The sequence below is a fragment of the Cygnus atratus genome, chromosome Z (assembly GCF_013377495.2).
Source record: "Cygnus atratus isolate AKBS03 ecotype Queensland, Australia chromosome Z, CAtr_DNAZoo_HiC_assembly, whole genome shotgun sequence".
In the NCBI taxonomy this organism is placed as follows: domain Eukaryota; kingdom Metazoa; phylum Chordata; class Aves; order Anseriformes; family Anatidae; genus Cygnus; species Cygnus atratus.
The window spans coordinates 33,445,275-33,517,363 of record NC_066396.1 but is presented as its reverse complement, the minus strand read 5'-3'; the positions used below and the strand labels follow the sequence as shown (position 1 = coordinate 33,517,363).

Sequence of the window (72,089 nt, the reverse complement as noted above, 5' to 3'; positions counted from 1 at the left end):
TCACATTGCACTTTACATTAATTTGCTACTCTTCCTTTATATTCTGCTTGGTTTTGGTTATCAAGAATAGCTATGAATGATAATTTTACAGTCAGCTTGCTAATGTTATGTTCTGGTTGTGTATGGATGTTTGTGACACTGATAATCTGACATCGGAGTGAAGTGTGTCTCCAAATCACAATAGCTGTGACCTTGCGTGTCATGAGAAAAAAAAAAAAAAACAACAACAGCAACAACAAAAAACTAATGTTAATTTTTTACACTTCAATAAACCAATAATATTACTAGGAAATACATCAGACTTTCAAATAAAATAATACATAAATAGATTAAATACTAACGATGCTAATATGGCCAGAAAATATGTCTTTATTCTGTCTGAAGTACTTAGTAGTTTCAAGTGTCTATACTAATGGGAAAAGCTGGGATTCTAATATTATTTGAAACAGAAATGTGTCTTGAGTCTTCCACTCCTTTGCATTCAAGAAGACAGAAAATACAAAGTTTCATGTGCCAAAAGAATAAAGCTGCTTAAATAAGAACATAATGAGACTCAGCCTCCTTCTGGCTTGTTTCGGGATGAAGGTCAGAAGAAGTTGTACTTTTTGAAAATGAAATGCCCTCATGTTGAAAATAATAAGATTTTTCTTGTTTTCATGTATTTTATTACTTCCCCCCACCCCCACCTCCCCTTACATGTCAGAAACCTTTTCTGTGTCATTATTAATTTGTGTGGAAACTATTAGTAGAACTTCTAAAATGTAATTCGAACTTTTATTTATTTATTTTTTCCAATTAATGCAAGGCCTTGTAAACTAACAAATAAACAATGAAGCTAGTGATTCTGATGAATGTCTGATTACAGAAAGTCTATTTCTTCCCCAAGATAAGAAAGGGAGATTTTTTTCATTAAACATTCTTGTTAAATATAAATGACAGAGAAAACAAAACAAAACAAAACAATTTTTAATGAGTTCCCTGGGAAAAAGTAAATTTTGGTACTTCTGATAATGACAGATATAAACATCATTATAAAAAGTTAGTTAGAGCAATTATTGAGGTCTATTTAAAGCCCTAAATCTTTTAGTTCTAATATGGAACAGCTGGTGCTTATGTAGGAAATGTCCTCCAAGACGCCCATCTAGCTTCATCTTCCATCACATTTTTCAAGGAACTGGTAATTGTCCAAAAGTCTGAATGTTTTCAGTCCCATCAGGCTCTCAGCATCCGCTTCTAATTCAAAATATAAGGCACCTATCCACAAATAAAAAGGATAGCTTGATCTTTCCTCGCTATGATCTTTCTGGTGTGCCAGGGACTAAAATGATTTATGTATCACTAGCTTGTGGGCAAGCTAGCAAGGTAGTGCCTAGCTCTCAACAGTTACTGAAGTTCCTTTAAGCAGAACAAATATTTTTCCCAGACTGGATACTGCCTGCCATTTTCCCTAGTGTAACACAGATATCTTGGGGACGGTGGCCAGCAGAGGAAAACTGCAGGCACAGCTGTACTGCAGTAAGGTATGTTGCTTCTGTGCAATATGGTGTAGTCATTGACTAAAGAAGAGAATTTCTGAGGAAAAAGGGGTTGCATTTTGTTGGACTGAAAGGCTCCCCTGCGCTGCTGCAGTTTGCTAGCTGAAAGGATGGCTGCATAATAAAACACAATTCTGAAGTCTTCACAGTTTGTAAGTGTGTGTTTCCCATGAGGTGCAGATACACACGTGCATTGTTGAGGTTTGACTCCGGTGGGCAGCTCAGCCCCACACAGCCGGTTGCTCACTCTCCTCAGGTGGGATGGGGGAGAGAATCGGAGAGGTGAAAGTGCAAGAACTTGTAGGTTGAGATAAAGACAGTTCACCAGGCAAAGTAAAAGCTGTGTACACAAGCAAAGCCAAACCAGGAACCCATTCACCACTTCCCACAGCAAGCAGGTGTTCAGCCACTTCCAGGAAAGCAGGGCTCAGAACGTGGAATGGCTTCTTGGGAAGACAAACACCATCACTCTGAATGCCACCCCCAACCCCTAACCCTGCCCCCCACCCTCTTTTTCTTACCTCAGCTGTTATTGCTGAACATGACGCCACATGGTGTGGGACATCCCTTTGGTCCATCTGGGCCAGCTGTCCTGGCTGTCCAACCCCCCCAGCTCCTGGTGCACTCCGAGGCTCCTCACTGGCGGGTCAGCAAGAGGAGCAGAAAAGTCCTTGACTTAGTGTAAGCACTGCCCTGCAACAACTAAAATCAACTAAAAGTGTTATCACTACTGTTATCATGAAAAATCCCAAACTCAGCATCATATTAACCTCTATGAAGAAAATAACTCTGTTCTAGCCAAAGCCATGACATGCATGCACAGTGCAATTTCAGCTCCACTGTTTATGAATCTGAAGCAAACTATTAAGCCTGACCAATTCTGTTACCTCCCCAGTGCTTAACACATGATACCTTCAAAGAAAATCTTTGTTTTGATTATATATTCCACTTAGGTATTTGCACTGCTGTACATCCTTACTGCTCTGTGTATACTTACAGTGACGTACACTGAACTGGAAAGTAGCTACAGTTATAATACAGAACACTTAAAAAGTCAATATACTGTAGCAGGCTATCAGCATTTTCAGATTCATTGTCATGGAAAACTCTACAATGAGACTAAATGTTTAGAAGATATTATATGCAGGAAACTTGATGACAAATAGAACTCCAAATTATTCCATAGGAAAAGAACAAGCAGTTGGAAGTTTAGGTAAATACTCAGCAAAGTATGCCTCTGTGCAGTAGTCACAGCAGTTGAGAGAACTGAATGTAATCCTTTGTTGTAGCCTAAAATAAATGAATTATGCCAGTATCAATTATAATTTGCTATATGAGTGGGGTTTGATTTCATAGGTAGCAGTTTTAGCTTGTAAACAATCTGTAGATGTCTCTACATCATAATCTCTTTGTATTCATTCTTAACAATAAAATCAGAGGAATCTTAATAGAAGAAGGGAATACAGACCGTATATTAAAACTGATTTTTTTTTTCTTTTCATGCTAAAAATCCTTGTATTAGACCAAGATAGCCAATAGTGCTGATATTGAGCAAGTGTGCTTTGACTTAGTGGATCTGTGGATGAGAAAGCACTCCAGATGACTGGAAAAATTTTCACAGATAATAGATATATATTTTAATCACAAAAATATCTCTGGTTCACCAGGATCTACAGCTTTATATCCACATTTATTTTAATTTCTACAAAGAGAATGTATAAAAAATGTAGAACATCTGTACTAAGCAGCATTAAAATTAATTGTTTTTGTGAACAAAGATCAAGTTTTCTTCAAAGATATTTATAGAACTGAGAAACTTTGGAGCTTATTCAGACCTTGCCTCTACCCAGACATTTGTTTCTGTTTGTCCTTTCACTACTTGCTTACATGGAGGCAAAGCATTTCATCCACCTCAGTGCTCTTTCAGCTGTGTCCTAGATTCTAGTCCTGTTATTTTCAATGAATGGTCCTCTTTTCTTTTAAGAGTGTTAAAAAAAAAAAAAAGGAAGAAAAAACCACCTCTTTTATAATGGATGACAAACTTTGTCTTTTGCCTTTAGTTTTCTAGCTGTGACTCTTGAATATTCTAATCAACATAAAGTAGAAAAAGGACTCAATCACATCATCGTTTTTATCCCTTTTAAAAGTCACTTTCATCCTGACCTCACTGATTAGTCCTATGCCACTAGATAGTAAACATTATTCAGATGAATTATATATGTAGCTATAATTTTAACTACAATACTTAAATGATTATTTAATGGTGAGTGCATTTCTTAGGCCCAAAATAGAAAAATACATGGGAAAATATTTACAGAAAATATTTTTGCATATGAACATTAATCAATGAATATTTATTAAAGTATGTTACTTGTGGAAATTAGAAAGAATCACAGAAGAAGGTTGTATTTTCAAACTATTGTTCACAATATGATGTCGTAATGCATGAGACTAATCAATATATTTGTTAGGGATTTAGATGATTCCCATGTGTCTTCACCTGAGTTCACCCTGAAATCCTTCACTCATCAGCTGTTAGGGAGTGGAGCATGATTGTTGTGCCTTTTTATTCTGAATAGAGGGACAGGCCATCAGCCAGGCAACTTCCCGACTCTTACGTTGTTCGTACCTCTCCTGGTTCACACGCTCTGAGTCTAAATAAACCAACTTACATGTTCTCACAAGAGAACAATCACTCATCTCCTCTCTGAAGCCATGGAGTTTCAAGTCCTTCTCCTTACTTTTTAGGTCAAAGACTATTTATTTTTTCATGAGCTCCAGACAACTCTTTTGGCTCTGGTTTCAGCTCAATACAATTACAAAACACCCCACTGTGTACAACCACAGTGCAGGCTAATATTTTTTAACAAGACAATCCTGAATGACAAAAATGAGTGTTTCCTCAGTGAACTTCTTTATCTCCTCCTAATACTTTCCCCTTTCTCAGACACAGTTGACATTCCCTTCACAGATTTAGACTGTTCTGGACTATCCTGAAAGTTTTCCTCTCTGCTAATTAGGGAAAATAGAGACCTCTGGCAAGAGCTGCATTGTACAACAAACAAAGAAGCAAAAAACTGAAAAAATCAGGCTTCTCTCAAAGTCACAGTGATGGAGAAGCCAACTGTACCACATACATACAATTTGCAGGCTGAAGAAACTCTCTTCTACGTGGAAAATTTCAGATTTTCCTCTCATGTACACTGAGGAATCTGACACTTGATCTGCTCAGGAGACAGAGATTTGCCAAAGAACTAGGAAAGAAAAGGAAGAAAAGTGAAAATGGAAAAGTTAGGAACCTTTTATATTCTGATTCATTTCACATATATCTTTACTGTTTTGACTGCTGTTTTGAGAAACCTGGCATCAAAATAGTTCTGTTTTCCTTCTATCTGCAAATCTCTTTGACAAACCAGGCAGACAGACACTGTAAAACTCAGGATGGATAAGCTCCTTCAGCAGAGGCATTTCTGGTATTTCAGTGTTTACATAGAGGGTTCTGTTCATGTGATCCATTGGAAAAGAGGATTGAGACTGTGTACTTTTCAGACCTTCAGTTTCCCGCAGTGAGTTGTGAGTATGAGGTACCTAAAAGCAGCATATTAAGAAAGAAACTACATATTTATCCTGATCACCAGAGTTTTTTCTTGTTGTATAGCAAAATCACGAGGTTGATACACTTCCAAACAGACAAACACGACAATGCTTCAAAGAAGTCCATAAAGAAACATTTGGGTGAAGATTTTCCTTCTTAGCACTTGCTGAGAACAGGGTGTAAGTGTGTATTTAAACAAAACTCCTGGTCAAAAAAAAACGAACAAAGACAAACAAACAAATGAAAAACACGCACCTCAAAAAATCCACCAAACCTAGCCAAACCACAACAAAGAAACGAACAAACAAACAAAACAACAACAACAACAACAAATCTGTAATAAAAAGAAAAAAAAAAGAAAAAAAATAACCTCTTCTGGATAAAAACTGTTTCATTATATGATATCAAGTATTTTGTGAAGTAGGACTCTGATATTGGGTCTAGTTATTAGGATCTACTGCACCACAAGTAGTCAAACATTAATCAATAGAAAAAGGCATCAGCCTGTTGGTGTGTGATCTCCACACAGGGTTCTGAGAGTTCTCCAAAGTGGCTGATGATATTAGAAGGCTATCTGCTATGAACACTCATCAAGGGAGTGAACACAATATTCACCACTAGAAATTAAGAGAGTCCTTTTGAATATAATTTTCATTACCACAGGTTTCTATTGTGGGCTTTGGGGCTTCTGACAAGGGAGAAAAAGAAAGATGTAAATTGGCAAGAGGCACAAGTGAGAGCTCTTCAAAGACACTTTTTTTGTACAATTTCATGGGTCAGTGGTAGGCAGATGAGGTTCATAGGGCTGCAAAGGGAAGAAACTTAGGTGTGTAAAGTTGTGTTTTAGAGGACGGCTTTTTTAATGTACAGATTAAAAAGTAATCTCCAAATGAAAGGAAACCTTGGATAGTTCTTCCTTTGAATTATGACTCAGTAACTAAAGGCCAAACCTACCAGGTGTTTAAACACTTAAAGATGTATGTAAGTGGATAGTGACATTTTTTAAAGTGCATAGCTACCTTGGCCTAGCTTCATGAAGGTGATTGAGATTATATACTTGATCTTAATCTGGTCCTTAATTCCACTGAAATTTCTTAGAACCACATGCCAAGGTACTTCTCAAACTCTGGTTGCCTGTAGGAGTCTTCAGACACCTAAACCCATTTTAAACGTGTAACTAAATCTGCTTATCTAAAAATTACCACCCTTATTTCATATGAAAGTACCAGCCCAGTGCCAATGTACTAATGAGCCAGCAGTAATCTATCTAGATCCCTTGTGTAATGACACCAGCATCTTGTAACGGAGCTTTCAAACATGAAAAACCTGTAATAAGTTACCAATGGCTATTGAAACAGTGTGTCCAACCCTGGAGAAATCCAAAGGAATAGAAATGTTTGAAAAATATTCCTATTCCTATTAATGCTAAACAGTTTTCATGAAGCTTAAAGGCTTGTAACATGGAAATTAAAAATCTCACTATTTTTATTTACAAATCTACTTCTATATGTATGCTAATGAATTCTGAAAGATTTAAATCACTTTTCTAAATAATAAATTATATGATCTTTTCCTGATGATACATATGATTCTAAAGGTAATATTTTAGCCATTTTTTGTAGAAGCTCTCTGGGTGTGTTTATGCGGGACATTAGCAGTGACAATAAAAACAGCCACCTGAAAATGGATGGATTGCTAAAGAAACAATTTTAATTTTAGAGTATATGAAAGATAGCTGTTATGCTGGAGTTTACAGATAAGGGGTAGCTTGCGTTTCACAAATATTGTATTTATTAAGCAAATCACAATATGCATCTAAGGTTATTCTTGGCAGGATACAAAGCAATAAACTGTGTCTGAAACACAGCTAGTGATAATTGTACTGTTAGTAGTATAACAGTACTACTGTTAGTAGTTAAGGTACTCATCATTTTTCAGCTGCTTTGGACAGTTATTTTCTTCTTGCTGTCCTCCTACCCATTACTTTCAGAATCAAGACTATATTCTTCATCACCACCTCTCCTTCTTCAGTGTAAATTTTGAAATATCTAAACCAACAGGTGAAGACTGCTTCACAAGAGAGCTTAAGGTATGCCACAGTTTTAGATGAGTTCATTGTTGATTAACAATTTCAAAATCTACTGAATCTCTTGCTTAGTAATCACTAGAGATTGTTCAGATGAAAGAAAACCAGAAAAGCACTGTGCCAGATTCTGCTGCTTCAAAATTACAATGATTTCTATTACTTGACATCCTGCAGAAAATACTGCTAATTGGGAACAGCATCTCCAGTACTAGAGGCAGAGAGATTATAAATCTGAAAAGCAGCAAAGTTGTCCATACACATGCTGTTACCAAGTTTAGAGGGATAAAAAATGCAAGTGACATTTGAGAAACACCAAACTTCCGTAGTTACAAAAGTAATAGCAATATGACTTCTTGCATAATGATCTGAATTCACAAAAACTATAATAGGTTTTTCAGGAAAAAGCAACCTGGCAATGTTTCCTGGTGATTGAAATTACACCTACAGGAAGGATCCTTGTCCTAAATTGGGATTTTATTTTTATTTTATTTTTTCTATTTATGTATTTATTTATTTAATCACAGCCCAAAGGCAGTCCATGATTTATTTGTTTTAAGCACAGTTTGACTTTATTTGTTTTAAGCACAGTTTGACTTTTAAAGATTTTAATGTACTACTTTTAAAGTTTTTCTGTTTGTTATTACATGATCATGTTATGAAAAGTAGTGCTTACAAATGTGCTTGGAAAGGAAGGAAACAGAAGAGACCTGTGGCTGTTATCACCTAGAAAATCTTGTTAGTCTTGTAATTTTTTGTGTTTCAAGATTTTAACTCAAGGATCTACCATGATGGGAATTTCTAACATGGTAAAATTCTTTGAAGAAGCAGCACTACTATGCTTCAGTTGCTATAGTTGTACAATGGACCTACCCTTGTTCAGTATTAGAAACTTATATCTTGCTTGCCATTTCATGGAGTTAGACAAATAAGTACAATTTTACAGGTCAAAGATAGCTGACATATGGGAATTCAAATATTCAGCCTTCGTGAGGATGATTAAAACATTCAGAGTTTTGGGAATGCATTATAAAATGTAAAATACAATAAGGACCCATTCCATGTGCTCTAAAAGTAAATATCATTCTTAAGAGCACACCCATTTATATTTAAAAGTTTTATAGGAAACAACATTATTTAGGTTTTGTATCACTCTAAGTTCACAAGGACTATGTGTTATAATTGATTGGTCTACTCCATCTGTTTTTAATTATTTGCTACGCTAGGTTTAGGCTAATCCCCCAGAATTATAGACACAACCAGATATATAAACTAGAAGACAGAAAATAGTTATTGAAAGCTACTCATAAAGTACAAATTTGTTTGTTTGCTTGTTTGTTTTGTTTCAACCTGCAACACAATAGTGCTGAAGCACTGGAGCTCCGTAATTTCTCTCTTGGCTTGATTTCAACAGCTACAGCAAAACAATACAAGGGAGTAAGTGAGGTAGGAAGGAAGCAGGAAGGAAGAAAGAAGGAAAAGGAAAGGAGGGAGAAAGGAAGGGCATTCACGTAGAAGGATGTTCTACGTTAGGTATTCTCTCAAACATTTCTAAGAACTCTTCCTCAGTGTATAAATGGTCCTGTTTTAGTTCAGGGCTGCTGTAGTTTGCAGTGAAGCAGATAAATATACGCTGAGCATTCTGGTGGTATGTTTCATGTTTTTTTGAATAATAATGATTTTAGATGTGTTCTGCTTCCAGCAAATACAATTGAAAAAAGTCAAGTCAAATATCCATTGAGTCTAAATTGCCTTTGCTACATTGACATTGTAAATTAAAATGTGTTCAGATATCTTTTGACTCTGACATGGACCAATAATGATCCTTTTATCCAGATTTTTTCCAATTTACAGCATATTATCCACATTAAAAAGCTTTAGTGACTCCCAAACTCACAGTGAGGATGACAGAACAAGAGGATGCAAGTAAAACAGTAAAACAAGGAACAAGTAGTAAGATTGGATACCATTTACTATATATTTTAATATAGCCTGATCCTATACCAGTGAGTGAGATTTATATGACTACTTCCTATAAAAAATAAAAATAAATAAATAAAACGTAATAATAATCTTATAGCCTTGTATTCTTTTATAAGCGTCTAGTAATTCTTTAACTGAAGTTAAGTAAACTGACATTGTAAGTTTCAGGCCACTATGTCATATTGTGTAGATTCTGAAAAGTCCAAACATTGTTTCAAAGAAGAATTCAGAACGAATTTATTTATAATATTATATTATTCAAATTCCATTAAGAAAGGATTCAATTTCCTCAGGAAAAGGAAAGTTTTTCTTCTTAAATTACTCTCATTTATGTTTTTCTCTCTGTTGAAAAGCACACAGCATTCATGATACTAGCAACATCTTTTTTCTTTTTTTCTTATTTTTTGAGTGCGAGGGATAAGATAGGTAGCATTATCCCAATCTAAGATTGTCTTTAAAATCCTCGTGTCACCTAGGTGTCCGCCATGACAAAAAGTAGCAAACTGAACCACAGAGGTGAGAGTAAATGTTGACCTTTCTTCCCAAGAATTCCCATGGTGACAGAGTTAACATGCGTGGACTACGTAAATATAGAAAGATCTAAATTAATCTTACTAAATGATATCAGGATAATTTATTAAAATGAATCTTTGTTCTTAGTTCTAACCTAACATAAATGAAAGTACAACACATATTTGTAAAAATAATCTAAACTGATGTAACTGTTGCTGCTAGTAGAACAAAGAAGAAACTGAGAGATTTTGGCCACTTTCTTTTTTCTCTTCTAAAGCTATTTTTGAAAAAGACAACATAGATAGATAACTGATAAATGGTAGAGGAAAAAGAGGTGTCTTTGCTCCTTGATGGCTATCAAGGGAAAGCTTATATATCAGCAAATAATGTGATTCTCCACTGAGTTAAGATAAACAGCTTCCATAAGATGTCCTCTGTAAAACTCACGTTAAGTATTTTGATTAGACTTGGAACAAATTGGCAGCAAAATTTTTGTCGTTCCTTGCCAATGTGCTGGCAGGAAACAGAAACATTTGTCACTATAGAAGCCAAAGAATCTGCTAAAATGAAGAATTGTTTATCATCTTGCTCTGTATAAAACTTTTTTTTTTTTTTTAAATGAAGAGAAAGACAAAGTAAATGTGACATCAAACCAACTGGGGGGAGAGAGGGAGAGGGAGAGAAAAAGAGAGAGGGGGGATGAACCTTGAAATGTACTAGTACTGCATTAAGTACCCTTATTTACACGCTATGGTCTAAAGCAACCTTGTTTAAAATCATGAATTTCATAAGGCTTAAGGACTCCTGCAAGGCTTAAGGATCTTGGAATGCAATACACCTCATTTGTTTAGGTCCTTCACCAGCCAGTAGGACTTCAGTTTCCAACAACTATCCTTTATTAATTGGAGGAAAGGTCTTCCTAATTCTCCCTGACTTAAAGCTGTGATAGTACACTCATGAGACCACTGTTATCTGGCAGTCCTTCCTTTCCACTCTCCATCTTCTTGTTTATAGGTAAAGATCTGGTCTACTGACTTGACTAATTCGGCCTTCAACTGCATATTTCAAATCAATTTACAAATAAACTTTGATTAACAAGGTACAAATGAATAGGGAATTAAGTAGTATAGTTAATATTTTTTACGTCCTTATTACTGATTTGGAATCCTAAAGAAACACTAAGCACATCTGAGGACACAGACAGATAGAAATCCAGTATTAATTTATTATTTATGATATTAATTCCTTTACATTCCAACATATAATTAAAATTATCTACAGAGTTAAAAACAACACAGTAATGGTGATTCAACAATTCTTACTTGTTTGGAATATTTTACAGTCTTCTTGTCTAAATAATTACAAAACTAAAAATCTACTACAAGCACATAAAAAGGATTAGGAATATTAAATTTTAGAAAATAAATACTTTATATAGGAAGAGAGATGCTGACTTTTTTATATGCCTTAGCTATGAAATAGCCTTACAGAAAATTTTATTTCTCTTTTATATTAATAAGTACTTGAATAATTAGATAAGGCATCCAGAAACATAATTAAAAAAAATCTATTTAAACTTGAGATTAATTGTCTAAATTATCTGTATTTATGTAAAATGCCCATAACAGAAATAGGTGAAGAAAGCTATTACAGGACAGCATTTTAGTCTTCTTAAACACACTCAAGACATATGCTTTGTGCTCTTTACTCTCTCTACTGATAAACAGAAGGCCTCTGACAGGTGATTAAGTGGCTATTGCTGTAACAGTGATGGAGGAAAAAATCAGAAACAATGACTTCTGATTTAACGTCCAAAAAGTCTTAACTGTGAATGAAGGACTGATGATAAATCCTCTTGGAGGCCTTTCATGGGTCTAAGGCTGTTCAAAAGGCTAAGACATAACAAGAAGCTGTTCATTAGTGGTGAACAGAGACACAGCTTGGGAGGGACACAAGTTGTGGGATACAAAGCTGCCACTATGTAAATCAGAGTTCTCAAGTTCAGAGCACATTTTCCATAACCTTACCTCCAAGCTCGTATGACCTGCGAGTTAATTCTTAACGTTCTCTCCATTTCAAGAGAGTAAAACCCATGGAATATTTTAGTATCTGTAATAATTTCATATATCTTGACTAGTCTCCTCGTCTAAAATGGGGACATGCCTACTAGGTAACATGCAAAAAGCAAAGTACCTTGTGTCTGTGTCATACCTACAGTGTTAGCTTATGGACTTCAGAAACAGCACTGTGCATGGTAAAAATGTGTGGGATTTTTGCCCTGTGGCATACTGTCTCCTCAGTTATCTCACGCACACACACACAAAAATAAAAATAAAAAAAATCTCAGTTGCAGGCAAGGGAACAGACTGAGCTCTGAAATAGAATCTGAAGCTTTTTGATTCTACACAGGAGAAATTAGTTCCTACGCAATGCATAACACTGGTGGTTTTGCAGTAAAACTATAATTTCTGTTTGAATTATTGTGTATCACTTGAAAATACAGCTTTCATTGATTTAATAGTTTCAAGTGGCACAGAAACCACTTCACTGTTAATAATATGGTTCTTTACTTTCAGTTTGCATTCACCTCCACCAGCTTCCTTCTCTCCATCTCTTTATACTTTTTTTTTTTTTGTCCCCCACTAAAATCCATAAATATTTCCTATATAGATACTTTGAAAATGAGATCAAGTTATGGGCTAATCTCCTGTTGGATTAAATGATAGATTGATACTTAAATCCTCCATGGTAGAAGGGTCTTAAATCTTCTCCTATGTCGTCCATTATTCAGACTTCAGACCATCTTCATAGACCTTTTCCAATTTCATATATTACTTTTTAAATGTCTGTCAGACACAATAACAGCCTTACTGATTCCATAAAGGTTTCCTCCTCCTAGTATTTTCCATCTTCTCTGTTCTCACTGTATTAGAGATATGTTTCTCAAGGTTCTTTTCAAATTAAAGGATATATATATATATATATATATATATTTAAATTGTTTATTTCTTTTTAAATAATACAAACCATCCTTGGATGGTAATTTCCATTTTATCTTTTAAATGGAGCTCATCCATTGAATAGAAACTTCACTGACTGTATGTTCTTTAAAATCAGAATATATGATCTAAGACAAAAACCATCTTGGTTTGACTCCTTATAGAGTGCAGATATCATATTATTCCTCAGCACTGTTTAAGCATAAAAAATAAAGTCTTAAGTCTATAAATTACTACAATGTTATTCTGTAGCACTTTTCTCTCAAGTAGCCTATAAATATTTCTGCAACACCAAATCCATGTGAGCCACAGAAAGGAAGACATGATAATGTTTGTATCAGAGCTTTACTGATTATATAGAGGTCACTACCACAAGGTGGAAATGAATACTGCCCAACCAGAACTTAAATTAAGATTGATATAAATGGGAAAACCAAAACATTTACATCGCTAAGCATAACAGTACAATTTTTCACTCAAACATCTTTTTTTCTCTGCATCCCAAGAAAAACACAGGAGTTGAAAGAACAAAACACTGGGACTGAAATTTTGCACACTGTGCTATTATAACTGAAACAACACAGAAATCAGTTTGCACTTCTCTTTCCTTTGAAAGTGAAAGCAAAACCAAACAAATCCAATCTTTCCTCATGGGTGGAAAGAGAGTGTAAAAATATGACAGCAGTTGTGTCTGCCCTGTGCTGCTGTGTGGGATTGAGTAAGAGCTTCTTACTTCTGCCTATCAAACAAAAGCCTCCCATTTAATGCAACAGTATGTTGCATTCTCCAAGAGGCAGCACCTAGAACAGTGCTGTAACAAGCATGACAGGTTTGCTGAGACCCAGAGAAGAAAAAGCAGTAAGGAGATCTGTATGAAAAGTACCTTTTGAGTTTTGTTACGTAGTGCCTTCACAGAATTTCACAAATAGGCTGAGGTTGGAAGAAAACTCTGAAGATTATCAAGTCCAACCCCCCTGCCAAGCAGGACCATCTAGAGCACAGTGTATAGGATTCCATTCAGGTGGATTTTGAATATCTCCAGAGAAGAAGACTCCATAACCTCTCTGGGCAACCTGTTCCACTGCTCTGTCACCCTCACAGTAAAGAAGTGCCCTCTCATATTGAGACAGAACCTCCTGTGCTTCAGTTTGTGCCCATTACCTCTCGTCCTGTCATTGGGCACAACTGAAAAGAGTCTGGTTCCATCCTCTTGACACTCCCCCTTCAGGTATTTATATGCATTGTTGAGATCCCCCCTCAGTCTTCTCTTTCCCAAGCTAAACAGGCCCAGCTCTTTCAGCTTGTCCTCGTATGACAGGTGCTCCAGTCCCCTAACCATCTTAATAGTCCTGCTCTGAATTTGCTCCAGTAGTTCCATGTCCCTCTTGTTTTGAGGAGCCCAAAACTGGACACAATACTCCATGCTTCTTTTGATGCAGCCCAGAATGCAGTTGGTTTTCTGGGCTGTAAGTGCACATTGCCAGCTTTTGCTGAGTTTTTTATCAACCAACACCCCAAGTCCTTCTCTGTGGGGCTGCACTCACCCTCTATTTGTGCTTAGGACTACCCCAGCCCAGATGCAAGACCTTGTACTTGGACTTGCTGAAATTCATGAGGTTCACATGGGCCCACCTCTCAAGCTTGTCTAGGTCTCTCTGGATGGTATTGTTTTCCTTCATTGTGCTGACTGCACCACACAGCTTGGTGTCATTGGCAAATTTGCTGATGGCGCACTCAATCCCGTTGTCCATGTCACCAACAAAGATGTCAAATAGTGCTGGGCCCCTTATTGACCCTGAGGAACATCACTGGTCTCCACCTGGATGTTGTGCCTCTGACAGCAACAATTTGAGTGCAGCCATCTAGCCAATTCCTTATCCACCCAGTGGTCCATCCATCAAATCAATGTCTCTTCATTTTGGAGAGAAAGATGTCAGACAGGACAGTGTCAAACTCTTTGCACAAGACCATGTAGACAAACCAAGCTAGTCCACATTTAACTGCCTTTATAAATGTCTTTAATGGAAAGAAGTATTCAGTTTCATGAAGTTCTTTTTGACATGTTACAGGTCTTTGGCAATTGTTTTTGTCTGTTCCACAGTACTTTCAATCAAATTCCATGGTAGCAGCTAATCAAAGGTTTCATGTCTACAGTATTAAGAGGCACAACTTTAACTTTCCGAGGCTTCATTGTTTTTTTGTTGTTTGTTTTTAAACTTATCCAATAAGTGTACACTTTCAAAAAAATATCTTTAAAGCATTACCCTGTCTTTTTATTTCTTGATGAAAACAATTGATATGTTCTTTGCTGGTTAGTTGAGCCTCTGAAACATCTATGGACACATTTTTCCATACTACTGGTAATAGAGTCTCAAATAAAATATCACGTCCTCTTCAGATACTTATCTGCTCAGTGGTTCTCCACTAACAAGAAAGTGTAATCCAGACCTGTACTTAATAAAACTGATGCCTTTCCACATTCCAAGTAAAGATGTATCAACCAACTGTCATTCCTTAAGAAATAACAAGTCTTTCCACTGCTATTATTCATCTACAAAGTCTTTACAAGTACTGTTATTAAACTCCTTTTGATGCTTTCTCAGAATAGCTCAAAGAGTGGTGATTTGCATTGCCCCAGCCTCCTTTTTCAACAACACAGTGATTACAGAGTAAGTACTTTGAAGCAAGCCTTGGAATTAATGTTCCTATGGGCAAATTAAACCTTTTTGTAGCCCTACTGTTCTCACTACATAAGAATACCTCATTGAGCAAAATTCCCTATTTATATATTTATAATAGGAATCATTCTTCATCCTTTTATTTTTTTATTTTTTTTTTTTTATAGCAAAATCATATTATTTGATCTACAGTGATTTGAATCTACAATGATTTAGTTTTCTTATGAGAGTTACTTATGACAAGGACTTTCAGTTCATTAGTATGATGCAGTGGTTAGGGTCCAAGCATGGGAAACTCAGATTTCCTGTTAGTCATAGCTTCAGTCTCTGTGTGCCTCAGTCCTGCATTTACATTAGGACAGTAATAATGACAAGTTAACTAAATTTGAAATTCTGAGGTTCTCATGCAAAAATAAATTCTCAAGGCACCTTACCTTTACACAGCTATGCCTCTTTATTCCAAAGTCATGTTACTAATTTGAATTCTCACGTTACCAGTTGCCACAGCAAACAAGTTGAGCAAGAAAACAAAATACATGCTAGCACAGATTCAGATTGCTAGGGTTATAGTAAAAATATTAATTAAAAAAATAATGCTTTAAGTGGCAGAATAGCCAGTAACATAGTGAGAGTGGTGGACACAAACGAGATCCACCTTAAACTTCATCTCATTTAACTTGCTCATCGAGGAAGTAAAAAGTATGATAAATGGAATGTAAATGAGATTTACAGATTATAAGGTTTGATGTGGTGAAAAAGAAGAACACTAAAGCCATCTGAGAAATGAGAAAGGTTAGAAAGTTAGTAAGTAAATAAAAAAATGAAGTCCAATCTGGAAAATATGTAAGCCATTGCATCTAGGGGAAAAAATAACTTGAAACTCTGATATTTAACATGAAAGGGGTTCAGCCAAATTCCCTCAGGGTGACAACAGACTGCAAATTATAGGAGTGCTTGCAAAGGAACACAGCAATAAAAAATGCCAGTGTAAATTTAGGCTGTACATGTAGAAACACAATAGTATGGAGTAGTTAGATAGCTCTAGTCTGTGTAGCATAAAGGAGACCGCACCACAGATACTGCTTATGATTACAAGCATCTTTGTGCCAAAAAATATCAGCAAGCTGGAGGGAGTTCAGAGAAAGAAACAGAAACAAACATGTGGTTATAGGGATTAATTTATGAGGAAAGTTCAAATGAACTAAATACCTTGGTTCGAATAAATAGTTACTAGGAGGGGATATGATTGCATTCTTCAAACACTTCAGAACTGTTATCATCAAGGAAGAAGATAAATAGGACAAAAATCTGGCTTTACTTCTACTTTCATAATGTCCATATACTTGAAAAAAATGTTCCGTGTTGTCTTCCAAATGACCTCTTTCATATTCCTTCAAATCCCTTTAAAAAATTGATGTGTTGGTTAGAGGTTAAATATAAAAAATAATTTTAAAAAAATGTTTCAGGTCAGTTTAAAAGTTTTATCTAGCTTGTAATATTGTTTTCATTTTATTTCTTTTTCTGTTTGGTTTAGAAAGGACATCTGAACAAAAGCTAGCTGTTTCACAGACGAATGCCCTTAGAAACAGGCATGGAGGTATTCTGCACAAGTCCTTCAGTTTCTCCTGATTATGTGGTTTCCTTCTGCACAAATTACATGTATATACTTACTGACAGCAGGACTAAAATTCACGCATGTCATTTTCCCAGGGACTGTTTTAACCTCTAAATAATGTTGCTCCACACAGAAGTATCTAGAGACACAGGAATTGAAAGAAAGGGTAGAATGGATCTGAACAAGGATTTTCACATCCAAATGGTAAGCTGAATAATGAGCTTCATGTAGAGACTGCTGGAAGAACTTCTGTGTCATTCATTCTAAGGATGGTGTTTAGGTCCTCATTTAAATCAGGACTTGAAAACTTAGTTTCATAGATACATTTTTTTTCCTTCTGTAAAAATACCTTAAAAATCAACAAGCCCAACCATCAGCTTGACTTGTTGAGTCCCATCACTAGACCAGGTCCCTTAGTGCCACATCCAATCATCTTTTATATATTTACAAGGATGGGGACTCTTTGACTTCCCTGGGCAGCCCATTCCAATACTTGACCCACTTCTCCATGAAGAAATTCTTCCTAACGTTCAATCTAAAACTCACCTGGCACAAACTGAGACTGTTTCCCCATGTCTTGTCACTTGTCACCGGAGAAAACAAACTGACATCCTTCCCAATGTCTTTGCCTTTCAGGCAGTTGTAGAGAGTGATGGGGTCTCCCCTCAGCCTCCTTTTCTCTAGACGTTTAGTCTAGCTCCATTTCCCTCAGCCACTCCTCATAAGTCTTGTTTTCTAGTCACTTCACCAGCTTTGTAGTCATTTGATTTGTTTGTCTTTGATTTGGGTATGTCATACAACTAGCAAGAGTTAAAGGAGTAGCCAGAGGAGTCCTAGTGGCAGGAGTCCTAACACTACCTTCAAGCTAACTGGAAAGAACAGGTATTTTGGTCTGCTTTATACTACTCAAGGACCTCTCTGTGTATACCTCATTTGTGCACTTGCTACCAAATTCCAGACAGTAAGAGTTTAAGATGTTGCTATATTTCCACTAAGATGTTGGTAATACATTCCACTAATTAGAAAGTGTGACTGTGATGAACATGTAGTTTCCTGTTGCTGCTTAGTGCTTTGGGAAGGTGGACCACATTCTCAAGTTTCTAAACATGTATTTAATTACTGAGTTTTCGATACATTTTTAAGCTGTTGACCTTTACTTTAGAACAAATAATTCAAGTCAAAGGTAAACTTTTACTGAAGTGAACAGAATTAGTTAAGCTGTATCTCATACTGTTGGAAAGAAAATCAATATTTGGCTATTTCTGTTGATAGAGGAACTTGATCAAACATATAAGAGATTTGTATTGAAAAAATAATTAACTCTAAATCTACTCTCCTTTAAAACAACCAGGCTACATACTTTCTATAGGGAAAAAAAAAAATGAGTCTCACACATAAAAATATCTCTGAAAAGCAGTACAAAAATGTCAGGCACTGGTATGCTAGATTTTTTTTTTTTTTTAGAGGAGGGTGAGATAGTTTTCAATTTTTTTTTTTGGACAAACAAATTGCATTTTCAGCTATCTACACTGATAATCTTTATGATTTAGTTTGACACTTCTATGAGATGCTGGCTCAGATACTTATGTGTTTGTCCACAAGAGGCTGGACATCTTAACTGTGTAATTAGTATGGAATGCCTCAGAGCCATTTTACTGCATAGCTTTTCAGAATGAAGTGAGTATAAATTTATGCTTTTGTCCCAATGAGATTATAAACATTCCAGCTCTTGTCTGACTAGATCAGAACTGTTAAACATTTAGACAACTCTGAAGGAATTTATGCCACCCATATTTTTGCCATGAAGATATTATCATATTTTGACAAGAATAACTGTCCCTGTACTGCTCTTTATTCTCAGTGAAAATGATGGTCAGATCAAATTATCATTCAACATTTTTTTTGATATTTTTCATAATGTTGGGCTCCAGTGTCTAAATAGAATAAAGCTTCAAAAGCCTAAAAATGTGCTTATATGCTTATACCCTTGGGATGCAATCTACTGTAATCATTCTTTTTTCAGCAGCCATTGATTCCTTCTATACTGGTCAATACTTATTTAATTTCACAGCCTGTTATACAGGTTTCTTGGCTCTTGCATTCTATTTTGTAGAATCCGTTAAATTGGATCCAGCCAACTATGTGTCTGAATGTCCTTGAGCTTCACAGTGAAAAAAATGAGCATTCCCTAACCAGTCTGGCACCTTCAATGAAAACAAAATAGATGCAGATTCACCTTTCTAAATTACAAAGTTATACAGAGACAAGGATTAAACAGTTGGAGCTTTCCTTGCAACACAGTTTTCCATGTAAAATGAAGCAGCCAATATATAACAGTAATGGATTTGATCTGTGCAATGAGGGTTTAGGTCTCCTCTGTTTGGAAGAAGACTGGTAGTTCCAAGTCTACCAGCTCCTTCTGGTTTTATGCTAATTGGGTGCTTATACTCTCAGATTAAGGTTTGGTCTTCCCTACTAGGTCTATGATTTTTAAAGGTCACTACAGACATGTGGGAGGTGAAGATAACATAGCAGCTGAGAAAACAGTAAATTGCACTGGTCATACTGTGTAGGATTAAGCTTTGGTATACTGTATGCCGTTTACTGTCACACACTAGTCATTCCATCAAAGACTGTAGGACTATTTCGATAAATAAATCTAAGCAAGTGTGTAGCTGCTGATAGAAAGAGGTTTGGATCGTAAGCATTTTTGAAGGATGTAGTTCATACTGATCTCTTATTCTCACATTTTCATTTTAAATGCCAACTGTTTCTACACGTTTCTGCTTCCTCATCCCTAGAACAATAAGGTCTACCTACTTTCTGCTTATGGGGACTGTGAGAAAGGATGAAGATAGCTACAACACATTTAACTTTTTCTCCTCGCTTGAAGAAAAAGAAATGGCCTTTTGTTAATTCATACCCAACTCCAGAGTTACTGTGGAGTGTTCAATACATCTGAACTTCTTGATCATAAGATATACAAAGTCCTCACAGTGATATTGTTTCTTTTGTAAATCCCACACTAGAAAATGGGAGGGGCTTTTTTTTTTTTTAAATCATATTTTGTGTAGACAGACAATGATGGAACTCTAGCAGTTAAAGAGGCATTAGCAAGAGAAAGAGAAGTCTATCTATAGTCTGAGCTACGTCACTACCACCTGACAATTAATAGAATGAAGATATATATAAGATTATAATAGGGACCTAGTAACAGTATCATTACAGAGCATTTAGAGAAATCCAAATTTGTCTTGCCCTCACTTCTCTGGATTTTAATAACAACTGCAATGTTTTAAGGCATGAATTACAGTTAGTGCACAATTCACAAGAGTACATATTAGAAATGTGAAGGACTGCTCCTCAATTCTTGAATTGAAACCGCTTTCCATATCTCTTACCTCATCCTTAAAAAAAAAAAAAAAAAAGAGCAAAAAAAGCATTGGTAGTTTCTGTTTGTTTGTTTGTTTGTTTGTTTTCTCATGATGCTAAGCTGCAGACATTTGGCTAGCTGACAAGGAAAATACAACTTTTTAAGTATCTTAAACAGGTGCCATGACATAAAGCAGTACTGATTTAGCTATGGCTGAATGATTAGAATTTTCCCCTACTCCTGGCCTGATGCACATTTTCCAGTTTTTAGAAAGAATGACTGAAAAGCTGGCCTAGATTATCACTACCCTTAAAAAAAGTATTAGTTCTTAACACAGAAGACCAACTCATGCTTTTTTATTACTACCTTTTGACTGAATCCTAGTATGGTAACAATTTCAATGCCAGTTATCAGAGAATATTGCTACTTGATTATCTCTTTAAAGATTAAAAAGAAAAGAACAGAAAGTTGAATAGTCTTCCAGTAATGTTATGATTATGGAGGCATTTCAACAGTGAAAATAATGAACTCTGGATACCAAGTGACTCTTCAGAAGACCATTTGGCAAGTTTCATTTGGAAAGATTCAGTGTCTGCAGTCTGCTCTGTGCAGGCTGAAAGGATAACCAGCAAGATTTAGCTCCTGATTCAGCCAGGCATTTAAGAACATGAATAGTCCCATTGAAGTAAACGAGATTACTCACTCACGTACTTGAAGTTAACCACACACTTAAGTATCGTTCTGAAATGGATGCCTACACTTGCAGAATGGTAGTAGGAAACTTGTTTACCAGAGACTGGCTACAAATCAGCCTAGTAATGTTTGTATGGAAAGTCTGTTGGAGCGTTCCCATGAAAGGTACATTTCTCCACCCCATTGAACCACTAGGACAGCTGGGGTACGTAGGTAAAACAGATAAAACAGTCCTTTGCCTTGCTCTTTAAGAAGATTATGCTGGGGCACAGAGTAACCTCTTTCCACTTGCATGTCAAGAGAGCCATTTTTTTTTTCTGGACTTGATTTTCTTATATTTGAATCTTTATGAGTGAGCATATTAATATAGCAAACACGCCTGGGATATAAATCTAAAATGAAATTAAAGAACAAGTGCTAATCAATTTTCAAGATTTGCAAAATGATATTCATGTTGGTTGTTCTTAAACAACGCCAAAATATCCCAACGGCATTATTCAAGAAGTTTTAAATGATGTCACTGATCAATGTCAATGATCATCGTTCTCAACTGAAAAAATTCTTTCTCATTTAGCTTCAGTTAGAGCCACAAAAGAGGCAAACACATGTCCATCTTTAGCATTACGAAAATGAGATGCTCAGGAACAACAACAAAAAGAACAAAAAAATAATAATAATTTTAGACAGCAAAAAGACAAGACTGTAAACAGAACTAATACCTGCTGAATTTCCAAAATGAGGCTACCTACTCAAGAAATGACTATGAATTGTTCATCTGAAAAGAAATGTTGTTGTGGTTTAACCCGGCCTGCAGCTAAACACCACACAGCCATTCGCTCACCCTCCCCCCTCCCTCTCCGGGATGGGGGAGAGAAATGGGAAAGTGAAGCCTGTGAGTTGAGATAAAGACAGTTTATTAAGGTAGGAAAATAATAATAACAATAACAATAATAATAATAATGTTAATAGTATTACTAATAATAATGTGTACGAAACAAGTGATGCACAATGCAATTGCTCACCACCTGCTGACTGATGCCCAGCCTATCCCCGAGCAGCCGGACCCCCCACCCTGGCTAGCCACCCCCACATATTGTTCAGCATGACGTCAGATGGTATGGAATACCCTTTTGGCCAGTTTGAGTCAGCTATCCTGGGTCTGTCCCCTCCCAGCTCCTGCTGCATCCCTAGCCTGCTCCCTGGCAGGACAGAGCGAGAAGCTGAAAAGTCCTTGGCTTGGTGTAAGCACTGCTCTGCAACAATTAAAACATCAGCATGCTATCAGCGCTCTTCTCATCCTAATCCAAAACATAGCACCCTACCAGCTACTAGGAGGAAAATTAACTCTGTCCTAACTGAAACCAGGACATATATCTACCCCTTATTCCATACCATTTATGTCATGCTCAGGTTATACTCTTTCCAATACCTTCTAATTAATCACCATTTTCATCTATGGTATATAGCAATCATGGTAGTGATGACATCCAGTATTATATAATAATTAACATACTACAATTCAACTCATGGGCTATTCTCACCCAGTATTAAATCCCCTTGAGGTACACACCGGACCTCCCCATTCTTTTGCATTACCCACCAAGTGCATCCAGGTCCCTGAGCAAAAGCAATCCCATGAATGGGTTTGCCTTTTCCTGAGGCAGGAGTAGCCCAGACTGTTTTACCCAGCATGTTTCTTACGTGCACTACAGGAACTTTATCCCCTTCCACAGTGCGTAACAGGTTTGATTGGGCAGGTCCAGCTCGGTTGGCAGATCCTCTAGTATTGACTAACCAGGTGGCCTTTGCCAAATGTGTTTCCCAATTTTTGAATGTCCCAGCACCCATTGCTTTCAGTGTAGTCTTTAACAGTCCATTGTATGGTTCAACTTTCCCGGAGGCTGGTGCATGATAGGGGATGTGATACACCCACTCAATACCATGTTCTTTGGCCCAAGTGTCTATAAGGTTGTTTTGGAAATGAGTCCCATTGTCTGACTCAATTCTTTCTGGGGTGCCATGTCGCCATAGGACTTGCTTTTCAAGGCCCAGGATAGTGTTCTGGGTGGTAGCATAAGGCTCAGGATATGTTTCCAGCCATCTGGTGGTTGCTTCCACCATTGTAAGTACGTGGCGCTTGCCGTTGCAGGTTTGAGGGAGTGTGATGTAATCAATCTGCCAGGCCTCTGCATATTTATATTTCAGCCATTGTCCTCGATACCAAAGAGGCTTTGACCGTTTGGCTTGCTTGATTGCAACACGTTTCACAATCATGAATAACCTGTGCTATAGTGTCCATGGTCAGGTCCACCCCTCGGTCACAAGCCCATCTGTATGTTGCATCTCTACCTTGATGGCCCGCGGTGTCATGGGCCCATCGGGCTATAAATAATTCAACTTTATGTTGCCAGTCCAGGTCCACCTGAGCCACTTCAATCTTGGCAGCCTGATCCACCTGCTGGTTGTTTTGATGTTCTTCAGTAGCCCGATTCTTGGGCACATGAGCATCTACATGGCGTACCTTTACAACCAGGTTCTCTACGCGGGCAGCAATATCTTGCTACAATGCAGCAGCCCAGATGGGTTTGCCCCGGTGTTCCCAGTTGTTCTGCTTCCATTGCTGTAACCACCCCCACAGGGCATTTGCCATCCATGAATCAGTGTAGAGATAGAGAACTGGCCACTTTTCTCGTTCAGCAATATCTAAGGCCAGCTGAATGGCTTTCACTTCTGCAAACTGACTCGATTCACCTTGTCCCTCAGCAGCTTCTGCAACTCGTCGTGTAGGACTCCATACAGCAGCTTTCCATCTCCGATGCTTTCCCACCATACGACAGGACCCATCAGTGAACAGGGCGTATTTCTTCTCATTTTCTGATAGCTTGTTGTACATTGGGGCTTCTTCAGCACGGACCACCTCCTCTTCTGATGATATCCCAAAGTATTTGCCTTCTGGCCAGTCCATAATCACTTCCAAGATTCCTGTGCAACTGGGGTTTCCTATTCGAGCCCGCTGAGTAATCAGTGCAACCCACTTGCTCCATGTAGCATCAGTTGCATGACGTGTAGAGGGGACCCTTCCTTTGAATATCCAGCCTACTACCGGCAGTCGGGGTGCCAGGAGGAGCTGCCCTTCAGTACCGACCACTTCCGAAGCAGATCGAACTCCTTCATATGCTGCCAATATCTCCTTTTCGGTTGGAGTATAGCAGGCCTCAGATCCTCTGTATCCCTGACTCCAAAACCCCAGGGGTCGACCTCGAGTTTCCCCCGGTTCTTTCTGCCAGAGGCTCCAGGTGGGACCATTCTCCCCGGCTGCGGTGTAGGGCATATTCTTTACATCTGCTCCTGTTCGGACTGGCCCAAGGGCTACTGCATGAACTATTTCCTGCTTAATTTGTTCAAAAGCTTGTCGTTGCTCAGGGCCCCATTCAAAAGCATTCTTCTTATGGGTTACTCGGTAGAGCGGGTTTACAATCAGACTGTAATTTGGAATATGCATTCTCCAAAACCCCACAACACCTAGGAAAGTTTGTGTTTCTTTTTTGCTAGTTTGTGGAGACATAGCTGTTATTTTGTTGATCACATCCATTGGGATTTGACGACGTCCATCTTGCCATTTTATTCCTAAAGACTGGAGCTTTCATGCAGGTCCTTTAACTTTATTTTGTTTTATGGCAAAACCGGCCTTCAGAAGGATTTGGACTATTTTCTTCCCTTTCTCGAAAATTTCCTCTGCTGTGTCACCCCACACAATGATGTCATCGATGTACTGCAGGTGTTCAGGAGCTTCCCCCCGCTCCAGTGCAGACTGGATCAGTCCATGGCAAATTGTAGGGCTGTGTTTCCACCCCAGGGGCAGCTGATTCCAAGTATATTGGACTTCCCTCCAAGTGAAAGGAAACTGTGGCCTGCACTCTGCTGCTAGAGGGATGGAGAAAAATGCATTAGCGATATCAGTTGTGGCATACCACTTGGCTGCCTTTGATTCCAGTTCGTACTGGAGTTCTAGCATGTCTGGCACTGCAGCACTCAGTGGTGGCGTGACTTTGTTCAGGCCACGATAGTCCACTGTTAGTCTCCACTCACCATTAGACTTTCGCACTGGCCATATGGGACTATTAAAAGGTGAATGAGTCTTGCTGATCACTCCTTGGCTCTCCAGTTAATGAGTTAGCTTATGGATGGGAATCAGGGAGTCTCGGTTGGTGCGATATTGCTGCCGGTGCACAGTTGTGGTAGTGATTGGCACTTGCTGTTCTTCAACCCTCAGCAACCCCACAACAGAAGGGTCCTCTGAGAGACCGGGCAAGGTAGACAACTGTTTAATGTCCTCTGTCTCTAAGGCAGCTACGCCAAAAGCCCAGCGGAACCCTTTTGTGTCCTTGAAATATCCTCTTCTAAGATAGTCTATGCCAAGGATGCACGGAGCATCCGGGCCAGTCACAATACGGTGCTTTTGCCACTCGTTCCCAGTTAGACTCACTTCAGCCTCCAATACAGTTAACTGCTGGGATCCCCCTGTCACTCCATAAATACAGATGGGCTCTGGCCCTTTACAGCTTGATGGCATTAGAGTACATTGTGCACCGGTGTCTACTAAAGCCTTATACTTCTGTGCGTCTGACGTGCCAGGCCATCGAATCCACACAGTCCAATAAACTCGATTGTCCCTTTCCTCCCCCTGGCTGGAGGCAGGGCCCCTCTAGTCCTGGTCAGAATCTTCGTTTCTGTGTTTAAAGGACTGCCTGCTGGAAGTTGGAGCAGCAAACTTTTCAGAGAACCCCCTTTTCTTGATTGTTTTCTTTTGCAACTCACGTACCCGTGCCTCTAGGGTCTCAGTAGATTTTCCATCCCATTTTCTCATGTCCTCTCCATGGTCACATAGGTAAAACCACAGGGTGGCACGGGGTGTGTACCCACCCTATTGTCTTCCTTGCACGGATGAATGCTTACCCCTAATAGCTGAGACACTGGTTTGTACAGGTGGGGAGGAAAATAAACTCTCTTTAAGTTGGTGGACCTCTTCAGAAAGTTTCTCCAAAGCATTCTCTTTTAGTTGTTGGACACTGGTTCATTCAGGTGGGGAGGAAGGTAAATTCTCTTTTAGTTGATGGACACTTTCAGAAAGTTTGTCCACAGCCGAGACGCAGGCCTGAAGGGAAGAGGAGAGACTTTCTTTGTACTGCCGGAGTTGTTTAGCCACTTCATCCACCGTGGGTTCCTCATCCTCTTTCCAGGCCATTATTGCCAATGAGCTGGCATATGATGATGGTGCACTCCGTAGAAACTTCCGCCACATGGGTCATGTACACTGGACTTCATCTGGATCTGTGGATGTTTGTGCGTCGTCTAGGTCCTTATAAATCACCTCCCGTACGGCTAATTCCCTCAGGTACTGGATTCCCTTCTCCATGGTGGTCCACTTGCCTGGTAGACATCCAAGTTCTTCCTTGAAGGGATAACTTTCCTTTACAGCTGACAGGAGATGCCTCCAGAGGCTGTGAGATCGTGCTCCATCTCCAATTGCTTTGTCAATGCCTGCGTCTCTAGCAAGGGATCCCAGCCGCCTGGCTTCCCTGCCCTCTAATTCCACACAATTGGCTCCAGTGTCCCAGCATCGGAGCAGCCAGGTGACAAGCTGCTCACCTATGCAGCAACCAAAATCTTTTCGCACATCTCGTAGCTCACGCTGTTATAGGGTTCGGGTAGTTACTGTTGATTTTTCAACATTCTCGTTTTCATCTTCATCCTCCTGCACCTCTGATGGCCCAGCCTTGTCTTCTCTATACCTGGACCTAGCAGAAGACTGAGTTCTAAACGACCTGAGTCTCTATACCATTTTTTCACCTTGTCTACAGGGGCAACTTGCACGGCTACAGCTCGTTTCTCTGACCCAGCTACAGGGTCTGCCACAGGGGTTGGAATACCCTCTGCAGGGACAACTTGCACTGCTACAGCTCGTTTCTCTGACCCAGCCACAGGGTCTGCCACAGGGGTTAGAATACCTTCTGCAGGGGCAACTTGCACTGCTACAGCTTGTTTCTCTGACCCAGCCACAGGAGCGGGAGCGGCTGTAGGAGCTGGCACAGCTGTAGGGGCTGGAGTGGCTGCAGGAGCTGGAACTGGAGTGGCTGCAGGACCTGGAGTGGCTGCAGGGGCTGGAGCGGCTGCAGGAGCTGGAGCAGCTGCGGGAGCTGGAACTGGAATGGCTGCAGAAGCTGGAGCGGCTGCAGGAGCTGGAGCGGCTGCAGGGTCTGTCACTAGGTTGATAGTAGCATCAATTGCAGCTCGGTAGGCACAACCCAGACCCCAGCACGCCACAGTGATTTGTGTCACTTTGGAACTGCCAGAGTCATGACACCCTTTTTTCAAGCATTCTACCAGTTTTTTAGGATTTTGCAGTTGTTCAGGGATGAATGTGCAAAACACTGGAGGTGCCCACAGCTCTAGAAACTTGCCCATATCCTCCCACTCACCCTGCCACTCACAACTATCCCGCCTCAAGACAGATCTCTGGATGAGATTCCTAAGTAGTTGTTTAACCTTAAACAAAACCTGAAGCACATTCAGGAGACATAACAACAAGAACATGCTGGTCTGAGTATCCCAAGGATATTCAACACCTTGCAGAACTATTGTAACTAGCTCAGGGGATAAGAGGGTGGTGAAGGAGAAAGGGAGAGTGAACAAATAGGAAAAAATATCTTCCCCTGTCCCCTCCACAGATTGGCTCCCTGACGAAAAAAGTCAATAGGTGTAATTGCTAATAGTTTCTGAGATATGGTTTCCAAAGTATAGAGTCGACTACAGTGCTGAGTACAAATACCAGGTTAGAGTCATGACCAGAAATCTCATCATTTCATAAGCCTTTGTTACACTGTACAGTACCATAACGGTCTTAAACCAGGGCCCGGAAAGGATAAACAGCATGACAGGGAGCACATACAGAAAGTAACGTGCTACAAAACTCAATTTGGAAAACAGGCACAGCAGACTTGAGATTAAGGCAATCAACATTGTGACTAGCAACTATTAAGCAGGTCTAATACCAAATTTAGTTTAACACACTCTGGTCAAATCTGTCATTATCTCAACCCTTCGGGCCCCACGTTGGGCGCCAAAAGGACTGTTGTGGTTTAACCCAGCCAGCAGCTAAACACCGCACAGCCATTCGCTCACCCTCCCCCCTCCCTCTCCGGGATGGGGGAGAGAAACGGGAAAGTGAAGTCTGTGAGTTGAGATAAAGACAGTTTATTAAGATAGGAAAATAATAATAATAATAATAATAATAACAATAATAATAATAACAATAATAATAATAATGTTAATAGTATTACTAATAATAATGTGTACAAAACAAGTGATGCACAATGCAATTGCTCACCACCTGCTGACTGATGCCCAGCCTATCCCCGAGCAGCCGGACCCCCCACCCTGGCTAGCCACCCCCACATATTGTTTAGCATGATGTCAGATGGTATGGAATACCCCTTTGGCCAGTTTGAGTCAGCTATCCTGGGTCTGTCCCCTCCCAGCTCCTGCTGCATCCCTAGCCTGCTCCCTGGCAGGACAGAGCGAGAAGCTGAAAAGTCCTTGGCTTGGTGTAAGCACTGCTCTGCAACAATTAAAACATCAGCATGTTATCAGCACTCTTCTCATCCTAATCCAAAACATAGCACCCTACCAGCTACTAGGAGGAAAATTAACTCTGTCCTAACTGAAACCAGGACTAATGTATATTTTACAAATAAAATATATGTACAAACAAAGGATAAAATACTTAAAACACATGAAGATTTATACTGTATATCATTTTTTCCCCCCTTAGAGGATGAAAGTCATAAGACATAATAGAATGTGAGATACCTACTGCGGAGAATAGTATCCTCTCATTAGAAAAATGTGGTTCTTGATAAAGATATGTGACTTCAAGTACTCTGGGCTTTATTCCAAATTGTACTTTGAACTTCCCTCATTATCATGGAAAAGTGATAAACCTTTGTACCTTATTGCTCCATATCAAAGAGGTAGACAATACTTTTTTTTTTTTAATTATTTATTATTTTATATTTTATTATTTTATTTTTAAATTTCTTCATGGTAAAGCCTAGATTTTCATATTTCCTTACCTGTTTTAGTGATGTTTAGATACAACAAAGCCCCAGTTTATTTTGAGTGCCTACAAGCTGCTGCAACTTAAACTCTTATAGAATATAGACTCTTACTGAATTAAGGAATTACCAAATCTATAAACTTTGTCCTCCCACCACTACTTTTTGGCTAATATTAAAGCTGTGTTTTCTGTACTGCTTAACATAAACCAGCATCTGGCAAAACATATATACTTCTGAGAAGAGAAAGTGGATTTAGTAGTGGCCAGTTCTATTTCTGCCAGTGTTCCTTCCATGAGTGTTAAAGGGGGCATGGTAGGGTTTCTTTCAGGCTCTTCCTAATGTAGAAAAGGAAAGAGATTGAGAAAAGGAGTAGAAAAGGCAAGCAAGTTGTCACATTTTAAAGGATTCTTGAAGTCATTCCCCATATATGTAGAAACAACCAATGAAAAGGAACAATGACTTGTGATTGTATGCCTCAGTGCACTATAATGTATAAAACCATGAGATCAACAATGATGGAAATGAGACTGACTGAATAAAAGAGGAGCAATTCTCTTGCTATTTCCTGTCTTTACTGCCTGATCCTGCTTTGTGCTCTTGGTTCTCAACCACTGTCTGGAACCTACACTGAAACAGCATCTGTTGTCATTGGCTGTGCCTAATCCTTTTCCCACTTTCTCCAACTCCTAATCTTTCTTGCTACAGTTGTCTTCAATACCGTATGCATGCCAACAGCCTCTGAAGTTTTGCATCAAATAATCTAGCACTGATGGAAACGTGTGTTCCTTTTCCAGGCCTGGTTGTGAGAAAACTCAGCAAAGCAAGCCATGAGTTTATATCTGAGAACATGGCTTCTATCCAATAATGTATCAAATTTGTCAAAAGTGTCTGACTGAAGCCCTTTATTATCACGCACTGGTGAAAAGATTTGCCTGAAGGGGAAACAGAGCATTAAGAAATGGAATGAATTGCACATTGTTCATGAGAGACTGTAATGGTACAGTCTTCTGTGTCCTGTACATTCCAGTAACCACCACAGGCCCTATCAGATTCATATTCGGATGTATAAAAGCATAAGAATCAACTTTGGGTTGGTAGTACAAATCAGCCATTCCTAGCATGCTTCACGGAATGTGTTTCTCAGGCTAGATTATATGCCTGCTAGTCTTAAAACATGGCAATATATCATTTTTACATTGTCAATGGTTCATCAGCCTGATGACATGGCAAAACTGGCAATTCGTGCTTTAAATATTCCTGTCACAATATCAAGATTAACATCCATTTATAAATGTGGAGGACATTAAACATGGATTTTTTTTATGGTCATAATTGCCATGGTAAAGCTTACAGTTTATTTGTTTTCTAAAAGAACAGAGATGTTGCCTAGTAAGTCCTGTACAAATTTTGAACTCCTTGACGAAAAAAACAATAATTTTTTTTCTTTCTAAATAAATCTTACATCTTTATGAATTAATAAGTGCTTAACAGTCTTGCTAGAACCTTGTTGGCTGAAATGATTAAGGGAAGAGGAAAAAAGCTCTGTAATTTATTGTACATGAAGGCAGAAAAAGAGAGCTACAAAAATCAAAGGGGTTCACATTACGTAAAACTGTAAGAGAAACTTGGTGTAAGAATGATTTTCTCAGTAAATCTGTTTGAAGTCTGATTTCCTAATAGGAAAAATAAAATATATATTGAATTACTCTATGTATGCATATTTAAAGGTACAGAAATGTCAGCATTTCAACAGACAGTCCAGCCCCATTCATGGTGTTATGGATCAGCATTATTCAGTGAACATGTTTCTAACGTAAAACTTTTTGAGGAGCTGCCCTTGTTCTGGATCTGATAGCCAAACACCTGAAAATACAGACAGAAAAAGGGAAGTGATTATATCTTCTAAGCCATAGGCTGGCAAAAACAGCTAAACCATTCAGAATGAAGCTGACCCCAACCCAACCAACCTGAACAAAAAATACCACCAGCAAACTTTTGCTTAGAAGTCTCTGGAAATCAAATTCTCTGTACTGTGCAAGGTTTATCTCTAGAAACCCTTCAAGGCTCTAGATAGCCTCCAGGCCCTATGCTAGTACATAGTTCACTAGGATCAGACCATTGGTCCTCTGTTTATTCAAATTGTTCACTACATATTTACTCCATTGTTTGTATGTCCCAGTATACAAAATAAATACATTTCCGAAAAAGTACTCTTTTTTATGTACTCTTAAAGGAAGTATTAAAGTAAAGAAAGTATTAAGAAAATGTGTTGTCCTTTAGCAAATTCAAGGGTATACTAAAAATTAGAATTCATTTCAGAAGAAAATGTACAGTGACAATATTGTATTAACATTTTGGGGGGAATCTTCCTCTTTTACTTTTGCTTCTGTATAAAGGATCATCAATAACTGTTACAACCAGAAGCTCACCCTTCAGCTTTCTGCAGTTGCCATAGTAATTTAAGCTACACTATGACAAGTGGAATGATAAGACTAAAATCTGGAGGTTTACCTTAAAAGATATATATATATATATATATATGTATATTAACAATTGCTATCTAACAGCCTTTCTCAATTCTGCCTTTCCTGGTAATGATGCTACCTGAAGAAGTAATCGGCATCATGTGAAGTTTAAAACGAGTTGGTAACTTCCTATACAGCACTGTGACTCATTTTGGAAACCAGTGCTGATATCAGCATGTCAAATACCAAAAAGAAAGCGACCCAACAGTGACTTTGGGTAGCTTCACGGACTGAAGCAAATATTTACATTACTTCAGGCAATGGGGAGGTGGGGTGGCACAATGAAAGCCATATTTGTCCTAAAGATTATGTCACTGTTCCAAACACAGCCTCTCTGTGCAAAAAGCAAGGAACATTTTAATTGCCTCTCTCCTCCCCCATCTTCAAAACATTTTTAGGATTACATGGCTGTGCAAACTGATAGCCATTTGTAAGGAAACATAGGGCACTGTATTCCTGAAGGACAGAGATGGTCTTCTGAGCAATCAAAATACTCAAAGATTCACAAAAGGTGAATAGGTGCTCCCCAATTTAATCTTTTTTTTTTTTTTATGTCATCTGGGAAGCAAATAAATTTGCCTAAATAATTTTATTGCAAAAAATAAATACTGGGAGAATGCTCCCAGGTTCACAGGAAAAGACAGACTTACAGAAACTAATAGCACCAGCTGCAAATGAGATGTGGCTCTCATACAATGCATAAGGGAAAAATAAATATAACATTTACCTTTTAAATATTTTTTATTATATATGTATTTCTGTACTACTTTAAGACATGTGTAGCACTTTGCCTTCAAATATTTTAGTGGTGTGACTTAAGGCTGGGATAAGCTATCCATGTCGTCTGAACATTTTTATTTCACTGGTTTAACAAACACTTTTAAGTAGAGTTCAGAAAATGGTTAGCCATGGTAAATGCACAACAGGCATTTATATTTGCTTTCTATGTATAAAACCTTTAGACTGACCTTTGCAAGCTATCATCAAGCAGATTGGTCTGGTCAGATCTGTCTTTACCTATGAGATCCCTATCATCTGGATGTACAGAGGACTTAGTTGTTCTCCACTCTGCTATTCTCCCTCCTAGATTTTTTTTTTTCCCTAAGTAGGCAGCACAATTGCATTATTAGAAGTAGCACTTTACACTGTATTGCTTAATTCTATTTTGCCTGATAAATCATACACTATTGTTTATACACTCATTTGGTGAGTGTATAAAATAATGGGAACATTTTTGGCACTAGAACTTGAACAAAGGATTTACTAAGTCATTGACTACAAATACTCTCACATGCAACATTTGTTGTTCTTTTTCTGTAGTGTTGATTCTTTGAATTTGACTTGGAACGCAAATTTAAAAAGGCTTGAGGGTCAAAATTGAGATTTTTTTTTTGTTTTCTTTAAAATGAAGTTAGCAGCAATAGTGACATTGCCCCAAAGCCACACTATTCTAACAATAAAATTTTCCTTACTAAAATCATAACAATAACAAGGTTTCAGTGTTCTTGCTGTTTTCTTGAATATGATAACAATGATCACATGCAAGGGTCTTAATGTACTAAAACAATTGTTAGCTTTAAACCTTGGACCCAGGATGTATGTGCTTTACGGTCTGCAAGTACATGCAGAATTTCAGACCTCTGGCTTCAGTCTGCTGCTTTCTATCCATATGGATGTCACCCAAAAATAAAATTAAAACAAAACAACAAAACACAAAACAAAACACAAAAGAACAGCAACAAGACATTGCTCAAGGATACCAATCTAGTTTCTGCAGCCAACTAGAGAGAAAGAGGGAAGTTAAATTGTGTTATTTTTTCTCAGACATTTGTATTATGAGGTTCTTTAAGAGTAACTAAGACATATCTTTCCAAACATGTTACTTTCAGGACTGAGTCCACAAAGCCAACCAAGACTGCAGAGAAGTGTAGTTAGTCCTGAAGACTAGGTGTCTGCTGGAAAAGCATGCTTTTAAAAAGACTTCACAGATGTTGTCTTATTAATATTATGTACCAATGTAGAAAATTCCATGGGGGAAATTTTTACTCTATATTTACTAGGCATTTAATTTCAAATTTAATCTCTGCCTGTTACAAAGGTTAAGTGCAGACAGCATTAATCTTTTTTTAATTCATGTATGGGAAAAGAATCTATTTGTTTCAGGGTAGAATGTTCTTATACTGTCAATTCATTGCTATTCTGAGAAAGACAAACTTTCTGTAAAAGAGCACAGTTAAAGTAAAACAAAGCCTCTTTTACTGTGACTCACTGTAAGGTGATAGATTTTTTCTACTGATACCATGTTTACAGGGTGTAAGTTAATTCTTTATATGAAAGACACATCTCTTAGGCTTGTTTTAGAAATGTTGGCAACATGAAAAATACTAGCACAGGCTTTTTAGACAGATTAGTAACTGCTTAACATTACTAAACAAAAACTTCACAGAATCTCAGTAGGTTATACAGGGCTATATGAGATGCAGCTATATGGTGTAACCAGACATTATTTCAGACTGCACTTCACCTACCTTCACTAAATAGTTCCCTTCTTCAAAGGGAAATGAATAGAAGAATTCTGTAACTTCAAACTTTCAAACATTTCACCAGTACTTCCAGCCTTTAAAAGGATGCATTTTATGACTTCCTGTAAAGGTCATATCTCATTTTAACAGGATACAACAGATTTCTGCCTTCTTTATCATCCTCTTCCAATTTCTATGATCATGATAATGCCCCTTCCAAAGACAGAGATGCTGTTCTGTCTTCAGTTGCTGCGTACATCGTTTCTGGCCTATTGGTGGATTCAGGAGTTTCTGATCAGTTCTACATCCTTTTCCATAATTTGTGGAGACAAAAACAGTCATGCAAACTTGAGATCAATACTAAACCTTGCAGCTAGCAGAGAGTTTTCAAAGAATTTTAATTGCTCTTTTGAAAGTGCAACAAAACTTCGCATCTAGGCACATGTTGGCAGAATCTCTAAAGCACCCGTTTTCAGATGTGAAGGTTTGAGTTTTTTCTTCCCCTGACAAGTTTGTGAGTCAGAGAACATCCATTTACTAGTTGGTTCCTCTTATTAGCTGGAAACAGTTCTTTAAAAACAGAAAGAACACTGAATTTATCTTTTGGATTGTCCCCTGTTGCCTCTGAATTGCACAGCTTACATAGTGGAATCTCTGTCAAAGACAAAACTAAAGCAGCATGGAAGTAAGAATGGAATGGGTGTTGCTCGTAGCCTGTGATTTCAAAAATTGTCTCAAAATTGCCCGTCATGCCTGGAAACAAGCTAAATGACAGAAGAAGCTAAGCTATAAAAAAGTAAGAAATAACAGAGAATGACAGAAACAACAAATGAACTCTATTAGATGTTTTTTCACTTTTTTTTTAATCTGTTTTTCCACATTTGAAACAGACACACATTCATAAAGTTCTTTCAGATACTCTGCTGTATACAGCTAAATATTTTTATATTTATACAAATGTATACATTTGCATTGACAATCCAGAAAATAAAAACCTCAGCTCTGCTGGAAAAGGGCATCTGGATCCCCTTTTATCAGACAAAGATTTTACAAGGCCAAAGTTGACCAAGTCAAGAGGAAGCTGGAAAAGCTATGTAAACTGTTTAAAAGCAAAAACTAATTAAACAATAGAATTTGTTATGTATCATTGTACATTTTCAATTGCCTAAATAGTGAGGTTTTAACTGAATTGCAAATTCTTGGACTTAGTATGAGATAATCAGATTTCAGTCTACCTTAAGTGGGAAATCAGACTAAATGATTGCTGACTATGAACTCCTACTAAATTAAGGACCCTAAGTCAAACCTAAATCTTTGAGATTTTTATGCTTAAAAATAATCAAAATAACAAGGTATTCTTTTTCCTGCTTATGAGAAACATGACACTTGGAAATTGTTTCTGAGAGTCTCCTGGCATCTCCGTTTTGTCATCTGTACTCTTTATCCATTTCCAGTCAAGAGACATACAGAAATAAAAGCTTCTAAGCACATAACCATTTTATTTCACCGTTTCTAGTAGTATGTATATATATATTTCTTTTTCCTGATGGCTCTAAATCCCACATAAATGAACTTTTAAATCATAGTATGATAAATCTATCACTGATGTAATTACTTTTTATCCAGTATTACAGCTGTGAGTGGGTGGGTGACAGTTATAGCTTGTGTTTTCCTTGAAGTTATTTCAGCATAACTCTAGGGGAAATTTGAGAAGGTATGTTAAGAGTAGTATGTTAAGAGTATTTTTTTACTTTCCTTTATAGTTGAAAGATTTTATGTGCATCTTGGCCTACTGCCCAAAATCTCAGTTGGAGAAAAAAAGACTATACATATTGCACATTCATTACATTCAGAGGGAGTATACAACCTGATGTTAACTTCCATGCCAAACAAAGGAAGTAGAAAAACTTTTTCAAAAGGCTCACTGCTTTAAACTATGGTGTTCTGTTCCTTAGATTTATATAACTTGAAGTAATACAACCCTTTTTGAATTCACAGATGATATTCTACTTTATAACACACTGAGAAATAAATTTTCCAAGATTTTTCTTCAGACTCTTCTGTTTTTCCAAACTATGTCCAGCCATCATAATCTGGGGAATGAATAAAAAACAAATGAATAAACCCCACACTTCAAAAATTAAGCCCACATAGCATTGTCATTTCAGGGCTTATCTGTTTTTCTTCAAGCTATCTGCAATACCCTGGTTGATCTCAGAAGTTTACTTCTGAGGTACCTGCAAAACCCTGTTTGATCAGTTGCCTCTCTCTCACTGAGAAGCCTCATTCTTGGTAATCACAAATTTCTTCACTCTATTTGAACAAATCATAATGTCTGAAGTAAAAAATACATATGTTGCTTTTTGATTTTGATGGACAGAAACACCTATTGTACTGAGAAAAAATGGAGGTACCCCCAAAGCACAAATTATCACTTTCAATTTCTTGACTTTTTACCTTTTCTCTACATTTGCTGTTGATAAAGCCTGGACAAAACACGTCCATGGAATCATGGCTTGGAAGAGCAAAACCTTTGTGGACAACTACTGTTTCTCAAAATCAACACAGACAACAAACTTTGACTGAGACATGTACTGACTTTACTGCTTCAGAATGTGTGAAACACATCTTAAATAGGCAGCCTGTATTATACCTTGCAAACATTAGTTTATGCCATAATTTTCATGCTTTATGGTGGTAGGAATACAGACAGACATGAAAAGACTCTTCCAGTTAATGTGTAAGTATTGGCACCTATTCCACTGTATATAAACTGGAAATACAAATTCATTAATCTCTTCATGATAGCCCAGTTCAATTATATATTTTTCCTTATTTTTCCTTTACTGTATGTGGACATAATCTTCTTTCATCATGATTCTAAACCAATTAAAACGAAAATTTGCTCCCTAATCTACACAAAAGCATGTACCAGGGGAATCTCTAAGCTAGAGACTTTCTACACAGAAGTTTGTTCCTGTTTCTCTTCTCAGACCTTTTCAATGTAAAAGACTAACTGTAGCTCTCAACCATACCAGTAGGCATAAAAAGGTTAGAAGAAACTCTTACTTGTAAAACAGGAAACAAAAAAGAAGTGGAAAATACTTCTTCTTATTAATAATACTTTGTAAAAACAAAGTAAACCTGTTAGGGTTGGGAGTGTGCATACAAAACCAGAACAGGACTTGCCTTTTAGCAGGTTGCCTCCTGTAAAATGTTTTACTAGATCCCTCAAAATTTCAAGGTAAAAAAAAAAGTCATTTTAAAAATTACATAATTTAAAAAATACTATTTTAAAAATAATTCTGTTTTGTTGGCTCAGTATCCAAACTATCAGAATTAGGTATTCTGAACGTGGGGTGCCTCCTTCACTCTTTTTACACATATACGATGTGCCAACAAAACAGCAGGTTCAATAAAAATGAAAGGTGCAAAGCACAAAAATGAAATATTCTCTCATGCAGAGCTTCCAGTATTGGAGTGCACTTCAAGACATTAATGAAGCCAGTAAGTTAAAATTATAACTAGACAAGAATCATGAGAAAATTCATGAAGAAAGGACTCCCCTCTCTTCCACCCCCCCCACCCCCCCACTCCCCCCAAATTGTTTAGGGTACTTTAAACTCCAAATGAAGGCAGCTTAACTGGATCAAATATCATTGCTTATAAAACAAAAGTATTTTGTAGAGGTATTTTCAAGATTCAGATTTAAGGCTCAGTAAGAACAGTGTCTTTGGAAAAGCCAAACCCAGTGGTCAAGAAAATTTACCACAACATATATTTATCAGAAGATATTTTATTGCCAACAAGTACAAAATTGATGCTCTCATTCCCTGATGTCTCATTTTAAAGATCTGTAAATACAGCACTGTAAAAAACAAAAACAAAAGCAATAATAAATTAAGAGAAAGAAATTTGAGCAGGACAGAAGCAGATAACCCACCAAGGAGGAAATGTGCTAGAAGCAACAGGAAAGTTCCGAAGTAGAATCAAAATATCGTAGTATGATTTCCTTCCAACAGAAATTTGGGGTTTTGCACATGAAATAAAATAGCAGCAAAGAGAAAGGATAAATACAAGTGCATGTATGTCCCACTGGAACTTGCTTTTATTAACCAAAACAGTAGTACTCATCAGAATCAATTTTGGGATGTTTATGCAGAGGCTGTGAGTCCTCCATAATAGAAGAATCACTGAACTGGTCCATATCGGAAGGGGTTTGGCGACCAGGGACATCATCAACTAAAGTGTCCAAATAACTCCCCACTGATATTCCATCCAGTCCATCACTACAGTTGTGCAAACTGTTACAGCTGCCATGGAGGGATGTGTCCTGACTTTCCAATAAGCTGCACAGGCTACCACTCAAACTGCTACCTCTGCTGGCAATGGCCTTCTCTTCAATTACCCATTTGATTGATTCAATACTTTCATTGATGATAAGTAGCTGGCGCATAAGCTTGACATCAGTGGCTCGGAGATTAACCTACAAGGCAAAAGCAATTAAAAAGATTAGCGATTTGCTCTAAAATCAGACTCTAAATAGCAGGCTGGAGGCAACAGAAGGATTTTTTAAAACTCGCCTTCAGTATCTAGTACAAATCTGTTTAAATAGTTGTATATAAATATATGTAAGTATTACTATACTTTCAATGAAGTTCAAGTGGGAACCTAATCATGCTACATAAGCAGCCCATTAACAGGAATGTTAGTCATCAACAAGACTTGTAAACGTAACACTATGATGCTAGTAGATGAAACATAGCTGTGACATGACAACTCCTGCGCATAACTTTTCATTATTTAGAGAAGCAAGACACAAACTCGTGTTCATTTACGACGACTTTCAGCTATTTAGCAGATCCAAGCAGCTAAGCATTCACCTCACATCCTCTTTGTTATGGATATGATAGTAATCTAAAATTTTCAGATGTGTGTTATTTGCAAAAAAGGCTTGTTGATCTTAAACATTTATTCACACTACATCTGAGTTTATGTTGTAAGCGGCAGTACAAATTTCCAAGAGTTGAAACAGATATGGCTAATTATTGAAACTGTAAATTTCTAATTATTTAAACTCGTATCAGATGAAGGTTACGACCTTGTGGTCAACCACATATTATAGACTAACATAAAGACTGACAATCGGCAAAAAATAACTGAACAAAAAATACTCTCCAAACACCAACTCCTATTTTGCAACATAATTCTCATGATTGATGCACACACATAAAAGTGTTAATGGTAAAGCATAGTGGCATATTGCAGTGCTGCACCTCACAGCACTTTATGTTCTCCTTACTAGAAAAACTTAACAAGACACTGCTACTAAAATTTCTGCAATGAAACGACATATAAAGGTGATGTCTTAGTGTTTAATTCATTACTTCTTTCTTTTCATCTGAACCATGACGAGCATTGTCAAGAGATTCTGTGGAATCTCCTATTTGTCACATGAAATAAGCGAGAATACTGAGAAGGTGATCTAACAAATTGAAGATGATTCAGGGTTTGCCCATATGGTCATGTGTGGAGAAGCAGCAGCTACTCCCATTCACAGCATGAATTTGTGAAACAGCTGTTTAGTCATGGAAGTGTGTCTGAGCTATATCCCGATGAGAAGACAATGCTAGTTTGCAACCTCATCAGCTCTGCAGCCCCTTCCACTAGCACCTCGGAAATACTAAATGTTCGACATCACAATAGACACACTTGCAATCTCCACATTCACACAGATCTGGGCCTACATAAACTTTTGCCACAGTGCCAACACAGGGCATGCATGTTTAAAACTACTGGGAAGAAAAAAGTAATTTCAGAAGAACTCATAGGATACTATGTCTAGCATGTAATTTGTGTCATATTTTATTGCATGTTCTTACATCCTTCAATTGTACAAATCAAGCATATTACATGCAGGTATGCCACCAATTTAATATACATATTTTACTTCCCCTTTGGATATAATTTGTCTGTGATTATAATCTTCTCTACAAAAATCTGTGCCACAATCTCTCACTGTATTAAATATATTACATTAAATACATTAAATACTCTTTTTCCATAGATCACTTACATGTTAACTTTCAGACAATTCAGAAGACAAAGCAGTATATTTGAACAGCTTTAGTTCACTGAGAAACAAGAAAACAAGTAAGATCTGTTATGCCAGACAATAGACATTTTATACTGTTCTCCAATTCCATGATTATTATACAGAAATATAGCATCTGTATTGTTCATCTACAGTGGACTGGAATGAGATTGATATTCTCAGGAAGCAAAAGCTATTTCTTCTTTTGCCAAGCAAGACATTTGGACATGATTCTTTCCATACTCAAATGCCAAATTCTTTTCAATGTCCCAAATTACACTGACTTGTTACGGTTTTAAAAAAATATTTTAATGTATTTTTTATTCTGTTAGATACAACAGAGGATTGTACTGGCTCTGGCTGGGATGCTTCATAGCAGCCTCTACAGGTGATGTGTTCTAGCTCTGTGAACAAATCAGCATTGATGACAAAGCAGTGTTTTAGCTACGGAAGAGCAGTACTTGCACAGTGTCAAGGCCTGCTCTACTTCTCACTCTGCCCCCCAGGCAAGAAGGTTGGGGATGAGCAAGAGGTTTGCAGTAGACAGAGCTGGGACAGCTAACCAGAACTGACCAAATGGATATTCCATTATTCCATAATGTCATGTCCAGCACTAGAAGACTCATTTGGTCTTTCCAAAGTAGCTGTGACTTGGAAATTGTCTGGGCATCAGTTTGCTGGTGGGAGATAGTGAGTGATTTTGTGTACTTTATTTTTAGTGCCTTTGCATAATTTATCTTATTTTTTTTTCTCTTTGCTTTACTTTTGAAACTGTGTTTCTCTCAACCCATGAATTTTCCCCACTTTTCCTCTTCCGATTCTCTCCTCCTTCTCACTGGAGGGCGGTAAGACAAGTAAGTGAGCAGCTGATGGGTGTTTACTGGCCAGGGTCAACCCAACACAAGGATTTTTCAAACTTTGCAAGTACCAGACTGTCTAGGTAACTGTCACGTAAGTATTCGCAGTCCCTAAAACAACTTCTGCATTAGGCTCACTCCAGTTTCACAGGATTTAATATAGATGATCTGTTACCATGGAAAACAGCTTTACCATATAGTTTTAACAATGACGCCCATCTATCATTGTTTCAGATGTGAGGTTTTGAAAACAGATTGACTACTTTGTAGCCCTCCTACTCAAGCCAGCTTTTCTTCTCCAGCCCATAAATCACTATAAACCATTTGCTTGGCAACCAGGCTGTTGTGACAGCAGCAAATTAGCTGACTTCTCAATTGCAACTACAGACTTCACCAATTTCCTGTATATATGCAAGTTTGGAAACAGCAATTTCCCAAAAGGCTGATTATGGCAAAGTTTAATGGAACTAGCACCAATACACCACTGATGAAACAGTCACCTTTAGATAAAACGGAGATCTCGTATATTTCAGTTTCAGTTCAGAGGATATGTTTTTTTTTTTTTTTTTCTCTTCATGTATCTGTGGCTTCGGAATTTCTGTGGAACGGCCTTATTAGACTAATTCTTTGCATTTTTGCTGATGAGTCCTCCTCCTCAAGTTACTATTTACTATTTAGTTACTATTTAGTCCCACGTCTCCCATGTCCATTGCGTACTTTTCCTAAAGCAAACATTAAAAAGTAGTCCACCAAGATTGATCTTTAATGACATTTATCTCATCAACTGATAACATAAAAATGTCACTATGACATTTCTTGCCTCTTGTGTATTTCAGCCCAGACACAATCACATTAGTTTGTACTTACACAGTTGCAACTCATGTAACTGTTGGAGCAAACCAATCAGTTCCTAGAGGTCTCAATTAAAGGGACTAAATACAATACAATCTCATTACATTTGACAGCTCCATGCACAGTAACAGCTGCAGTTCAGCAATAATCTAAACAGAGTGAATTGTATCTAATTTAGGCATTTTGGAACAGTTTCTACAGCTACTCTTTAATGTAGAGCACAACACCACCAAATGCAAGGTGTGTGGGAGTATGTATCAGTCTTCAGCACAATGTTATGACATACAGCAAGAAAGAAATTGTGGTAAGACAGAGAAAAACAAATTTTGGTTACAACCTAGCTTACATATCCTGTTGTTTGGTTTGCATAATAACAAGAGTACAGATCCCTACGAATGCTTAACATTAAACAGCTTGTCGTGGCATGTGAAAATAACGAAATTAAAGTGACAGCAAGCATCTTTCATGTAACAGTGTGGTAGTATTCGTGGACAGAACAGTTTAGCATTCAGACACAACCAGTTCTTCAGTCTGGAAGGAATATCTGACCTAAACACTCACATCTCTTTTCCCACACTCACACTGGTTGTTCTAACAAGAACAACATTGCTGCCCTTACTCATCTAGCCTTGGTTATGGGCTGCCATAATCAACACTGTGACTTGCATGACACTGATACACAAAAAATGTACAAATGCACACACAGACATCTGTGTACACACACACACACATATACAAAAAGACATATACACATATTCCTGTTGTTTCTGTATGTACAGTGTTTTTCAAACATGATTTGACTAGGTTATCGGTTTTAGAACAAAACTCTTAATGATTACGGCTGTTAACAAAGACAATTAATGCTTCTTGGCAGTTGTCCAAAATCATGCATTAGCTGTCCTTTTACTTTTGGATCAAAGTTGCACTTGCACTCAGACTACTGGCAAAATGGACTTGTGTTTTCCTGCTGTATATTCTGTAGACGTAGCTTCCAGTCAGCTCCACACACAGTGGCTCCCCACCCCCTCTAAAAACAAGAAAGCTAAAAAATTCAATTCAATATACCCTTTTAATCTGTCAAAGCCATCTGCAACACTAGTTCCTTTCTGCAGTCTGTTTTCTTTTAAGTTCCTAGAAACACATACTTTTTTCTATTTTTTTTCCTTTCCTTTTTCTCTTCCCCCCACCCCTTTTTTCTTTCTTTTAAAAACAGCAAATCTGCAGTGATATTAACGGCAATTATTAAGTGTGGTCTGAGAGAAAAGATATTCCTAAGTTTATTTAAAAGACATTGATTTAATTTTCTCCTCAACACCTTTATGCTGTGTGTTTTAATGAGCACAAAAGAAAAAGGAAAGGAAATAAGCATGCTTGTATAACAAAGTATTTCCTTCAATACAGATCTTTCAGTCATAGCACAGTGAAGTAAGTCACTCAAAGACATGAAATCTTAAACCTAAATGGATTCAGGTAGTTATTTAAGTAACCCTGCTCTGCACAGGATCCCTAGGGCTCAAACACTCATCAAGGATTCAGTAGCATGGGATCTGTGGTTCTGAAGCAGTATACCTTTGTCCAGTTATCCACAATACAATTATACACAATAACTGGAAGTTGCATGGGAACAGTAGCAAAACATGGTACCGCACTGGAAGCGGTTTGGCGGTTGAACAATCCTGCAGAAAGAATTAGGACATGAAGAGGTTAGATGAAATAGGTACTGCAGTCAATTCCATCTGTTGTTAGTACTGCCACATCCATCTGTACTGCCTTTTTTACAAAACGAATTTCAAGCCAACACAATCTTTCCACGACAAACAGGACTGTGTGACCACTACAGTTTAGGAGCATTACTGCTCCTACATTGCTGCTGACTTCCTCTTCCTAGGGTATGTCAAAGACAGCTTTCCACTCTCCTGCATCATAAATAGTCATAAACAGTTTTATGGTTACCCACCTATGCCTAGCTCCTCCCCTTTCTCTTTTTAATGGCAGATTACCTTAGTTTTCCATGCAATAATGAACTCCATGAATTCATTTGAGATGCAACAAAAATTAAATAAATCTAACAGTCAATTTATTTTGAATTCTGAGAAGTCTGCTTCTCCTCAGAAGCCAAGCTTATTCTAGTTTCTCCTGGAATTGCTTTTTCTATTACAAATACTGAGCAACAATTTTCAAAGTAACTAAGAAAAGTAATCCCTGAAGATAGAGATAAGAGATGAAGCATAAAATAAACATTTGTTGGAAATGTTTAATTATTTGAGCAGATTTAGTCTTAAGAAGATCAAATTCAGTCAGCAAATATAAAAGGATATAAAATTCATCAATAAAACATCGTCTCTGAGAGGTGACTCTGTGAGAACATGCATAACAAGCTAGAAAGATTCAGAATATGTGAATATATGCATTACTTAATTGGAGTCACTGAGCTAACATATTTACAACAGGAATTAATGTGGTCACACATACAAACTTTGTTTATTAGGCAACCACCACAAAACAACCACACAGCACATGCACTTGAAGGTTAGCAGGCTCAGAATGATATTACAATAGCTTCTCAACAACAGTGAGAGAAAGAAGTGTTTTTTCTTCCATTCATTTAACATGTCTAAAAATCACAAATGACAGATAAGGGTAAAATTTCTGCTCCCTAAACATACAGGTTAATTAATAGGTTGTGCATGAGCTCTGTCCCACTTTAAGCAGTTCTTATGTATGCGCTTGACTTGAAACCTCTTGTCTGCTACCAAACTGCCCTACTGATTCCACCACGGTGTCTGCATGAGGTTCTTAAAATAATAAGCCACTTTGGGCAATGATATTTCAGGATCAAGATAAAAAAGCAGTGTCTAGTCTGACTTCTGAATTTGAATGCAAACTTCATCATCACCTGTCAAAAAGCCGAGGAGATTCCATGTGATAGAGCAGAAGCACACAGGTTAACTATCCCTAGCTAGAAGGGATCAGTTACTCACTGGTGGAACTGCAACTGCTTGTGGGGATGTTCCACTTCCACTCCACCACAAAATCAACTAGTTCAGATTAAATTCATGCACTACAATAATTGAAGCTCGCTCAACCTATCAAACACTGTATGTGAGCTCTCTCATTTCCTCAGTTTCTTAACATGCATAAATAATAAACATAGTAACCACAGTTTGGCACATCTTAAATTGTCAATAGGTTGAGGTAGATGCTACAGTGCTCATCAGGGCCATGTGTGTCAGATTGATTTACCTCACAGTACTCGAAGTAAAACACACACATTCTTTAAATTTCAGTTAATAGTGTTACAGGTAGATCAATAGCTTTTTGCACTTCTGTTTTCTTTGTTTTCTTTCAGCATAGACTTGAGTCATAATGCATTGCTGAAAGGTTTTCCCATTTCTTTCCTTTTGTTTTTTACACTTGGGGTAGTCTTCAAACAATAAGAGGCACATACAAAAGCTACCTATACAAATCTCAATTTCCCAGATAAATCCTTGATTTATAGTTACAGTTTGCTGATCTAGTTTATTTCTGCAAATTAAGCAAATTACACTGACCTTTTTCAGCTGCACTTCTGTAATGAGTCATAAAAACATTTTGGCAGGCTACAGAAGCAGTTCTGACAACTTACTTTTTCCATTATTTTGCAAAAGACATTATTATCTTTGTGTTTCTCTTGAAGACTCAAAAATTTAAAAAGGCATAGTAGATTTTTAGGCAGCATTCCCTACAATGAAGTCCAGAGAATGTGCAGTTATTAAATTTACAGTTTCTGTCTGCACCCTTGACCTTGCTAGTTTAAAAAGAGGCTCTAGTCTAGTCACGATCTCTCTTAAGCCTGCTGCCATTCCAAAGCAATACCACACCAAGTGCTTACGACACGTATTTCTACAGGTCCTTATGTTGCTACCAAATTTTATATAAGGTAGCTTTGTGAACAGGGTCTCTTAAGAGGGAAAAAGGAGGACTGTGTGATTTGACATCAGCCAGAGTGGACTCTTTCTGCAGACAGAACTCTGTATCTCACACTAGAGGAAGAAAAGCACCTGGAACCAACCACTCATTACCTGCAACAAGGAAGTGGTTAGGCCAGATCTGAGAGACCACCAAAATGATCAGGAGGCAGAGCAGAACATGATGAGGGAAAAAGTTAGCTCAGTGAGCACTAAGAGTAAGTGATTCTATGAACGGGTTTCAAAGACATTTCTTGCAAATACATAAACAAAACATTATGCCAACATGGTTATTTTCTGGTATCTTCTCGTAAACTACAGTATTAGTTATTTACATTTCTCTTACGACACCCTATTTGAATATATTATCTTTATATATACCAATTGATCCCCTTCAGACTTGACAGGAAAATACATGCCATCGAGTTGTGTAACTGCTTTATTGCATTATCTCTGTAATAAAAAAAGTGGATCTCAATGCCTTTTTCCTCCTCCCTGGAATGTGCATCATCCTTTTCTTGCCAGTATCAGTGGGTAGCCTGTCATTTGCATTAATACATAGTAAAATCTCCATGATTTGGATGAATCATTAATTCAGTAGGGTGCAAAAATACTGGTTTAGTTTTTAATGTTATACTGTTTGAGATATTCTGTACACTTCAGTGTAACACTGAATTCACATGGGAAAAATCATTTTGCCTTTGTTTTTTTGGTTGTCTTTTTATTCTACTGTGAAAATGAAGCTGGACTTAATATCTACTAAGTAGATATGATTACTATTATCAGAGGGAAATATGCCACACATCTGAGAGCAAGAAGCAGGAAAAAATTAAGTTAGCTAAGCCCATACTTCACCACCTCCTCCTCCCTGCCGCCCCCCCCCCCCCCCCCCAATAAAATAAATGCTAAATCAGAACTTTAAATATTGAAGCACCACAGAAATATCCACCCTCAGAAGGATGAGAGACTATAAAAGGAAGCTTCTGATTGTTTTAAAGCTCAGTTGAAGAAACATGAAAGGGAGCAGGGAGGAACTGTAACAACTTAAGAACAGTAAAAAGCATCTAATGCAGTATGAAGTTTTTACTGCATGTTTCTAAATATCATATACTGCTGTCATAAAAATAACATCTGACCTTGGAAACATATCTATGATGACAGAGGTGAAAGTGTGCAGGAAAGTCCACACTACAGACCCACATGTGTTGACAGACAAGGTAATGACACTACAAACATTCAGGTCAATACGAAGCAGCTGCAAACAGTGTCAGGAAGTGTTACAGCAGATGGACTATCATAGCACCATTGTAATGTGCTCTGAGCATCTGTCACAGCACAGCAACTGTACGCTTCCTCCCCACCAACATGAGACAGCACTGCGGCTCAACAGCATATCCAGATTTTTTTTTTTGCTTTCATTAACTTACCTATGCTTACCTTGATCAAAACATGCTCCTAAAAATGCAGTGCTAATACTGGAAAAAATATTTATTATTTTCTGAACTAGGTTAGGTTAATGAGGACTCCAGCCCTCTACTTAACCTTTCAACATTAATTAGTTTTAATACTGGCACTGTGTAAATATGCTCAAAAGCACCAAAGTAGAAGAACAGTGATAGAATACCATGGGTTTTGCTTCCAGATACATCTGGAACTTGAAAATATTGCTTGTACCTATACAAGAGTGATCCTCAACTTGTTACTCTTCTTAAAGGGGGAAGAAAAAAAAGGAAAGAAACAACACATGCTTTATTCAAGTCAGAACTGAGACATGACAATATTACTACCTGGGACAAAACTAAACTTTCTTGAAATTCAAGTCTGGTTTTGCAGTATCACTGGAGAGACACATGAGATTCAAAAAAATTCAAATATTTGCCTTCCCAGAGTTCAAAGTAGGATTCTGTTTGTAATGATTCTGTGGCCCTGGTGATTGGGTAGGTTCTGTTAAAAGCATAGTTTTAATCTAACAGTCAAATCTCTACTGTTGGCACACTCCCATCCTATTTACTGAAGGTTTATCTGAATAAAAAGGAACTTCAAGACAGCCTTGTAATAGTAAGTGATCACGTCATCTTAGAACTGGTTTATCAGAGTTAAGAAGTGATATGCTGATCATTGATTTTTTCCTATGGAAATGTTATGAACACGTATCTGTGTCAAATCTTTTTAAAAAAGTATTTAATAAAAAATACCAAACATCTTATCATACAAGCATCTTTTTTTTTTTTTTTTCCTTTTCATTCCTTTCCTTACGTTTAATCTGTAGACCATTAAAAGTTGAGCGTCTTTTGGATTCAGTCTTATTTTTTTCTTTAAAATAAAAAAATTCACCCAAACCTCTCCACTGGTGCAATCACCATCCTGCTAAAGTACTGTTCATTCACGTGATCTGTGCTCACCTGAATGTTCTAGCAAATCTGTGATCTCTCAGAGAAAGTGAAGCCAAGTTGTCTATTTTGAGTCTTGAAACTAAAAATACACTTTCAAACTTCCAGATACCTATAAATAGTTAACTCCTTTTATCTCTTTCTCACCCACTAAGAAGGGATCAAACAGTTCACAGCCAATCTGCATCTGGGCTATCAAGGTTAAAAAACTAGAAGCAAACAAGAAACAAGTACCATTTTTAGCAAGCCGTAATGCTGAACTTCGCTAACACAATAAACCAAGCAGGCTGCTGTTTTCAAGCCTTTTTCATAGGTATGCTCCTACAGAGCACACTGAACTAATCCACTCTGGAAGCTGCAAGGCATGATTATGCAACTAAGGTGAAAACACATTAAAAATCAAATAAACAGAAATCCTAGATTCTAGCCAAAGACATCTGATAAAGTAGCAGGAGTAATCAATCACGAACTATAAACTTCCAAAAACGTCAAACACAGGCACTCTAGATACCTGTCTTTCCACGTTATTTGATCCCTGCTCTGACTAATAACCATCAACCACAGGACATGGTGCAGACCTCAGCTTCTCCTAGACCACTCTGGCTAGACTCATACTCAATTTTTATACCTTAATGGGTTCTTAGCAAATATTTCTATATACCATACGACTGCAGCACTGTGTCTTGATCCTAGTTCAGCACAGAATATTAATCTGTACTACTAAAAGCTACTTCATACTACCAGAGGTATGAGTAGAATGGGAAAGAATCAAGGTAATTGATTACATTTACCATTTCTCTTACTACTATGGAAATACTGACTAGCTGGGGAGCAGAAACAGAGTGCAAGATTTGCCCTAGGCTAGGAAAAGACAAATATGGCCTTTGAAAATAATCACAGAATGGTTTGTGCTGGAAGGGACCTTAAAGACCACCCAGTTTCAACCCCCTGCCATGTGCAAGGACACCTCCCACTACATCAGGTTGCCCAAAGCCCCATCCAACGTGGTCTTGAACACCTCCAGGGATGGGGCATCCACAGCTTCTCCAGGCAACCTGTTCCAGTGCCTCACCACCCTCGGAGTGAAGAATTTCTTCTGAATATCTCATCTAAATCTACCCTTTTAGCTTAAAACCATTACCACTTTTTCTATCAATATATTCCCCGATAAAGAGTCCCTCTCCAATAAAGAGACCCTCTCCAAATTCCATAATCAGAATTGCTTGAGAAGTGAGAGAACTAGACAAGGAAATCTGGGCCACAACAATGTTGGACTGAGCTAGAGAACTATGGTTTTATCTTAAAAGGGCAGGATAGGGCTCTTTTAGTGTAATTTTGTCATTGAACTTCAACAGAACAGGAAGGAAATGACCAAGCAAAAAGAAAAGCTTAAACATCATATTGTTGTTGGGGTTAAACTTCTTTTTCTTCTGAAATAGGAGGGCTGCTGCTGTGCACTGATGAATGTATAACGAGCTATATGAGTTGGTCACTGTGAGCTGCCTCATCTGCCTATGGAGAAAACAGCAGTTACCTCCCCTCTATTGTTCCAGTCACAGCCAACTAATGCTAGGCACTAACAAAGGAGTAAGTCAATTCCACTGGCACTTGATGTTGAAGAAAACTACTGTTGCTTTGGCATACTAGTAATGCTCTCTTCTCTTGAAGACTTTCTTCTCTACTCTTGAAGGATTTTAGTTTTCCCATACAAACCCTGTAACACTAGGAACCAGCCATAGGCCATCACTTGAGATTGACATATTCTGAAATACAGAATCACAGAATCATCTAGGTTGGAAGAGACCTCCAAGATCACCTAGTCCAACCTCTGTCCTAACACCAACAAGTTCTCCACTAAGCCATATCACTAAGCTCAACATCTAAACGTCTTTTAAAGACCTCCAGGGATGGTGACTAAACCACTTCCCTGGGCAGTCCATTCCAATGCCTAACAACCCTTTCGGTAAAGAAGTTCTTCCTAATATCCAACCTAAACCTCCCCTGGCACAACTTTAGCCCATTCCCCCTTGTCCTGTCACCAGGCATGTGGGAGAATAGACCAACCCCCACCTCGCTACAGCCTCCTTTAAGGTACCTGTAGAGTGCAATAAGGTCACCCCTGAGCCTTCTCTTTTCCAGACTGAACCATCCCTGCTCCCTCAGCCGCTCCTATGCAAAAGTCCTCCTAAGAGATATTAATTAGGCCTCTTAATGGTTAGAGTGGTTGAAGTGTCCCTGTGAAGGCAAAATGAACTTGCAGTCACAGGTCAGGAAGAGTTCTCTTTCCACTTTGGTTTCATGTCCACTCCTCTTCGAACTGTATAGTGTCGAGAAGCCTAGAACAAACAATAGTCTGAGTCTGCAATGGCTACTGGCACGACTTCTCGAAGTCAGCATGTTTGTGTGCAGAATCACCTTAACTCTTAGTTAGAATACCCTTCTGCCCACAGAAAGGATTCTTCAGGATCAAACTACAAAAAAAAAAAAAAAAAAAAGTGTTACAGCCATTTCATTTCATGTGCTTTATTCTAAACACACATTGTCTGGCTTTGACCAACAGAGTAAACAGTCTGTATTTAGCAGCCAAATGTAGAGAACAAATTCACACTCATGGTGGGCCAGGAGCAGCCACCCTCCTCTAGGCACCATTTCAAGCTTAAATGTTAGTCTCATCCCAGATACCATTCACTTCACTAGTTTTTGAAAAGGTAGCAAACTGATGCAGATCCTACTTCTGCTTATACAGAAATGCTTCGCAGTTTTCTCCTTGCTATCAGGACTGTCATTTATAATTATTGCAAGAATCAAGGTCAAAATCCGAAGCTTTATAAATAAAAAATATTCTTTTCTGCAAACACTATTGAGAGAACAGTGTCCAATGTTTGCTATGCCTTATAAGCATGCACCCTAGTCACAAAATCTAGTTCAGTCATTTCAAATTGAACATTAATTTAAACCAGTAGAAATTCTGTAGGAGAACAGAAAAAAAAAAGAAAAAGATACAGACAGAAAAATGCAAAGCAGGGTTTTATTTATTTATTTGTTTATCTTGTGGTAAAAACATGAAGTTTGGAAACACCCAACCTATCTAATAAATTATAATTCTTGGATGTGCACCTCCTTCTGCATCTACAGCGAGGCCAAAACAGCAATGCAGTAAAATGACTCTCCTTCTGGAAGCATTTTAGCCATAAATGCAGCTGGTATCTAACAACTTTGAACAAAATTAAGCCAGTAAAACATTTATAAAGTCTGCAACTCCCAGTAGTTAAAACAGCAATTCAGCATTGCCTTACAGGCACTAAATGCTTTCACTTCACCTGGCACTGCACCCAGCAAGGCTGTACAATATTGCAGGAGTTTGTTTTACAGCACAGCAAATGAAACATGCAGATCACTTCCCCTGGCAGCTCTGTGTTTTTGTGCTTCCTGTTACCTAACAAATGTGTCATATCATTCGTTTGACAAAGCATTAAGAATTGGCAGGTTGGCATGAAGGGGGCAGAAGGATTAGACTGATGACAATAAGGTTTCAGAGCTGTGCGTGCATTTCTCTTCTCCATATTTATGGAAGCTCTGGGAAGAGGGTGCATAGCCTGACAAAACAGAGTAGCTAACACTAACATCTGACATGCATACACTGCTTAAACTCTCTAGTGTCCTTCTCTTACGGAAGGAGGAAAACCTCCTTTGGAGCAACATCGGGGGGAACCCTCAGCTGTGTTTCATTCCACATACTCATCAGCCCCAGGCTGGAAGCCAGTGGGACTCACTGCTGGAACAGCATACAGGGTATTTCAGAAGTAATGGACCATCTGTATCTGCTTCTACATTTGATAAAACCTGGGTGCGAGTTTTATACCTTTCAAAACTCTACAAATGAGAAGGTCTACAGACCTACCAGAGCCCATTCCAGCTGGCTATAATGAACACTTCACCTGCACAACCAAGTGTTCTGTGGAGCTTGCAAACTGCTCAGGTACTTGACTGAAGTTCTTCTGAACATAAAACATCACAGGATGTGCCTAAATGGCCCACTGCTCACTTGGACATAACCCAGTTCTCACTATAGACTAAGACAGACATGGAAAGACAACCACCGATGCCTAAGCTGCACACAGCAGCTGCCAAAGACAGAACATGTGAAAAACTATGAAAAAGTAGTAAGATTGCTTCAACAAGTTTAATTAAAATCTTTCTCCAAATCACATCTTCCAGTAATGGTTACCTTATGAAAGTGAGTCCAAACATGCTGCAGGCACAGTGATGTCTTAATTTAACAGATGCATAGCTGTGAATTCAGCAACTACTGAATTAAGTATTCTAGTCACACACCTTTGGACTACAAAAAAAAAAAAAAAAGGCAAAAAGCAATGCAATGTAGATTATGGTGTGCCTATTTAAATGACTACATACAAAAATACTGTCTCTGTGATAAATGGTTCTAGCAGATTGTTATAGACACAAAATAAGAGCGTGAGTGGCTCAAGGGATGCCAACGCCATTTATATATCCATATGGCCCTGTGCACCCTGATACAGAGTAAGATCAAGACCAGAAACATACCTACCCTCAGAGCAAGGCATACCACTTGATAATCAGCATTATCATGGTGAGTGCAAGTGCAAGTTTTTCCAGCTAGATCTGGTTTGTAGCCATTCAGCTGATAACAGAAGAGCCCCTCACACTCATACCCTTACACTGCAAATTACAGATGTGCAAGAACGTTCTATCTTCTACATTAAAGAAACATAATTGTTTTAACTGTTAATCTCCTTGGCTCTTATTGCAGACATATATTTCAGAACAAATATTTCATCATCTTCCTGAAATTCCACAGCAGTCACTCCCACATAATTCTCTCTCCAGTCCTTCTCTAGTCCTTGAATAACTTATCCTGTCTACTGCTGAAAAGTTAATTATTATTAAGTGACTGAAAAGGTCAAGATTCACAGGTTTAAAATTCTTAGTACTAGGATTCCCTTCTGGCATTAACTGAGGTTATCCAATGACAAGGATGATATTTCCAAACTGTGCTTGAAAACAACAGGCCATAGGACAGCAAGACTGAACAGCTTAAACTAACAAAATACACCCAAGACCTCCCTAACAAGAAAGCCAGACACATGGAAAGTCTTACAGAAGTTATTTTTCCTTAAGTACCCAGTAAACTTACTGGCCCAAACTGGGTAATCTTGCTCCTCACAATTTCTCTGCTGATGTATGCCATCACACTTCAGTCCAAATTCAAGCTTCTCCCCCTCCTTCTTCAGTAGTTTTTAACAGCTGTAAATATCAGTTTCTTCAGCATTGTAGATGTTTAATAGCTTTCTGACAAGCCTGCAAGTAGCCACTTTTGCTGCAGTTGTTTTAGAGCAGGGCTTACTCAAACTACTCTTGAGTCATTGGAGCTTAAAAAGTCAGTTTCCTATGTATCTCCAGTACGTAAGGTCTGCATTCACAAAAATCATACTAAAATTTCATGTATTGCCTGTTACCTGTGTTTCAGTTAGAATTTTAGAATACCTACCCATAAGTTTATAGACTGTGTAGAACACAGATCGTCTGACCTGAAATGACCTGAGCATTGCTATGCAAGTAGTAGCAGATATCTTACAGTAAGAAACTTAGTGATGCACTGATGACTTCTAAGGCTCCAGCTGCCCTCCTAAATACTGGCCCCAGCTTTCTACCACTGAGGAGAAACGGCTGATTGAAGCCAAAATTCAACAGATAGAACAACTGACACGATGGCAAAAAGTAATCCACCAGTGGTAAATGCTCATAGCTAGCAGCCCCACTTACAAGGGTGAGGATTGGAAAGAAAAGGCTACAACTCTGCCTTTGTAACAGAAATTTGCCCCTTTTATTACAAGATCTTCTACAATTCAGGTCTTTATCTTCACAAATAATAATTCACAAACCATCTTTTAGAGCTGCTTGTATGCAAGATTCTCAACTGTCATGGTTACAAATTTAGGTGAAAATCCAAGAGAGAAAATGCCCTTGATTTCAAAAAATTCCAATTACTTTTCAGCACTTGTTGGCCAGTCATCTCTGGTCAATGTATGTATTTAGTATTGTGCATTTCAAGTTTTTTGAGTTTACACACAAAAGGTTCTTTTTAACTACAGTTAGCCCTACGTATCCTCACAAAATCATGCTGTTCTGCTGATTTCATTAGAAAGTTTGCAATCTGCTGTAAGCTACTGTAAATTGCTTAAACTGTAGAGCTCTGTACAGAAGGGTTTTAATTTTCAGCAAAACACCACATCTTTTCATTATGAACTGTCATCAATCAGATTTTAAAAAACAACTTCAAAGCCAAAACTCTTCCTCCATCCTGGAAACAAAATAATCAAGAAAGAAACAGCATGAAATGCTAATGTGCACTGTTTCAAATCAGGACCGTCAAAAGCCTCATCTGTAATTTGGCAAACTAACTCTGTCTCGAGTGCAATCAAGCATCCATGAGACTGCTGTGACAATCTCTTGTATTGCATGTGTTTCACACTGATGATACTACGTTAGGTATCTGCAGTGTTTCACAGACTCCTGGTCAAGCAGTAATTAATTATGTAAGCATACGTGTACTTTCTGGGGACTTAAACCTTTCATTAGCTAGTACAGCTGAACAGGAATGGCCATAAGCGCTGACTGCGTGCAACACGGTGATGTTCCAGAATTCAAATCCTTTTACCAGGTACTGCATGAGATTTGCCAGCCAAAAGACGCTTAAGTATGCACAAAGTTAAATAAAGTTGTTTATCTTGCCCTGCTGAAGACAGTCTTTAAAGTCAGAAAACTTGGCAAAGTTATGGTAGCATAATTAGATTTTATTTTTTTCTTGCTAGATTTGGTCATTATCCCAAAGGATCAATCTACAAATTCCTTTTAATCTGAGCATCCTAATATCACTGTGCAATCTAAATGCCACATAAAAATGACAAACTCCTTTAACCACATCATGACAATTGGAGGGTACAAAAGAGAGAACTTGTTAGCAAGATCCAAGATTATGAGCTTTTTCAGTGAACTTCTGGAAGACCTGTGGAAATAAGTTAATCTCTATTTCTGTATTCTTTCTTTTTAGTTCTAAGAAGAGCCTCACTTCAGGGGTTCATTGAGCAACTGCTCACTAAGAAACCAAGGTTAAATCAAACCCTCCTACACAGGCTTGAGGCTTAGCCACTAGTAATTTTATATTTAAGATTTTATCTTCAATCAAGTTTTTAAGCAAAAATTCCAATTAATCTAACAGAAAACCAGCATCTGATACAGAGTTTTGCACTGCTGACTAGACACACTGAATCATATCTTGGCTTCAACTAAGTCAATTGATGTTATCATTGGAAACAGTAAATGTAGCCGCCTGTACCTACAGCAAGTGTTAAGAGATGTTTCAAGTTACATTTATTGACTTTTTAAAAATGCCTTTCAAAGAAGCTAATAAAAGCAGACCCCCCCCCCCCCCCCAGTTATTGTTCTAACAAATCTGAAGTTGCTCAAAATCTTAAGAGCTGGTAAGAGAGAGTTACAGAAAGTCTGCCCTTCAATCTGCATCTTCATTTACATGCTAAGTATATGCAAAAATTGTTAAAAAAAAAAAGAAGAAGGAAGAGGAAGGACTAGCATCATAATGATTGTATTTGCCTCAATTCCAATCAGTGCAAGTACCACTAGTTCTGCTTCATTTTGTCAGGACTATTAGAGCAAAGGGAGAAAAAAAAATCAACTAGTGAGACTGCACAGGCACATGCCTCTTTCCCGACCAGCTTTAGCCTAAATCTGTCATACTCAATTTCTTGGCAATGGGATTGTTTCCACCTACTTCTCCCCAACCCCCCCCCCCCCAAAAAAAAAAAAACAAAACAAACCTGCCACACTCAGAATACCCAGTTTGGCCTTCAGGCTCATTAATGATGTTTGATCCTCAATGGTGTTCACTGGAAGAAAGTTCATCTAAAAGTTCCAGCTCTGCCATTTCCCTCTTAATTCCAAGACACTGTTTACCTTTTTTTGGACCCAAGTACTCTTACGCAAAGCATGTTGTTATTATTTTATTGTGTGTAGTGCAGACAGACTATGCTTTCTAACTTCTTTAGCTTTCAAAGATGCAATTTGAGAAAAATATGAACTGAAAGAAAAAAAACAACAACAACAACGTACTTTGTTTTCAGGTGTTAATAAAAATCTCTCTTTGAGTAAACACAGAGCTTGTGAAGGAGAAATGAGGTTTCTGAAGCAGCAGCAGTTAGTGTTCAGCCCTCAGGTTCAGCAGTTATGAGCCATGTTGATTACTTACAGCAGCATGCAGCTGTACTGAGTGGTGACCTCACGAGCATTACACACAAGAAACAGGATCACAGCTGTGAGGGGTATGGAGTATTCATCACATTCTAGGTTGACCAGAGAACAGCATTTTGACCCATGTTAGCAATTACACCTTGCTTCTCTTGTTATGCAATGGCCTTACGCCTCAAAGGTTTTCAGGATTACCAGGGCAGTCACAATCACAGACTCGGATGGGAAAAGTGAAGGTAAAGAAGGGGAAGGTGCCCTGGCTCAGCAGGTCCCTAGTTCAAGAAAGACACGCCATGGCATTCTGCACAGGATTCCAGTGACTACCAACAAAATTGGGTTCCAGGGAAAAAGAACAATCCACTCAAGACAGCGAAAGGATCAGGGGACGCAAGATGCAAGCCTCAAGGCCTCAGTCAGCAGATGTACAGTTTACTCCCAGACACCTGCCTATCTGTCAGGAGCTTAAACTCATGGTCAAAAACACTACTCCTAAATCAAATATGGACATGATTATATGCTCATCTCTTTAACATTCTCCTGCAGGAGATGATATATGGGAGCTAATCACGTCCACCCATTTTATTCATGCTTTTCCAGACCCAAGGACATGGCAACGTCATGACAGACATTTCAGACCTTCCACCATCTCTCTCTTTCTCAGAAGCATCCATATCAACAAATAATAGTACTTCATTCTGAAGCATGATAAACATATAGGGTGATTGAAAGAGCAGAAGAATCAATTTCATTGGTGTCTGGAGGAAAAAATGTGCACTGAAAGGAGAGAAGATGGTCCTGCATTTTAAAATGAGGAAAAATTATACCTACCTCCATTCCTGCACAACTGAATTTACTTCGGTCACTGAAGGATTACATACTACCTGAGATAAGGCTTAATGTACGCTCCCAAACATTACAACCGGGTTTACATTACAACCGGTATGCTTTCCTTGTTCTTTACTGTCAGGGGCCAAACAATAGGGTGTCAGTGGAACACAGAGGTTCCTCCTCTCATAATAGCTCATAATAACTAATACATCCTTTGCACAGTCAAAAGCTTTGGAATCACTGTGATTTCAATGCAATGAAAGGTCAAAATGTACTCATAATATCCATAACATAGCTTTATTTCTCAGATTTAGTTGGAATTTGTCAAGACGGGCACAGCCATTGTGACAAACAATACCTGTAGGAAAGGACAGAAGTTGAGGTACATAAATGCACAATTTGTACGAAGTTAAAAAAAAAAAAAGAAAAGCCATGTCTGCTCAAAATGTCTTCATTAACAAAACCTAGAAGATAATATAGTGAGAATGTACTGGTCAATATTAAAGATTAAGATGTCTGCACAACAGTCAGTCTCAAGTTATTCATATATGACTAGGTCAGCCTGAATAACCTTGGTTTGCAAATATGTACAAAAAGGTTGTCTCAAGCCTGAAGCAAGCAAGCCAAAAAAAAAACCCCACAGGTGTACATTTGAACTTCTGTGAGTAGGCTGCAGAAGATGGTATCACAGAGCAACTATAAAAAGATAGCATAATAGATGTTGCTTGGTTTTCTAAACTTCTTGTTTTTTTTCCATTTTTTACATCTGTTTACTATTATAGCAGATAGTAACTGCTTTTCTCCCCAGTCAAAGCCTCTTAGATATTCATCAGAATCAAAGAATAACATGCTACAAATAGATGTGAAACAGTAAGACAACAGATGAAAAGTTTTGGTTCTGTTTTAGGAGTGATGTTTGGAAGAAGAAGAAGGGACATAGAAACTCTCCTTATCTACTGTTGTTCTTAAATTGTACAGATCTGTACACTGTCACAAGAAAACTGCAGAAGGGAAAGGGACAGATTAAGAACTTGAAGAAACCTTATGGACAGAGGAGAAATCTTATGTTACTGTAGACAACCATAAGAAGATAGCTAACTTCCAAGCTCTGGATTATAGAAAACAGATGACACGTGAAAAAGTATGTAGATAGAGTAACTGTATTTCACCTTGTACAACAAACAGTCATTATAGAAGTAGCTGAATGGGCATGCACATAATAAAAGTCAAACGAGGAGGTGTACAACAGAACTCCCCTGACATAATGTAAGCAATGAGTTTAGATGTGAAAAACTAAGTCAGACTTTGAAGTGAGAAAGAATAGGTGAGATCACGGAGGGTGAGACTAAAACTCGTTCATTCCAAGAGCAGGGGGGAAAAGGAAGGAAACTGGGAAGCAGAATGAAGAATACAGACGAACTAAAGATTGTCATGTGAAACTTCACATGTAAAGTAGATGAAGAAGAGACCAAGTAGTAAGGAAAACATGATGAAGGCAAATCACTTGATTTTTATCCCTTAATAGGCATAACTGCCATGACATGTCTAGACAGTCATGCCAAGAACTCCATCCATCTTATTTGCTATCTTTGCAGTTCAACATCCCTAAGACTTTTATATTATAATCTATGCACAGGTCACTCTACAACCCTCGTACAAGTTTAGAACTTTGAAAATTAACATGAAGGATGCTAACAATGGGGAACAGTGTTAAAAACTAAAATTCTCAGTGGTCATTACACTGAAATGCATGATAGTTTAGATTAGCAAGCATCTCTTAAAGCATATGAAGTCATAAAGCACTAATTGTGATATAAAAGTGACTTTTCAAGATTAAGGTTGTAATCTTGGCTATGAACTCCCACAATGCCCATTCCCGATTTCCCTTTCCTCCTAGCCTGCTTATTCTTTCAGAACTCTCCCACCCACCCACTGACCTTTTGCTTATATATACGTGAGGTTGCACCGGGACAGGCACAATGGTATAGCATTGTACTTGTTTACATAGGATGAGATTGCTTTGTTTGTTCTGAATGGCAGAGTTCCAAGACAGTTGCATAAAGCCACCTCCACAAGCTGCCAGCAAAATCCTCATCCCAACAAGAAAATAGTACGGAATTTGACCAAGCAAGTTATGCATCAAGAACTGTGGAAAAGGGCTGCTACCAAAAAAATGTTCTTCTGGGATCTTGCACAATGATTACAGTCTAATATAACTGAGGCCCAATGGGCATTGTCAGAATCGTACCTACTGAGTGTTCAATATTTTTGGTTGGTGGCTCATTGGCTTGCAAAGACTGCGATGGTTCTTTCAGTTTTGCCTTAAAGGTGGCAATTTGATGGCACCACTGAAAAACAAAATTTCTCAACGACAGCAGCACACAACGCAGGGCAAGCACCTGCTTTAAAACAGTAAGCAGGTCAGAAGTCCAGAAGTAAGTCGAGTCACAGAAATCCTCTCAGCCACGTTATAAATAGGAGCCTGGCGAAGAACCACCGCGCATTTACACGGTGTCTGTTCAGAGCCAGATAACCCCCTGCAGACCCACGTCCACAAGCAGAGTCCCAGGACACCAGGCCGAGTTTCCAGTGCAGAAACCTACCGTGTCTCTCCAGCTACACGCCGCCGAGAGGCAGCAGGTGCGGCGCGGTGAGGCGGAGGCGCCGCACCGTGCACATCGGCACGCCCGCTCCCTGACGGGCTCCGGCTCCGAGGGGCGACCCCGTCCCCTCCGGGCGGCCCTCCCGGGAGACACCCCGGACACTCACCATCTCCTGCCGCAAGAGGTGAAGTTTCGTCTCCAGCCGTGCGAGGGCGGCGGCACGGCGGCGGCGGGGGCCGGGGGCCGCAGCGGGGCCGCGGGCGGGCTCGGTGGTAGCGGCGGCGGTGGCGGCGCGGCCCGGGTGCTCCTCCCCGCGCAGCGGCCGCGCCAGGCTCTCGGGCACTTTGCGGCCCAGCTTCTGCTCCACGTCGCGGAGGTCGGGGAGGCCGCCGGGCTCCATGGCTGCCGGCCTTGGAGGGGCCCGCGGCGCCGGACGGGGCGGCACCGGCGCTACCCGCGGCCGCCCGGCCGCTGCAGGGGCGCGGAGGAGCGGTGACCCGCGGCAGCGCCGCGGCCGGCGCCCGGGTGGACCGCGGCGGACATGGGGGTTCCCGGCACGCCGGCCCCCGCCCTGCCCTGCCCAGCCACTGGGTGGGGGGACACCAAAACTAGCGGGCGGGAGCGAGGGGGGGCAGCTCCCCCGGAGCCTGGCGGCGGGACCGGGACCGCGATGCGCACTGTCGGCCGCCGGCCCAGGCACCGCGACCCGAGTCATCGCGCGTCCCGGCCCGCTGCAACTTTAAAGGCCGCTGGCAGGTGGAAGAGGCGCGCCCCGGCCCTCCTACCGTAATGCCAGGACAAGAGGCGCACGACCGCGGCCAACAGCGCGCACCCGGCCCGGAGCTGCCGGGCAGGGCTGAGGAGCGGCGTGAGGCTTCGGGGAAGGGGAGGGGAAAAGTGGAAAGAAAAAAGTAAAAAAAGAAAAAAATAAAAAAAAAGAAAAGGAAAAGAGGAAAAGAGAGGAGAGAAAAGGGGAAAGCACAAGAAAAAGGGAAAGAAAAAGAAGAAAAAAAAGATAAAGAGAGGAAAAAGGAGAAAAAGAGAAGGAAAAAAAGAACAAGAGAAAAAGGAAAGGAAAGGAAAGGAAAGGAAAGGAAAGGAAAGGAAAGGAAAGGAAAGGAAAGGAAAGGAAAGGAAAGGAAAGGAAAGGAAAGGAGGAAAGAGGAAACAAAAAAGAAAAACAACCCCTAGAGCGCTGTGACCTTAGATCACTTTCTAACAGGGCTAGATGTATCTACAGGGTGAATGTTATTTCCACTTGTCAAACAGGTTTCATTGCAGACAGGCTGATTTTCCCCCTTCCTCCACCACCCCATTATTACTTTTGTACCCCTATCCACCCTTTAAAAAGCAAAGTTTGTTAGCTTCATGGGTCACCGTAACTCTGATAACAAGGTATGCACTGGCCATGCTGATTGCAGTGGCAGAAGTGCCCTGGTAATCCTTGGCCTGGTGTGTTGCTCCATGTGCCTGTCACAGCACTGAAAAAGACCTTTCAGTGGTGAAACTTGCAGTTTGACTAGTCCCATCTGTGGAGCTACAGCTGACACATGTCGGGGGGGTGGGGTTGAGAACGTTTGGCCAGCCACTCTGATCACATGACAGGTACTTTACAGCAACTCAAATCACAAAAAGTAAGCCTAGGAAAACAAAATATTGTTACAACAAACTGGATGTGCCCTGTCCAATAATTTCATCAGTACTTTAAGAGTTGTTAATCGGAGAGCTTTGAAAGGGTTTAGTACAGTCAAGCAAAAATCCTGCCGGCACGAGTGAGAATTTCATAGGTGCATTGATTTTAAGACCAAGACACTTACCTGTCAATATATTCAAACCATCTGGAAGTCCTCTGCTGGAGACATACACAGAGCCTTTTATATCTCTTGTATTTGATGGGTCTGTTTAGTTCTGATGACAGAAAACAAACAAACAAAATGTAAAGGTTCTTATCAGAAAAGAAAGGCAGAAACAACCACACACACAAAATCAGAATCGTCCTTATGGGTTCCCTCCACCCCCAGTATGTGTTATAAAGTTCTGTTTTAATTTCTGTATATTTGGAGAACAGTTTCTCTATATCATTAAATCAATATTGATTTGTGCTGTTCTGTAAATTAGCAAGGACTGTGCTGAAGTTCTTCCTGTGTGAACTATGAACATCTTGTTAAGTAAAAGTTTAAGTTTATGTTACTGTTGCTACACTACTGAACTATAAAAGGAGGCTTTGTTGTACAAGGAACAAGTTATATACTTATATACATATATATATATACACACACTTTATTATATATATACACTTTATATATAAGTATATATAAAGTATGATTAAAATATATTTGAACTTTGTTTTTAAAATGAAAATATGAGAAGAAACAACCAAAGTTTCATGTGTTTTTTAAAATGTGTTCCAATTCATACAAATTTCCACAAACCCTACTGTAAACAATCTGAAAATAATGAAAACATTTTTTTTTATTGCTCCAGATGAACAACATTCAGAACTATATGATGTACCTTATGCACTCAGGATTTTATGCTTTACTATCTTATGGTGTGATTCTCATCTCTTTGCATTAGTATACCAGCATGCCAGTCAATGGGTTTACTCTTGAATTACAAGGGTAAAAAGATGTATCTATGTTAAACCCACCCTCTCAGATCTTCAGCATTACAAGATTTGATAGACTAATCTGTGTTTCAAAGAAATAGTTTTCTCTTTTAGTAAACAAAAGCAGTATTTAAGCTGTATTTTCATTCTGTAAGATGGAAATCCTCTATCTTCATTTTAATACTATTGTTCTCTTCTGCCTTGTGCTGTCCAATCTTCAGGTGAGATTCAGAGTTGTTTTGAATCCTTTGTTGTTTGAATATGGCCATATAGAACAACCTTTGCTAGCATTTTCAGTGTTTTAGCTCCTTGTTATATCCTCCTACTAATCACTTCTTCTTGGTAGTTCACTCCCTCAAAGTGTCAATGCTTGAGTAGGCAGTAAATAAGACTATCTGACCCCTTGATAGGTAGGCAGTCAGTTTTCATGCTATTTCTTCTGCATCTTCTACCAGATCTAAGAGCCAAGGTATAAGTTTCATCACATGACTGTACTGAGCACTGTCCGAGGCTTCCCTTAGGTCAAACCACAATTTTACATTTCCTAAAATAAGAAGTTGGAGAAATAAGCAGTTTGAATGTAAACTGGTAATTCTAAAAGATTTCACTGTTTAGTTTTCATCGACACCTTAAATCTATGAGATCTGAAACGTGATACTGTGTTTGTCCTGAAGGGTGAAAATATTGTAAACAAAAACCTAATGCCATCCCACAACACACCTACATTTTCCAAAGGTCACATTGTCAGCTTGAACTTCAGTCACATGGTTAACCTGGTTACTGCTTTTCACCCTGTAAGGCAAGATCCTTATTTTAATGGTAGTTCTTTGCCGATTTAGCTCTTGAATGATTGCTGAGGCTAATCACACAGGAATTGCATGGACAAAGGTCACTAAACAGAACAAAAAAAGGACACATTGAGGAGGAAGAATTTTCAGTTTATGCTTGCCTTCCAGAAGAGATAGTGCTTATCAAGGAGTGCTAGAATACAAAGTGGGAAGGAAAAGCAAAACAAAAGCAAATTGGTTTAAAGGCAAGTTATACTTAAGGGATGAGACAGAAGATCAAGTTATTTATATCATCGATTTTAATAATAATATATCTTGGTAATATATTTCTTTTAAATTTATAGTAAATAAGCTATTTAAGATGTCTCTGAGGTCAAAGGTAGTTGGAATATGATCCTGCAATGCAGGAATTTTGTTGAAGCCAGTTCCAAAGGGGGCATGTATAGTCAGGCCCTCCCTTGAGCTGTCCAAGATGAATTTGACTTAACAAAGTTGTAAATATTAGCTCAGTCCAGAGTCTGCTCAAGGCTTCTGTTGAACAGTGTGAGCAATCAGTTGGATCTGGACCCTGGGCCACATAAAGTGCTTAGCTATACTGAGCTGAATGCTCAGATGTTGTCATTGTAAGATTCTCCTCTATAAGAACTATACTGGCAGGATGTCTTGAAAGTAGTCAGCAGGTACCTAGGTCCAGATGGATTTTCTACTTCCTTAATTTGTTGATAGCATCAGACAGATTTCTACAATACAGCATGAAGTTTGGTTGACATTTAACCTGAAGTTGCATCATATCAGACTGTGGATGAATAGGGATTAAAAAACAATAACAGTAAGATTTCTGGCAGGCAGACAGCCAGTTTTTTGTAAGGGTTATTTTTCGTGATGTTAAAAAAAAAAAAAAAAATGCTCAGTAATAAAGTACACTTTCTCATAAGCATTAGAAAAAGACGATACCATGCATAAAATGTTCCTTACAGAGTTTATGCCAAAGAGCTGGGCATTCTGATGAATAACTATAATAGATGAGTTTTTAGTAATCTAGGTCCTGAATGAACAGTCTTACTGAAGTAAATAAGGCATACATAAATAATTGCTATAGGACCATCCCTTGGAAGTAAGGGCTACAGAAGTGGAGCCTTTGTCTTCTCTTGAAAGGTTGCAAGAGCATTAAAAGAGTTCCAGATAGATGAGAATGCAGGGTGTGGTAGTCAGGAGTCCGGCCTTACCTGCTTTTAAGTAGTTACCTCACTAATATTCTTTGTCAGAAGCTTCTAGGAAGCAATCATTATTTGTTTATTCAAGCCAACGCCCAAAGGTGGGAGAGGTGGTTTAAGCTGCATGTTCATTGGTTGTGCTGTGGTGTCACATTGTGTGACTCTTACTCAGGCAGGTTAATGCTGAATTTCCCAAGTAGGTCCCTTTAGGAGGAATGAAGATACTCTAGAACTTAAGAAATAGTGCAGATGAGTAAGGCCAGGTGGACTAACAGAAGCCTAACAACCACCAAGGTGACTGTATTACTTGACCCACTAACAAAATAAAACCTTGTGCTTGCTTACAGAGCAGGAGAAGTTTGTGGCATACCAATATCCTTACTTTTATTTTGGGAAATGTGGGAGAAAGTGTCTGGTTAGTTCACCCCAAAACAGGGTTTCCCCAAATATGACCATACCAAGTTCTAAGGAAAAGAACTTTGAACGTCTGAAATGGCTAACAGGCATCTTGCACTGACAAATGTTACTTCAGCAGCAGCAGGAGTACCGCTGCAATGCATTGTTCTGTGCCCAGAGCCCTCTGAACAGAGCAACACTGTCACTGGGGTAGAGGAGAGAGCAGGGCATTTTATTTCTGTCAGTTTTGGCACATTGTCTCAGTGATGCATTCTAAAAGTGATTACTTTCCTTTCCTAAGCTCCTTGCCATGGGCTAGAAAAATCAAGAAAAAAAAAAAAAAAGATATTTAGGAACACAGTTCAATACTTTGTTGGCTTTGTTTAAGGGGAGGAGGCGAGACTGCTGCCCTTGCTGTTTCACAGCCTTTTACAAGAACCCAGATGAATCAGAACTGAAGGCATACAGAGAAGGCCCAGTTTTTCGATTTGTTCACAGCAACTTGTACTAATGCACCCTGCTGATTTCAGAGGCATTAATCACTGCATGTAGAGAACACAGAAGCATATCTGATGCATTGTTGTTCTTTCTCTGCTACTTTGCCCATGTACATACATGAATTCATTAGCCATTACAGCCACCAGGCAAAGATAATAAAATGAGTTATATAACCCAGTCTTTACTCCAAAAACAGATTGAATATGAACTTAATCTATGGCTCACGCTCGATACGAAGGGGTAGGTTTTATAGCAAACATCTATCTCAGAATTACCATAGTTACTATACACTGATATATATAAGGTTCTAAGTAACACTGGAGACTGTAGAGTAGCATGCGCCTATTAGAGTAACCTCCAAGTACAGTGGTTTAACATTTTTTTTTCCCAATTGCAAAATTCGTAATTATTTTCCTGCAAAAATATAGGTCATAGTACAATAGTTTTAAACTTACTGATAGTTCATAGATCCCCCAATGTTTGTGAGCCACTGAATGAAAACCAACTCCAATGAGCAGTATTCCCAATGAGCTGGGGGGCTTTCTAATGCACCAATAGGAGAATCCTTTAGCTGCTGTGCAATTCATAATTTGGGTGAGTTTTACAAATAAAACGAACAAGAGAACTCTAGGCAATGTGACAGTTCAGATTGAAGGTGGCTTTTTTTTTTTTTTTTTTTTTTTTAACCCCCTGGAAAACAATTAGTAAGAATTAAAACAAAACAAAACACACACACACAAAAAAACATTCTGTCATCCTGTTTCCCCTACAGTTGGGCCAAAACTCTTGTATCAGACCCAACTGTTGGGTTACATTATGTCTACAGCATAGAGCAAACTAAACTTCTAGGAGCAAAAGGATCTGACACATAAGGAAGAAGCAGAATAACAGCATCCTATGAATCATGCTTATCCTTTGCTGTTTTGACATGTTCCAGGAAGAAATGTGAGAATTGCCTGGGGGAATTTCTAAATTTTTGACCTAATATCACAGATGCATCATAATGCAAAACTTGAGTATGAGGATTGCTTTTGCTGTGAAATTGAATGTTAGTGTTTTATTCCAAAGCCATTTCCAGACAATGTCACTTTGTAGCCTTTTTCATTTTTACTGCTGAATAAGTTGACATGAACAGAAGTACCACTTGTTTTATTCTATTAAAAATCCCTGCCTGTGCATTGAGCTGAGAAAGCAACATTCATTGTCTACGGTGAAACATAACTAAAAAAAACTAGCTAGGGAAGATCTGTGGGGACAATTTTTAGTTTCTGCCATACCGACAGAAATGTTACCTCTTTTGTGCTGGCTAGGAAAAAAATCAAGAGAACAAGTGAGATGCATAAACATAGCACAGACAATCTAAAAACACTGAATTGGCATTCAGTAAAAGGAGACTTTTAGATTAGTGCTCAGGCCTTCTGAACACTGAGAGAATCACTTCAGATCTGTTTATACCACACCCCTATATGCAGAGTGAATTAAACTCAAAAGGGTCTCAAATCAGGAAAAGAAAAGAAAAGAAAAGAAAAGAAAAGAAAAGAAAAGAAAAGAAAAGAAAAGAAAAGAAAAGAAAAGAAAAGAAAAGAAAAGAAAAGAAAAGAAAAGGAGAAGAGAAGAGAGAAGAGAAGAGAAGAGAGAAGAGAGAAAGGAAAGGAAAGGAAAGGAAAAGAAAGGAAAGGAAAGGAAAGGAAAGGAAAGGAAAGGAAAGGAAAGGAAAGGAAAGGAAAGGAAAGGAAAGGAAAGGAAAGGAAAGGAAAGGAAAAGAAAAGAAAAGAAAAGAAAAGAAAAGAAAAGAAAAGAAAAGAAAAGAAAAGAAAAGAAAAGAAAAGAAAAGAAAAGAGAAAAGAAAATAAATGAAAGGAAAACAAAAGAAAAGAAAAAAGAAAAGAAAAGATAGTAAAATCTAAGAATATAAATACAGCTTCCGTGAAAAAGCAGTGTTTCAAAGAAGCTTTATTCTAATTATGATAGTTCTTATCCAAATGTGAAATAATGAAGTGTATTGTTATTGTCAAAGTTTATCATTATTTTGGTTCTGGTGATTTACTTCCAAAAAAATAATCTATTTTGTCTATCTTTGTCCACAAAGGGAAAGAGTTTCCATACTACTGAAAACTCACCCACCTTTGTGAGGCCCAGAAGTCCACAGTCTTTCCTCAAACAATCCTCACATATTCTCGTGAAAGCATCCGGTGTATCTCACACAAGTGCCAAAAATACCTTTGCAAAGAGCAACAGTTTTTGTTCAGTTTTTGTGACAGAAGTACAACTTTCAGTCCTTCTAGCAAGTTACAGTGAAACAATAAAATTCAGCAGGTTTCTGAGAAGTTTTCTTAGCAGCATGCAAGAGAAGAGGAACAGTTGAGTTGACTGGCAACTCAGTAGGTTACTCTCAGAAACTGTACATAAAAGTGTACAATTTTGCTTATTGCTTACTCTAAAAATCTAAATGAACAAACCAGAAAATGTTTTGGAAGAACTTTTCCTGAGCACTTAAGAACATGTTACCCTTCCAAATCTCAGTTTTATTCTTGTCAAAGAAGTTTTGGCAACTTTACATGCCTGTATGCAGCCTTACACATTTGAGTCTTGGCTACATGAAGTCCTGTGCTTTCACATGCTTTGCAGAACATGCATGCTTTGCTTTCACTTTTCTTTCTACATTATCAGCTTTCTACATTACCACATCTGACGGTGCAATTGCATTTGTTTATACTATCTATATAAAAACATTTTTCTGTAAAAAGACTTAGGAAAGTGATGTCATGAGATAAACATACTCTTACAAATGAATCCTTCAAGCTTGTCCTGCTCACCATCTCCAAGATTAGCATATATGACAAAATAGTAGACCATTGTAATGTATGATGCTTTCATGCTTTTGATTATTCACATTCAAACCAACTGTACTGTATCACTGAACTCAGTGACTTTGCATCTTTCTTCAAGTCTTTAGAGAAAATATACATCTTCTATGACAACTGCAACTAAAAGCTAGTCACTATATAGCATGAGTTCTCATTTATGATTTAGCCCTGCTACCTCTTTATTTGCTAACAAAGAACCTCTTCCTGCCTACAAGATGTATCTATTCCTATAGTGGTTCCAGAAATCAAGCACTCGGAAGTTAGGAAGTGTTGCAAGAACACATATAACTGCAGGTCAGTGCAAACAATCTTTATGTATACTTTTTTAATTGTCTTTAATTATATGATTACAGGATTTATTTTCACCCACATCTCACCTCTTCCCATTCAATTCAATTAACTTATTGACTCAACTTCATTTCTCTCACCTGACTCTTTCAGTTCCTGCCCTTTTCTTAGGTTTCTCATCTCAGTCTTTCTCTTCTTCTGGCCAGGGACATCAAGGGCAACAAGAAAGGTTTCTATAGGTGTATCAGTGATAAAAGGAAGACCAGGGAAAGCATGTGCTCTCTCCAGAAGGAAATGGGACACCTAGTTGCTTCGGATATGGAGAAGGCAGTCTTCACTCTCAAGTGCTCTAGCCACACCACCAAGAAGCAGAAGGCAAAGACAGAGACTGAGAGAATGAAGAACCACCCACTGCAGGAGAAGGTCAGGTTCAAGACCATCTAAGGAGGTGCTCAAGTCCATGGGACCTGATGAGATGCATCCGAGGGTCCTAAAGGAACTGGTGGATGAAGTTTTTAAGCCACCGTCCATCATACTTGAGAAGTCATGCCAGTCTGTTGAGGGTCCCACTGACTGGAAGAGGGGAAACGTAAACTCCATTTTTAAAAAGAGAAAAAAAGAAGACATAGGGAACTACAGGCCAGTCAGTCTCACCTCTCTGCCCCTCAGGAATATGGAGCAGATCATCCTGGAAACTCTGCTAAGGCACATGTAGAACAAACAAGTGATTGGTGACAACCAGTATGGTTTTACTATGGGAAAATCGGGTTACAGCATTGGTGAAGAGCAACTGACATCATCTACCTGGATTTGTGCAAAGCATTTGACACTGTCCTAGATGATATCCTTGTCTCTAAATTAGAGAGACATGGATTTGATGGATGGACCATTTGGTGGATAAAGAATTGGTTGGGTGGTCACACTCATAGTGTCGTTGTGGTCAATGGCTCAATGTCCAAGTGGAGGTCAGTGATGAGTGGTGTTCCTCAGGGGTCAGTACTGGGACTGTCACTGTTTAACATCTTTGTCAACTACATGGACAGACAATCAATATGTTGGAGGGAAGGGATGTCATCCAGAAGGACCTAGACAGGCTTGAGAGATGGGCCTGTGTGAACCTCATGAAGTTCAACAAGGCCAAGTGCAAGGTCCTGCATCTGTGCTGGGGCAATCCTAAACACAAATACAGGCTGGGTGGAGAATGGATTACGAGCAGCTCTGTGGAGAAGGACTTGGGGGTGCTGGTTGATGAGAAGCTCAACATGAGCCAACAATGTTAGCCTGCAGCCCAAAAAGCCAGCTGTATCCTGGGCTGCATCAAAAGCAGCGTGGCCAGCAGGCCCAGGGAAGTGATTCTCCCCCTCTTCTCTGCTTGCATGAGACCCCACCAAGAGTACTGTGTTAAGTTCTGGGATGCCCAGCACAGGAAAGACATGGGCCTTTTACAGTGATTCCGGGCCTTGAGGATGATGCCTTGAGGATGATCAGAGGGCTGGAACACCTCTCCTATGAAGATAGGCTGAGAAACTTGGGGTTGTTCAGCCTGGAGAGAAGGGGAAATCTTATAGGAGCCTGTCAGTACCTAAAGGGGACCTACAAGAAAGCTGGAGGGGGAGTCTTTATCAGGGAGTGTAGTGACAGGACAAGGAGTAATGGTTTTAAGTAAAAGACGGGAGATTTATATTACTTTCCTGCTTTCATATCTGGCACCTGACTCCTCATTTGGATTTGCTGAAAACAAACATCAGGGTCTGTACTGACAGTCAGTGACCAACGTAATAGTGCATATGCTTTCTCATTGACTGTGGTTGTATGAGAATAGAACAAGCCCCCCACCCTGCTCCCTGAAGGAGTATGTTACTTGAGGAAGCATAAATCACTGAGAGTTTTGTGAGTTGAGGGTAGAGAATGCCAGAGAGCACAGGTGAGTTACTGATCTCAACAGCTGCCAGGTTTACAAGATTTGGAGGTATATTATAAATATTTCGACTGGACAGCAAAAATATGCTAGAAGAGAAGCAACAATTTCCAAGGGGAAAAATTAAACATAAAAAAAAAGTGCTTGTCTTCTCCCCTCCCCCTACTCTAGCTCCTAATTTCTTTTTCCTGGTGAAAACTGTTGGACTGTGTCTTATAACTCTTGATTGAGTTTTCACTTCTATTCTATCTCTACCCTGTCAAACTAGAAGGAAAAAAAATACTACTTCCCTTATCTTATTTCAATAGTTGCCATGAAAATCTACCCTTTTACTAGATGTCAAGCAACTACAAAGTTGCCTGAGGCTGCTGCAGGTGGAACATGCTCAGCAAGCCAAGAGGGCATGTCAGTGCCATGACCAACGTGTCCTAGCAATCCCATAAGACCCTTCATATCACCCCTTGCAGGTTGCTTCCTCTTACAGGTATGCCAGGTCCTAGCCTTGTTATTGGAAATTGTCAGACATCTGGTGAACTCATTGTTTTAGTACTGTGAAACAAAAAAATGCTGTTTATCTGAATTATCATTAAATTATACATTCATCACACAATCTTCATGAACTTCTTTTACACCAACAAAAGGAATTCCCAACACCAAAATCAACATAATACCATCACAACAAGAGCAGAAAATTTAGACAGTCCAACTCCTGCCTCTTCACCAAATTACAACACATTTTCCACACTGAAATCATGTTATGGCTTTAGGATTCATTTTTTGATCCTGGAATGGATCATATATATATATATATATATATCTGTATAATTTGTAGGTATTTGTCCAAGACAGATGGAGTTAGAGAAGAAAATCTGTATTTTAAGAAATGATTATCACTGCTGCAAAGCATAGAACATGATTATAGATAACGTGAAGCTACTTAGGGCTTCCAGAACTCATATGCTCACGAAACTATTCCTGAGAGGATAGTCATTCTTATACTTTTGAGAAATAGCAAAGGAGCAAACTAGAGGTAGGTTCAAGCAGGGGGCAGTTAGGTCCAACTCACTGGGTAAGGAATACAAATTCTGTTTTCCACCTGAAAGACCTGGATGGAAGCATCTTTTCATACTACATTGAAAATAAGTCTCTTTATTTGGAAAATGGCAGCAAAATAGTTAAATACTGCCTGGAGCAAGAGATGAAAAAAGAAAGCATGGGAAGTGAGATCATTAATTTAAAGAACAGCTACAATAATACCACATACAGTCGTGCTAATCCAACCAATAAACAGAGAGTATGTAAGATTTCCTTTATTAGACTGATTCATAAGGAACACATGACTTGCAAAGACATTCACATTTCTTTTGGTTCAGCTTGGCTGGACAGAGAAAACTTTGTGGCTTTAT

The 72,089-nt window shown here is 38.6% G+C and overlaps 1 protein-coding gene across 1 annotated transcript; it reads right to left on the bottom strand.

Moving 5' to 3' along the window:
• Positions 1-38,007: 38,007 nt before the first annotated feature.
• On the bottom strand, positions 38,008-60,816 carry LURAP1L (leucine rich adaptor protein 1 like). The gene is made up of 2 exons (XM_035569627.2): positions 60,273-60,816; positions 38,008-38,717 (listed from the first exon to the last, which is right to left on the bottom strand). Exons 1-2 carry the CDS (start codon positions 60,504-60,506, stop codon positions 38,343-38,345), a joined length of 609 nt encoding a protein of 202 aa, XP_035425520.1. The 5' UTR covers positions 60,507-60,816; the 3' UTR covers positions 38,008-38,342.
• Positions 60,817-72,089: the final 11,273 nt, after the last annotated feature.

What these genes read in the sequence shown, in the direction of transcription:
- LURAP1L (XM_035569627.2), bottom strand. Translation starts at nt 60,506, where the DNA reads ATGGAGCCCGGCGGCCTCCCCGACCTCCGCGACGTGGAGCAGAAGCTG. An exon ending in ACCTCTTGCGGCAGGAGATG is followed by an intron (nt 38,718 to 60,272) that starts GTGAGTGTCCGG and finishes TTTGCCTTGTAG; the next exon opens with GTTAATCTCCGAGCCACTGA.